General features: G+C 41.7%; 1 protein-coding gene across 1 annotated transcript; it reads left to right on the forward strand.

Moving 5' to 3' along the window:
- The first annotated feature begins 19,344 nt into the window (after positions 1-19,344).
- On the forward strand, positions 19,345-42,700 carry ANXA5 (annexin A5). Its single transcript, XM_076337284.1, has 13 exons — positions 19,345-19,364; positions 19,476-19,519; positions 26,835-26,919; positions 28,018-28,112; positions 28,928-29,041; positions 31,474-31,564; positions 32,518-32,597; positions 33,056-33,112; positions 36,128-36,221; positions 38,032-38,127; positions 38,675-38,733; positions 40,874-40,996; positions 42,141-42,700. The coding sequence occupies exons 2-13, from the start codon at positions 19,511-19,513 to the stop codon at positions 42,201-42,203; spliced, it is 966 nt and encodes a 321-aa protein (XP_076193399.1). The 5' UTR covers positions 19,345-19,364; positions 19,476-19,510; the 3' UTR covers positions 42,204-42,700.
- The last annotated feature ends 29,389 nt before the right edge of the window (positions 42,701-72,089 follow it).

The following is a 72,089-nucleotide window of genomic DNA, read 5'->3' on the forward strand; positions in this document are numbered from 1 at the left end:
ACGTAGCCATAAAACTGTAAAGCATATTCTGCATGGGCACAAAGAGATTACCTTTATAGCCAGCTGACTCTGCAGGTAAGTAGCCCTGAAGTATTTCAAATAATGCAAATGGTTGGGGCACTTCTAGTAACCTGATTTGCAGAAGCACTTCATACTTACTGTAGTGCATGAAATACAGATAATCTAATTTTTGTAATGACTCTTCACAAGCGTGACTGACAGGGCACAGGCTGAGTTACCTTTATTTGGAAAATGGAAACTAATACATGGTTTTCCTCTGACATAGATGCATTTTACACCAATGCAATGCAATAGAAAAGTTGGGGGGGGTTACTCAGTTAAACATTTAGAAGTTGGAGGATTATCAGTTCTTTGTTTTGTCTTGTTTTGGTACTAGTACTGCATCTCAAATGTCCTAATTTCACAAATACCTGCAGTGTAGGAATAAATACCCCAAACTTCCAACACAAGTAAGATGAGCGCTCCTTGAAAGTAATCTCCATATTTCAATGCTGTCACCCGCAGTGTAATTTGGAAGGACAACCAGGAGAGTTGTTTGACATCGCACATGCAAGGGGCATCAAACATCCGCACCATTCAAACGAATTTCCATTTCTTGATACGGATTTTAGGGCACAGCTGTAGAGGCAACACCTTCCCCTCTGGTGGTATGGTCACAGGGCAGAAAGGTGAATGGAGGTCAAGCTCTTCTGCGCTGATGTTGTATCTGATTATTTTTCCTAACGAAGACTGATGCTGCCGATAGCCCCTTGTCCTTTTGCTCAGAGTGGAGGACAGGCCACCCCTTGCACAAAGAATGCCTGTCCCACCGTCCAGAGCTCTTCTGGGAAGTTTCTAAATTCCCAGTGTCCAACTTCACAATGAAAGACGTGCATCATTTTGTTTAATCAGTGATGAGAGTCAGAAGTAAGCCGAAGGCTCTAAAAGATTAGGCAGATGAATCATCTTGGGAAGACATAAACAAACAAACTGCAGGGCGAGAGAAATACAAGATGTGATCATCAGTAGTAAATTAATCCTCAGTTTGCAAAGCAACAAAAGTGTCCTGTGTGTTGCTGAACTGCATAGGCATAGGTATCCTGTCCTAGGAGGGGGTAAGGTCTCCTTTCTATTCAGCCCTAACGTGCCGGGTGCTGTCAGGACACCCAGGACACTTCATTACTGGACCGTTGTTGACGACCGGAGGGAATTCAGATAAGAGCAATGAAAAGCCTTTGGGGAATTTAGAAAGAAAGAATAAAGTAGTTAAATATGCATGCTTTTGTTAGCTGGCAGCTATAGGGGAACGTGATCATCTGCAAGTACTTGAAAGATGTAAACACTGAGGAAGAAGATGACTTATTTAGCATAATCCGTAACTAGGCATAACAACACAGAGTACAGCTAGGGACTAGTAAACTCATAGCAGGAGAAAGTACTCGACTATAAGGTGCATTACATCAAGAAATAATCTCCCAAGGAAAACACACAAAGCTCAATGTTTGTGTGTTGAAAACTAGACAGTGCACAAGAGGGGAAAAAAGCTGTGCTTTTATGAAGAGGCACTGACTATGTAATCACCTCTTTCCCCATCTCTAGATTAAAAGACACAAAGGCTCAGTGGACCAAAATCATTTCCGGTGAGGCCTGAAGAAGTATGCCAGAAATGTCCTACTTTGGGCATTTGCAAATAGTCTAAAACAAACACAACAACCTATTTCTTTTTCTGATGGTTAATCTGATATGAGTATTTTCAGTGTCATGTAGCGTAGCTCTACTCACAGCCACAGCTGTGCAAGACCTGCTCAGTAGCTTTAATTTCTCGGCATTCCCGAGAAACTCTTTATTCTTTTGCTTCCCTTCAAATGTTGTTGCATCTCTCAAATTTTACTTTGAAAATCCACCTCTGTGGAGGGCTATCAAAACTCTGACAGTCTTTTAAGACCTGTTTTGAGGTGCCTTGGTGGGACTTCAGCCAAACAGGTTTTCCGTTCAGGCGTACTGGCACATCTGAGCTGAGCCACGTGCTCCTGCGGCTCGTGTCATGCTCAGAGGACTCGGTGCTGGTTTGAGAGTCCCAGCTCCTGGACTCGGGTGGGTGGACACAAATCTGTTTCCATTTTCAGAAAGCTCTCTAGATCTCATGATGCAAGGAAGAGGTTTGAAAGGGAAGAAGGTCGTCAATCAAGGTCTTGCAGTTGCATCTTACTCCTTGTGTAGAAAAGACCTGATCCTTTTGTCAGATAGCTGGAAAGGACTCTGAATGCACAAAGCTTTTAATACAGAATATGATGGTTCACCTGATTTGGGCTTACAGAAGAAATTTTTTTGTTGTTGTTATATTGATATTTTAGCTTCCCTCATGGTAATGACTGAAAGTTTTAGAAAATGGGGAATATGTTACTTGATGTAGTTACAAAAATTGAAGAATGATTCAGTTCTGTGAGACACCTAGACAATTATTGGAGGAATTGTTTAAGGAAAGCCTCACAAATCCAAATGTTACAGATTTTCAGTGTGACTTTTAGTGAAATTCAGCAGCATATGCTTCAGGTGACCTCTCTGAAAACACATGTACTTTATTTTTGACTTCAGAAAAATAAACTTCTTCAGAACAGAGCATGTCAACAGCAACGGTCTTAAAATGATAGTCCACTTTTTCTGGATAATTTTTGTTTTAATAATCAAGGATAAAATGTATGTCCTCACTCTAAGTTTATTATTTCTGTCTTTATGGGTGTTTTTAGAAATTAATTTTGTACTCTTTTTCTGAACCTGTCTTGCCAGAAATAGCACTCTGCAAAAAGGGTGAAAAGACCAAGTCCCTGCTTGCTGAAGATATAAGATGATAGAGAAAAACAAATTACTTTTCATTCCAGTCTTTGTACACAAGGCTTTACTTAATCTCTATGTTAGTAAATGGCACTTCTGCTCTTCCAAGAAGATTCAATATAATGTTTTCAGTATCTTTAAATGCTGAATTAACTGCGAGTCTGCTGTGATCTCCAAGGCATACTCATACCTATTTAACACCTGGGAATTGGTGTGTGCTGAAACGCATCTCCTGCTGAACACTAAATAATATTTATATAAATAAATATTATTTTCCTTGCGCTTATATTTTCTAGAGCAGTTAGTGAAATACCTCCTAACACAACCTCTCTCTCCAGACTGCTGCAATGGGGTGATCACAAGCTTGGTGTGATCAGCTTGTGGTTCCCGTGCCAGCGAGGGGTGCTCCATTTAAGATAAATGGACGTAGAGTAAAAAGTACTCAGTTGCCTGCCTTTGATTTAATTTTCAATAGCGCAGTCAGGAGACAGAATATGAGCTGGAAAGGTTGTTAAAAGATAGTAACATTAAACGTGAGGACTTCTTTCATTGCCTGTCTCCCAGCACCTGCTTGGTGCTTTGGACTGGTCTCATCCAAGGGTCCTTCTCTCATCTTTAGCTTTTCATGACCCCAGACTGTGTCTGACCCGGGACACGAGTCTCCCCTGTTCAGACTGGAGCCCTGTACATGCTGAAATGGCATGAACTGCTGAACTGGGATGAGAGATGCGTGCCACGTGAGCCGTACCCACCGTGCTGGGAGGCCGCTTTCTCCTAGTACCTCGGTAGTCATGCAGAGGCTGCTTAACGATCTTCCCAGGGTGCAGGTAGTCCTCCAAGCCACAGTGACTAAAAGCGATGAACCTTATTTTGGTTTGTCAAACAGGAACTGTGTTAGTGTAAGGCAGTGGTGGAGGCTGAATCCAAGGGAAACTCTAGCACTAAGGTGCGATGTTTCTGTTACTCATGCTCTTACGTATCTATTTTTCATTTTGAACTTAGGTTTTATTGTGCTCGCCTTCCAAATTAAGTGAGCCTTCACGTGCCTGGGTATCCTTCATACAGATTAATGTTACTGTGAGCTGTTTCTTTATCAGAGTTATCAAGATATCGGAATTTAATAATCAGTGTGCCTGATAATACAGTACAAGTCCTAATTTTACAATAGGTATAGTACTTATATTTGTAGAAAATTTAAAAGCATGTCAGCTATATCAAAACTTTTGCACAAAGTGATCCATAACACACAATACACCAAGATAAAAAAAAAGAAGACAAATATAATGCTAAAAATTAATTCCATGGCTTGGCTGCAATATCTGTGTATTGACCTAAGAAGCACAGAATGACCTAGAGTTTTTTCCTTATCTCCTTATCCTACCAAGTACTTGTAGAAAAAAATTATCCATTGCTTCTGACCTTAATACTGTCCCCTTTTAATAGTGTTTTGGGTACCCAGTTAATGATTCAAAAAGGCAACTTGGATTGTCTAAGCAACTTTGTAGCAGCTGATGTCAGACAAGTGATTATTAGAAAGAGCATGATGGATGTAAACTTAAAACCAGACCCGGAGCCTGCACACGCATGCTGCTGTTTCTCTGCGTGTGATTAGCAGGAGAGATTTTCAGCAATACCAGGACAGGAGGTAAAAAGGAGCCATAGAGAATTGTTTTCCTAAAGCTCAGCAGAGTCTACAGCTGCACTGTAGCTGGTCGTATGTGCACGCCTTATTAAAATTCATGCTGCATTAAGGAGACTGTCAAGAGGCAACTCTTTGTCTTAACGAATGGTAATGAAGTTTTCAGAGGTATCCGTTCTTTTGCAAAAGATCATCTATCTTTGGTAGAACAGGTTTTCTGGAGCCTTGATTGATTGCTGAAGACAAGTTTAGCTATTCTGCTTGGCGAGAAAGGATCGGTGGCATATACTTTTCCTCTTTTGTTTTCTCTTTCTTCGGGGTGATTGATGTACTCAAACTGGTCCTTTCTACATGACGTGAATGCCATGTAACATCAGGCATGTGATGAAAACTTGATATTCCCATGCTGAAATTGATAAAAGCCTCCCAAAACCCAGCTCAGACCTTCATATTGTGACAGTGTCGCTGGCTTGCTGACTCTTTGGGATAGCCTAGGGCTGCTTCTGTGAGCCTTGCGGGATGCTCCTGGCCAGAGGGAGCCATGTGGGAAGCAAGGGGTGGGAGGGAGGTGGAGGGGAGCAGGACGAAATACAGGTGTTGCCAGTAGAGAGGGGAGCTGGCTTGTTTACTTGCAGGGGAGGGTGGAAACAGAGAGGTTAAGAGGAGTGGGTCAGGCACCTGGGTGGGTTTCCTGGAGAGAGGGGAGGGGTGTCCCAAGTCTTCCCTGCTGACCTGAGCAGTAGCAATGCCCTCTGGAGTGCCTCGGTGGGTGTCTGTCAAGAGAAGCAGGTAAGGATGCAGGGAAATGGAGGGGCCCCGGGCAGAGGAGATCCAGGAAAAACAAATGGCATATATATGTATTTTGCTCTACTTGCTTTCTGTTGTGTAGGAAAGAGCAGGGGCCCTGTATGGTGAAGTATCTCTATGGAGGGAAGGGAAATGTGTTTTGTTTTGTTTTTTTTTCTTCTTCAGCCAAATAATTTCCAAGAAAATAGTGAGATTTTACAAAGTATTAGATAATGAGACCTTTCATGCTTTGCTAAATCTGGGCATGAGACAGACCCTGGGGCTGTGCAGGAGACTTGCTGCCTTCATCTTCACCTCCAGACCCTCGAAGAAGAATCAGCCACCTCGTGCCAGGAATGGGAAGGGAGGCCCTTGACACCCCTGTATCTAGCAGGGGGACCCCAAGGCAGCACATGGAGAGATATGGAGGGGTCTGTTAACACACTCCCCAGCACTTCTACAGGGGTTTCGGTGTCTGCGCAGAGGTTTTTCTGTCTGTCTGCGAGCACAGCTTAGCATCCTCCTGCTGGAGGGAGGTCTGTCTCGCCTTATGGTGAGGTACCCTCTTTTACTTTAAAACTGGGAAAAAAGAGAGCATATCTTTATGGTCTTTTCATAAGCCCCTAATGAAATGATCTCATTAGGGGTGACTTGCAGTAATTTGTCAGTAGTTGAAGTGATGTAAACCACTTCCGTATTAAAATGCACGGTTTGGTTAAAACAGAAGTCTTTAAATTTTGTAACTCTGATTTACTGAAGTCTGCTTTAACTGACCTGTCTGTGTCTGTTGCCCTGATTCAAATATAAAATCCCTGGAGACTCTTCAGCTGTCAGAAGATTACAGATGTTTAGCGGAGGAATTAGAGGTCTGCAATACATTATTGTGCAAAGAATAAGCATGGAGGAAAAGATGATTCATCACTGCTCTACACCAGCCCTGTATTCGTGTAACTCATTCAACCTCAGCTGAATTCAATCACCTTGTACACTAAAAAAGCTGGGAGGGAAATGTGCTGCACCTGGTCTATGTGCGCACTGCTCATCCTCTCCTGGCTGCTGTGTTTGGCAAAACCCCGCTACCCTAATTCCTCAGATGGGGAAACTGAGGCATAAACTGGCTCGGAGCATGCAGAAAGTCAGAGTTAGCAGCAGGGATACAATGCAAGCCTCTGGTGGGGATCACCAGTGGGGAGCTCATGTGCCTCCCAAAACCTGAGCGTGGGCTGAGGTGACCCACCTGCCTTGAGCCCCTTGGTGGCTGAAGCCAAAATTTTGGGTCGCTGGAGCTGAATCCGAATGGGCTCAGCGTTACGCCTGCGTGCATTGTTATCTGCCGCTTGAATGCTGGTCAGAAACCTAAAAGACTGCCAGAAAGTGCGTTATAATGCCAGGTAGACAAAGCTTGCAATTTGGCCTTCAGTTCAGGGAAAACACAGCATTTTTTCCCCTTGTCCTGTTGCTTATGACAGGCAGGTGAAACTGCTTAGGGGGAAAGGAGTGTTTACCATGACACAGGCTTGTTTTGCCACGTGGGTGGCTGGTTACTAGGTGATGCATTGAGGAAACTTGCTTAATGAACCCACAAAAGTCCCCCCCTTTGATAGCAAGTTGGTGGCTTTTACTGATAGCGCTAAGCCCCCAAACAGATTTCCTTTTCAACCTCCCCTTTCTGCCGCCAGCACCGTAAGTAACGGCAGGCTCCATGGAAAACCCAAAGATGACAACATTTTAGAAAGTAAAAGACCTCGAGCATCAACAAATGCTTGTGACAGAGCAGAGCTGTTTGATGTGAGAAGATGTGTAACAAACTAATCTGTTTGCTCGTCTCAGCCTGCAGCTCTGAGAAATGAAATGTTACCTGGGAGCTTCTGTAGAAATACTTCAACTTTTAAAGTAAATGCATAGTCCTGAAACTGTGCAATGTTAATTTAAGGAGAAATTAAATTAAAAATAGTCTTTTTTTTTTTTTCCAGTCTGGTATGTCCAGTTTAGTCCAGTCCTTTGTGCATAGCCAATGCATGACCGGATTTTTCATTCACCATTTGAAAGCTGTTTTGCTTGACGTCTTTACGAATATCAAATTAAAAAAGGTTTGCTTGACTGAAATCTGACTCGACTGTACAGACAGCTCACTCTTGTGAAAATTGTTCCCCCTTCGGCTTTCCTTTGAAGGAACTTATTTGAATGCTGGAAAGTACTGAAACTCTATCCAGTGCCAGTGCAGAGGGAGAAATGAAATGCTTTTATGAAATGTGATGGTTTTGGTTGCAGTCTGTACTGAAGTAACCTGACTGATCTACAGGCTTTACTGTTTTCTCCTTCTTTGTTCATCACCACTACTGTGGGATTTGGTAGTATGCAGTTTCTCAGGCATGAAATCCGTTTCCACAATGTGTAACATATGATCCAAACATAAATGCAAAGTCTTATTAAGGACTGGTGATGAAAAAATTGAAAACCTCAGGACCTTTTATTTTTTTTCTCCATTGACCCTACTGCATCTGTATTGGGCCCATTTCCAGCTCAGAAATTAGCTTTCCTGTGTTAAAGACAAACTCTTGGCATGAGATTATCTATCAGTATGGAGCATTTTACTTACAGAAGCCTGCTCGCAGTTTCATACTGCAAAGAGCAGAGCTAGCGGGGGATCTGTCTACAGCTGCTGGCAATGCTGAATAATCTGGGATCAAATACTAGGATGTGTAGGGGATAGCATAGGTAAACAAAGCCTTTCTTTTTCCCCAACACCGGAGCTCGCCACTTTAAATTATTACAAATAACGGCAAAGGCATGGTATTTCGAAGTGTGAATCCACAATTCAGATGCAGCGGGATGGCATCATGTAAACCTTTTGACTGGTTTTGGGGGAGAAAGGGAAGCAAAGAGCAAGTGTGTGATAAAAGAAAAATCCATCAAGTGGAATACCTGCCTGATCACTTGGTGGTATTTTTTTGAATTATTTAGAAAGGGAAATTGTTGCATGAACTCCTGGAATAAAATTTTGCCATGTGTCAGGATTTTGGAGGACTCTTATGTGCTGTCACTGTTATTCCTCTACTTTGTCACAGTCTTCATGGAAGAGGGTTTGAGGAGACATCGTCTCTCCTCCTTGCCGCAATTCTTGTGCAGTGTCACTAGGTGTCCTGTTTTCTATAAGGTTTACGCTGCTTTCAAAACCATTGGTATTATTTTGTGTTTGAAATATGGGAAGGGATTTCAGCAAGTCAGCATTTACATTATTCATGTTTTCACTTCCCCTTTGACTATTACCATAGCTATTTTTGAAAAATTTGCCACTGAGTGGTTTAACATGGTTTAACTAAAATTCATACAGTGGCTGAGGCTGGGAATGTGGGTCTGACAAAATGCAGGCATCTTTCTCTGTCACTGTATTCAGCAGAATAATTTGTGATAACTTGGTTTTGACTTGCTGTATAGCAGCACTGCTATACAGGGATATACATCTTAATGAAATCCTTGTGCAAAACCAAAGCCCTTGGCTCGGTAGCTACTAATAGTGGGAGGTATTGGGCATAAAGTACTTTTTTGTGGGTTCCTTTGATTTAAAAATAATTTTGAGGCAAAGCTATGCATGAATTGTGCTGTGTGTGTCGCATATCTATGCAGGTCTGAGCAGAGGGTTTGTGCCTCTGTGCAGCAGTATATGAATTCTACCGTGAAATACCACCAGTGCACATTCAGATGGTGACATTCACTACTGCCTTCATGCAGATTATATACACCAGGGCTCCAAAACTAGGCAGGCACAACCAATACGGGTTTCTGGCTTCTAGATCCCAAAGGACTGTTTCTTGATCCTCTTGCCGTAAGCCCCTGGAAGTTTGTCCCGAGACCCCTCGTAGTGAGTGCTGAAGCCGTCTCCGCAGCTCTGACCCACAGAGCCACAATGTGAGGCACGAGGGGTGTCGCTTGCCCTTAAGGACTGTGCAAATGGAGGCTGGTGTTGCTATGAAGTTTGTGTGTTTACTGGTTTCCTCCTGTGATTAGAGGCACAGCGGCTGCTACCCGTTTCTGGGACCTACGGCTGCTCGCCTTGCTCGGCTCAGCCTGGCTGCGTTGCCATTTATTACAGCAGTTCAGCCAGGTGAACACTCACAACAGAGAAAGGGAAGCCCTAATTAGCCATAAATATTTATTTACTTTGGCTGAAGGACAAAAGGTAATTTATGTCTGCAGCTGTCTTCAGCAAATAATATAACACCAGGAAGCAAATAAGTTGGGTATTAAAAGAATAAAATGCATCTGCTCATGTTTGGTAGTTTGGATGCGAAGTTTGAATGTGCTGATTTGCCTAGTGCCATTGCACAGATGGGAATGCGCCACCTTTTTCCACAGCTCACAGCCTGCTGCTGCAGATCCTGCCGCTGCCAGTGGGACTACAAGGCCTGAGGATTTTAAGTGTTGGAGGGATCAGGGCAGGAATTTCTCCCCTTTTCCTCGGTCTCACCAGTCCGGAGCTGGGAGGTGTGCAGTTATATAGGAGCAAGATTTGCCATGTCTAGAAGAGCTGTGTGTCAAAACTTCAGTGCTCTCTAACTTCAGTTTCACTGATCTGCTGCTACAAGTGCAGGCAAATATGCAAGGGGATAGTGAGGTCTGGATATTTCTCTTTTCTCATTCTGGGAAGATGATTTGGCTGGCTCAGTCATGGCATCTCATTCCTTCTTAGCTCCACGCATGTATCTGGGTGTTTGCTTTTTTGAGCAATGACCTCCAGACCTGAAATGTAATAGCAATTTTATTTGTAGGGTTTTGATTACCTGGGACATGGGCAAGCAAGCGGTGTTGCAGGCAGCCCATGAGAATTCATTCAAACCACTGATTGGAACTAGATGCAACAAAATGAAGAGCTCAAGATACACAAGGAGGAGGCAGGGAATGACATTTAACATAAGGCAGTCTGTGGTTCCCCTTGCAAATGTGCTTATCCTGTTGCACCTGAATGCCAAAAACCAGTCTGGTTTTTGGTCTGGTAGCGGATCAGGATACATGGCGGTAGCTACATGCGCACTGCGAAAACAATGGTAATCTATAGTTTAGGATTTAGTGCTTTTTATTAGTTCTTGCGTAGAGATTTTCATCAAGGTGCTTTTATGAAGAATAAATATTATTTTAACCATATCACGCCTGGAAAAAGAGACTTGGTTTCACAGTAGCCTAATAGTGGATCTTGAAAAGGACTCACGGCCCTTGACTTTCAATTCATCCTTCTACTCTGGAAAAATTAGCATTACAAAAAGCTGTCAATATGATCAAGAAAACCAGGTTTGCCCTTAAGAATACTTTACCTGAATAATAGCTAAATATACGTTCTTGCCAGGAGCGAGGGGGGGAACTCCTTTAAGTAAACAGAACTGCAGTTTGCATCAGGATGTAATTTGTGTTCCTGGACCCTAACCTGTCTCTAGTTTACCTAAAGCTCTGCTGTGATTACTGCTAGTGGAACTTGTTGGTGTGCTATATTAATTGTATTATGCTTGAAAATGCAAATTAAGGTGACAAAAACTCCACCAAAAGAGGAGATGCAGAGGCACTGAGGCTTTTTAGAGGAATGTTAGCACAGGCATTTCTCCCAAATTAATAGCTAATTTTCAGACAGCTAGTTTAGGGAGAATAGAAATATACTGTCATACAGCCAGCTCTTAAAAACATGATGGGGGTGAGAAGTTTAAACTACTGGCAATGTTGACTATACATACAAATTTATCAGAAGTCCATTATATTTGCTGCCTTGCTTTGCTAAAACTTGAACTCCTTGAATTATATGATCACCTGGAAATCTCACCTTTCATTAAAACAAACAAACACCCCACCCCCCAAATACCCAGCATTTGTTGCTATAGAGAAAGGGATTGATGATATGATCTAGAGAGAATTATGAAAGAAATGCATATCACACTACTTGAAACCTAGTCCTATTTTTGAACAGTAGGGCCAGCGATCCATGGAGGAAAAAAACCCTTGTGCCTGGCAATGATCAGGGTGGCAATGGGAGAATGCTAAGAAACTCTATTTAAAAGTGTCTTTGAATTTTTTCTTGAGGCACAGGTTGGGGTTTAGCCTGCGGCAGGCCCTTCAACCTTGTATGAGAGTGAGCGAGAGGAGGTTTGTGGAGTTTTGTCCTATACAGGACTACACCCAAAGCCTCGTGTTTGCGTGGCTTTGTCCATGCATAAACCTTTGAGTGACTGGCTCACCTTTTAAAGTTTCAAAATTAAGTAAAGAAATGGAGCATTTTTAATCTAGAGTGTCTGTGTCTGGGTGCAGATTGACAATGACTTATCAGGAGCAATTAAAACAGACTTTACTTATGTGCTGGCAGTTTAGGTAGATTTGTCCTAGTTCAGGTGTCAAAACATATCATAGAAACCAGGAAAGGGGCTTTAGAGGTCTTGAGCTAAGTGCTAAAAATGTTTCTTGTGTTTACAGGAGCGCTAAACATCCAATGTCAGGGGAATATATGGAAAGAAAGAATGGAAGTAAGTTAAGTTCCAGACAAATTACTAAAGCTCTGTAAGACACTAGTGCCTCCTGATAAAACTGTTGGGTTATCTAGGTGGTGGTGTGGGCTGCACACGGTCTGCAGTCGAAGCACTCTGTTATTCGGGATTTTGATGAATAGTGGCTTGGAAGATTGAGATCAACATGTTTTAGAAACTTAATGAAAGGCTGAAGAGAAAAGTCGATGTAGGCTTTGTTTGGTTTTGCCTCTGGACTTATTTCCTCATAATCAAATTGAAATTTTGTGGGCCTGATTCTGCTCTTACTTATGGGAGTAAAGGCTTGTGCTGTTTCAGGTAAGAACAGTCGTGCAGAGGTGGGAGGGTGCTTCTTATCCCAGCACCTTTAGAATAATTTATGGATTCTTTTCTTCTTCATCAGTGAATACGTAAACCAAGGAGGCAGTTTTCAGTGACACCGAGGCCCTTCGGCAAGGTAAAGAGAGAAAGAACAGAGCAGTGCAAAGTTAGTAGCTTGTGACTTGAAACCTGGGTTGAGTTACCAGTCACCGGCTGTGACCTTGGGGAAACCGCTGAGCCTCAGCTTACCTTTATTCTCCATTTGAAAATGAAGATAATAGTGTTCCTGTATCTCAAGACTCTCGTGGGGATGCTAATGGTAGGTCCCTTGATGAGAAAGAGGTCTTGTTACAGGACCTCAGTTGGAAGTATTGGGGAATAATAAATGCAGAGGCCAAACTTGTTTAGTGACATTATGCCAGTTCATTTCAGCTAAATCAATTCTTATTTCTCTTCCCCACAGAGAGGGAGACAACCACTCATGGATGATTTTTATTTTCTTCCCTCAGATTTTTCAAATTTCCATTAACCTAACAGAACTGAATTATTTTTCTCTCTGCTCCTCTTTCCTAAGTAGAACTAATGGTCTAACTGATGAAGGGAAATATCTTTCCGAACTTGCATTGGTTACTCTTGATAGTTACCAAGTGCTATCTCAAAGGTTTGCGATGGCTCTTAAATTCTTCACACAATGCTTCAAGTTCCTGGATGGGGGACAAAACAAGTATTCTGCTATTATTGATGGGCTGTCCCCTCATACACCATCACTGTGTGGAAGTGTGTAGAGCATAAGCCTAAGTGATCTGCTCCAGATAAATTGTAGTGCAGAACAGCTGGAAATACAGAAAATATAACCTAAGCACCTGGCTCCTTTTCTCTCCCTTTGCCCCAGAGGAGGAGTCCGTATCACTAGTCATTAGGGATGGAAATTCTGTTTCTTAGGAAGAATTAGGCAGCCTGGTCATAAGCCCTGCCTTAGCGTAGTGCTGCAGAGCTGTCCTAGTAATCAAGATTCACATCCAGGGCCTGAGACAAGTACTGGAATCTGGCTCAAGTGATTTATCTTTGCTTGAATTGAGATTATTGCATTGATGACATCCTTGTGATGTGTCTTTCTCTAAAGACAATTTCAAAGAAACCTGTGCCGCCTCTGACTAAAAGAAACTAAAATATTTTTCCAGTAAGAAGAATTTAGCTTCTTGATGCTGTAACTGGTATGAATGCTCTTAGCTCCTATTTCACATTGTACTGGTGTCCCAAGAGAAATCAAGAATCTGACAGAGCACTGCTCTGTAATGGGTTGTGGATTAGAAGTAATGAATCACTTACAGGAAGTTGTTTTTGCTGGAATATAAGCCAATATTTAGTCTCCAAGGCAAGTCTCAAAGTGCTTTTAAAAAAAAATAAAATCATCATCTACTTTGTACTCTTAGCCAGTCCTTCAGCAGCCCCCTGATGCCGGCACATGCAGCATGGCAAGAATTTTATAAACTTTCTGTCAGTATTAAAATCTGAACTTTTTACCCTGCCTGTAAACCAGTATCACCCTCCCCTTTTCTCCCTTATTTTAATAGTGTTACTGCTTAGCGTTCGCCTCGTACCTTCCACCCAGGGTGCTAGAGTGCAGCACAAAGCTCTCTTCATTTGTGCTAACAGCTGAACTGTTGGCTGTCCTTGTGTAAGAGTGGAGGGAAATGAGAAACTGCCATCCACTGGCACCCAGTCTGGAACAGAAACGATTTCTTCTCTGTCAGTATTAATCAAAGCATGAACTTTAAATTGCTCTTTTTTTTTCCCCTCCCTCACCTTTGCTTCTGAGTTGTGGTTCATCAAGCAGTTCTGACTGTTTCACTTCCAAAGAGACAGTAAAGTGTGGAAAAGCATTTAAGATTGATCTTCAATTATGATTTCATAAGGAAACTGCCTGCTCCATGAAATTTCCCAAGCCTGAAAATCTCCCTTGGTAAGAAAGCAATAGGCTTTGTAAATATTTTGCAATGGGATTTTTTTTTTTCAGAGAAATTATTTTAACTAGGACACTAACTGTCCTTGGCCTTTCTATATCACGTGAAAGGGGCTCTAATGTGATTGCTGTGTTTCAACTCTGTTAGATAAAGTAAAGGACCTTTCCCTTTTCAGCAGCCATCGGATACATAGCAGAAGCAAAATTTCCTTTAATATGGGCCTTGCTCTTTTTTTCTCTTCTGTGGTGCACTTACAGGTAGCTATGTAGTGTTATATAATAGCTCAGAAATATTATTGGTAGCAAAATGATGTATGGTGCTTTTGGGCAGGAGATGAGGACACCCACTGGAAGACTGTCGTGATACAGCAAACCATCCATCTTTCTTTTTATTTATTTTTTAAAAAATTGAAGTTATTGGTCTTTCTGTGATCTAGCAGCCTGCTCTTGACAGCAACTAGAAACAAACTGCTTTTGTGCTAACTTTTCATCCTCTAAGACTTTTACATTGTTTCTGGAAAAATATGCAGATGCATTTTAGTGCTACAACCAGACTTTGAAAACGTTTTCCGGCCCCTTATTAGAAACTCCATATCAAGTTAATTATTTCACATATCTGATGATTCTTGTATGCAATCTTTGCCTCCCTTTTACAACTGTAACAACTGTTGTTTAACTGTGGCGTGATGGCAGTTTTGGACTTTTTACTGTGATCAGTGCTCAAGGAAAATTTGCTTGCTTATTTGTTTTAAATATGCCTAGACCTACTTGCATATCTGAATTTCATATAGAATTGAGAAGGTTTACTGAGATCACACTTCTCTGGGTAGCGTGTGCATACTAGTTTTGTGCTATGTAACGTGCAGTCCTGCCTACAGGCTCTTGAACCTAGGCCAAGAGGTGCAGGTTATACTGAGGCTTTGGATTTTTTTTAAAGGAAAACAATATACAGGGCAATAACTTTGAAGAACAAAAGGTGGCTTTTGGAGCACTTTTTTGGGAGGCAACAAAACCTGTGTTCTCTCAAAAGTAGAGAAGTGTTTGTCAAAGAAGATGGTCCCCATCATAGTCTTCCTTTCTTCTCTCCTGTCACCTCCTCTGCAGGAAGATCCTGTGAAGTCTCATAAAGTAGTCTCATAAAGGCACGTGTCTCCCAGGCCCTCACCTCGTCGGGAGGAACAGAAACACACAGCGAGCAAGCCCTGATGTGGATTAATCATCTAATTTTCTTGTCATCATGCAGTTTTGGATTAATATACAGCTTTTAAAATCCCTTTTCAAGAGTCTAGGTCAGGGAAGTGGTAAGCTCTGACACAGCAGCACTAGCCAATGTGTCTCCAGAGCAAAAAACCTGACCCCAGAGTGTATCCCCAAATGGATGCAATCCCATCTTTGCCTCCCGAAGAAACGCAAGGTTGCTAATGTAATCTGTGCTTTTGAGGTTACTTTGGCTTTCTGGCTGCTGAACACTTCCTGGGTGCTTAATCAAGGCACGTTCAGCCTCAGTGTGATACTTCAGCATTTCATTTTCCTTTGAAAGCGTGACTTTGAGACCAACCCCAGAATTTCTCTCTGTATGGACAAGACCTGTGCCTTGAAGTGGATTGGGAACTGGCAGGGCCCTGCTTGCGAAGTCGCAATGTGTGCCAGAGCTAAATTTGTCATTAAGGCACTGCCACTCTGTTTCTCATCATATTTTATTGCTTTTTATTGTTCCAGGTGTTTGCAGCTCTGTGTTAAGGAAGGGTTGAAAGTGCACTGTGCCCGCAGCAGCACTGGGAAGCAGACTGTTACATCCTGGTATGATTCTGCTAGTGTTTGAAGATGCAAAGAGCAGGGAGGGGCTTGGAAGGGGGAAAGACTGCTTTCACCTAATGTGGTTTTTTCCTTGTGTGAAAATTTGGCTTAATTAAAAAAAAAAAAAAGAGAAAAAGAAAAGAATTATACTAAATCTAGAAGGCTTATTTGTGGCTTGTGAGTGAGCACTACTGAATACTAAAGCTGCTGTCAGGTTAAATACTTGCCCGTGGTGACCATGAAGGTCCTGCATCTGATGCTTAGGAGTCGCCCTCTGTAACTGTTTTAGCCTAACTTGAATTGTTTCCACTGAAGGCAGTCAGTGCGATGTGCATTTCCCCCCAGTTATATGTTCATGTCTTCAGGTTCATTCTGGATTTGCTGGTATAGCTATTTCTGCCTCTTCCCTTTGCATTCAAATCGATGCAAAGGCTGAAATTCTGTGATGATCAGGAGATTCCCCCCCCCCCCCCCCCCCCCCCAAACATTTGCTCTTGCCAAATGGACTGGCAAATCTTTCACATGGTTTTACTCTAACATTTCCCCCAGCCCCCCAGGCCTCCTTGCTTCATGAAGTTACGCAAATATTTGCTTGCTTAAACAAATGTTGATGACATCTTAGATTGACTAGAGTAGATTTTACTCCTAACTTCATCTGTTGGCAGGAAGATCGTTCTCTTCTCCTCTGTTTAATCTTTTCTTACCGTTGCAGTTCATCTTGGATCATGTATTTCAGACCCCCTCCAGAGCAGGAAAATATTCTGTGCTCTCGCATCCAAGATTCTTTTCCCTGTCCTTCATTGATTAGAAGTCCAGAGGTTACCTTCGATTGGCTGAACATTACCTCACGTTTGGCTGAGGGTAAGACTATGCACATAGATTAGAATAACAAGCTATTGTGTGTAAGCTGTTCAAAGGTAGAAGAGTGGAAAACTGTTTCAAATACCTTGAAATGAAAGAGGGTAGACTTCCTCCACTAGACACAAGAAGCAAAGTGTATTTCTGCAAACAAAAGGCATGCGTTAATTTGATTCCAAATCCACAACCTCCAACACAAAGTTTAAAGGGAAAAAATGGAATTAAAGACATCTGTTTGATAGTTTCCTTAAATTTGAGAGTTGCTATAGATTAGTAAGGATACTAGATAAGGCATAGGAAACAAAAATCCTATAATCCAGAAAAATCCATCCTCTTAAGTCAGAAGGTATGAGAAGAGGTGGGGAGAAAACAAGCTTTTCCCCCCCTGCCTCTTAATGTGCAGGGGACACGTGACACAGTTGCAACGTTTTCATGAAGCTCGCAGAAACTGTATGTCACATTGCCTGGTTTAAACTATACTTGGCATTATAGGAAGCCAAGAATTCAAAGCTCGTATTGCAGTGCTGGGAGCCAGGAGGGGCTTGCTGCAGCGGAGGGGAGGGGAGAGGACTGCTGTCTTTCTGAGGCAGTGCAGTTGCATTCCGGGTGGTCAGATGCTAACTGCTAATTAATTTGTTAGACAAATATACACCTTTTTCCAAATTATTCAAGGGTTTCTTTTATTTGTGAAGTTTAATAGATACATTTGTATCAGTAAAGGTAACGTACCAATCTCTGTGTATGCCATTTGCTATGGTAGAGAGATTCTATTAACGTATTTCAAAGTGACGAGGACTACAGCTTTATTAGTTTCTAGACACCTTATTAACCGTTCACATGATACTGATAGAGCCTTTTTTTATCTTTCGTGTTACCCAAGAACTTTTCCTTATCACACATCGAGGTTTGAATTCCATTTGGCTGTGTTCACACCTGTGTCGTTTGGCACTCAGCGTGCAGTTACCGCTGTGTTTATGTGCCTCAATCGGATCGACAGAATTTTGGAGTGTGTTAAAGAGGGCAGATTTAGATCCCACTGCATTTCTTTGTGTGTGCAGGTGTGCACTTTCTAGATGGTAAAGCTTGAAACATGATCGCAGGATGGCCTGGCTATCTGGCTCTGGATGTAACACGTAAGGAGAAAAATACTTACTTTTGCAGAAAGAGGTGGGTGTGTGAAAGCAAGGGGTTGTGCTTAAACTAAAAGCAACCCATTTGAATGTCAACCACTATTTTTTAAACCATTTCATAAGCCATAATGTTTTCTTAAATATCGTTACTCTACATCTAATCCATATGTACATTTCCACATGCGTATTATGAGCAGCTCACTATTCCTTTCATGCATCTTTGAGCATGTGTGGAATGCCACTGGAATGGATTAGATTCAAATTGACTTTAGTAAGTCCAGCTGGCAAATCAGGACATTTTAGCAAACCATGTGATCCTCGGTCCTGGAAAGGAAGCCAGCTGGGTGGATCTCATGTTTTTGCTGAACTGTATGTGCACTTCTAGGGCAACAAGAAATGATGGGCAAAATATTTAAATTTACATCACGATCTGCATCTCTGTCGGTGTTTTCTGGGATGAACACAACTCACTTTAAGACAGAAGTGACCGATACATGTTATAATGCTCATGTAGCCAGATTATGTTCATGTCTTATTTTGGCAAAGATACTAAATTCCATTTGCGTTGCAGTCTCTTTTGCTTCTTTCATCTGAGACACAGCTGGATTGCATGTGGATGGGTGAGGGAGCAAGTCGTCAGCTTTAGATGAAAATGCTCGTTGAATAGCCATGCAGACAGCATCCTCATTCCTCTCCCAAACTGGATATATCTTCTCTATAACCTGGGTCAGTGAAATGGTCCTGCTGTAAGATGTTGAGAAGTAAAGAGTATCATCACCCAAAACGCTTACCGTACTGATAGTCTAGAACTGCAGCCCTTACATTCTCTTCCAACATTGTGCTTATTTTGCTAACCTAGCTTACTTGGAAGCTAACCTGGGTCAACTAATCAAATGCCTGCTTTAAAACTCAGTACAGACTTGTCCTTCAGTGATGGGATATGATCCTCTTCAGATTAATGGGATCTGATTTTTACACCGATTTCATCAGGAGGGGGCTTGAGCACCTGTTGGAGGCTGGCTATCTGCATATGTAATTTTTCTTTTAAAAGGTTTATTATTACTGAGAAACAAAGCACTAATTATATACCCTTCCATGGCATAATAGAGATGGAGGAGAAAGCAATCATCTAAAGGGGATGAGCCCCAGGGAAGTGAAGCGGATGGAGGGAAAGGCTTTCTCTTTGCTCCTTCCGAGCGAGCCGCGTTTACTTGTAGGGCACCAGACGCGCTCAGACCTGCGCGGTGCCCCTTCAGCAGCCAGCGAGGAAGAGCTCGGCCCGGGTACTGCCTTCCCCAGCCGGGCCGCGCCTAGTGCGCCTCGAAGCCCCGGGGCTTTGCGGGGTGAAACCGCCGCCAGCCCGGCCTCCAGGCGGCCCGGGGGAGGCGCCCGTGGCTCGGCGCCCGCCCGGGGTGGGGCCTGGCTCGGCCCCCGGCTGAGGCAAGCGGCGGCGGGGCCGGAGCGGGGCCCCCTCCCTCCTGCCTTACTCGGTGCTCCCGGCAGCTCTGGGCGGCGGCGGCTCGGCGGAGCGGCTTGCGGTGAGGGCGCTGCCCCGCAGGGAGGGGCGCCGGGAGGGGAGGCGAGGCGAGGGTGGCGGGCTGGGCTGGGCCGGGCCGGCCGGGCGCTCACTGTCGCATCTCTCTTCGCAGACTCGGACTCGGCCCCGGCCCGGCGGATCCCAGAGATGGCGAAGGTGAGGCGGGAGGCGGCGGCGACGCGCTAACGGCCGCCGTCACGGGCTAACGGCCGCCGCGGCCCCTTGGCGGGCTCGCCCCTGCCCGGCCGGTCGCGGAACATCCTCGTCTGACCTATCTCCTTACTTTTACTCCTCACTGATTTATTTTCGGTCTCCCTTAAATCAACCCGTCCCCAAGCCCGGGGAGACGCGGAGGGGAGGGGGACGGGGAAAGCAGCTGATCATGTGAGACGCACGTCAGGCACAACTTTTTTTTCGGCCAGTTTCCACTAATTTGGCCAAGTTTTCGGTACCCTGTGTTAATATTGTGCCTGAGTGGAAGCTCCTTCCACTGGAGGAGGAAGGAGAAAAAAACCAGCGCCGTGGCTGTGCCCTGTGGAGGCTCGGGCTCGGTACTCCCGTCCCCAGCTTTTCCGTATCTAACTTAAATTTTTCTGGAAGCCTTGCAGCTATCGCACAGTACTTTGGTTTTTGTTTTTTTTTTTTCCTCTGCAGCCCTTGTGTCGCTGCTGTTACGTTTGAGCCTTGATGAAGGCTTGGAAAACAGGGCAGGTTCCAGTGCTTGTTTCTGGAGTTGAATCAAATGCATAGGCTCTGGAAAGTAAAATAAGAGTTTAATGGCATATTTATGGGTTTTGTACTGCTGCAGGAAGTGAAAGTCATCAAGTTGTATGAGTGCCTTCACAAAGGTCAGGGTAATTGCACAGTAATGTAGTAGTAGTTTCATTATTTTAACTTAATGAGTGGAATGATTAGTGGTGTTTTAACACTCCTGTGAGTATTTGCTCATATTCTGTCTGGATTTAGTTTTAAAAGAAAGAAAGGGTACTTCACTTTAAAAAAAAAAAAAAGTATTCCACTAAATCCTTAAAGTTTTGGGTGTTTTTTTGAGGGACAAAGAGAGGATTTTTCTTTCTTTAAACATCAAGCCTGGTTTGTAGGATGCATCTTCGGAAAACAGGGACCCTTACCCATGCCAGTGCAGGGCGTCTGACTAGACAGATCTGCTTGGACAGCCTTTTATTACGGTACCTGTAGCATTGCTTATAGGCTTGAGGGTAACTTCTTTTTAGTAAAAACATGGAAATTTGCAATTCTCTTGTCTGTTCCTCAGAGACACAAACTTTAACTCTTGATCTTTGTAAAAGGAATATTTCATTCTTCACTAGTGCAAACCAGTTACGCTTGTCTTCATGTATGAGAATTTTCTACTGCCTGAAGTAACACTTGGGGCTGGGTTACTAAGTGTGGTGGGTGGTGGTAGGTTGAAGTCATTGGAACAATGAGGTCTTGTACTAGGTAGGTCTTGTCCTCCAATTTCCACATTCAGAGGGCTACTTTCCACTTCAGTAGTAGTATTTGCCTGTGCGATTATGCAGCCGTGAAAGACTGAGAGTGTTTAACACTTACAGGCTTTGGAGCCTGTAATTCATTTTGTAAAAATAAAAAAAAGGTTGAAGAGTAAGCTCTGCTCCTCATGGCAGGTGTCTGTTCTAAATTTTGTTGCGCCGTGAAGTAATGGTAAGAAATGAAAATGCCTATCAATCATGAAATGTAGAGTGTCAATTGACAGTAGTTATTTATATGTACAATTAAAGGTTCAGAGTTCACAAAGGCTGCACATCACAGTGTACTGAAGTCCAGTTTAGTCTAGATACATCACTGAAGAATAAAACCTTTGAAGAAGGTAAGTTGTCCTTGGAGTCTTGCTCACTGAAGTATTTGTTCTTGCTCAGTTACGGGAAGATTTCCCCCCCGCAAGACCTGAGGGATTTTGTGTGTTCCGTGTCCAGGACAAAAAGGTTCATTCATTTTGTGGGAAAACTACAGCACACCGTAATGTGCTGTGCAGAGACTGGTCTATCCATGCCTGTATTTATCTGCTTTCTTTATCACTGCTGTCCTAACAAGCTGCCTCTTCTCACGCATCTGTATGTGTAGTGGTCTTTGTTAATGCATAGATGCACATGGCACGATCTCTTCCTGCTCGATGAACAAGCTGCCGAGGAAATGCTACCCCGTGTTTGCTAATTCAGAAATTTGGAAAGAAAGCGACAAGAATATTTTCTGCTTGCATGCTGTGGACTGATCTGTTTTGGTCTGTTACTCCCAAATTTTTCCCTGAATGTGAAGCTGGGAGTATTTTGTGTATCCATTTGTAAACTGCCGGGAAAGGATTGCTTGCTGCTGGTGAAGGTGTGGCTGCTGTGCGCTATATCTGGAGTTCCTGTTCTGCCAATGTGCACGTGTGACTTGGAGCACAGGAATAGTATCTCCAACTCCAGTAGCGCTTCAGAGGGTTGTGTCTTGCATTCCAAAGTACAGACGCTTTTTCAGAATCGGGTCCTAAGCAGCTTTTTGGCTTTGTTGAGGTTACTTGTGAGGATGGGTTCTCTGAGTGTTTTTGAAAATGTCCCTGCATTGGTTCCTATGTTGCTGTTGCTTGCCCTTCTCTTCTCCCTCTCTCCCACCCCCTCTTTTTTTTTTTTTCTTTCTCTCCTCCCTATCTTTGGTATCTCCGTGGTGTACTGACTCAGAGTTCAACGCAGATGTTGTGCAATTCTGTTTTTTGTCAGGAGTTTAAATTTAGTGGGGCAGATGTGAATATAGTCTGCTGACCAGAGCTTATTCCTTCCATTTAAGTGGACAATCTGAAGCATTACTAAACTGAGAGGTGTTTTGTAGAGGCATCTTTTATAGTTGTGCATTTGCATCAGCTCTGTGCCTATATTCACCCACTCACAATGTAATTTACATCCTGCTGACCTTGAAATTGTGGTAAGGATGTCATGAAATAATTATATATTTCTTACATGATGTTAGTTTTAAAGCACAGTTTGAACTGGGATCTCTGTGTGGTCTTCAATGGCCGTAAAGGCTTTCGATTGACCGGTGACCACTGTGTTGTGCTTTATCTGCAAGATGTCTATTCTTGTGTAAGAAATCTTAAAGCAGTCTTTCATTTATTCTAGCACGTGACCTTCTGGGCTCTTTTCTGTCTTCTGAAAATAGCATACCTTCTCTGTTTGTCAACCTGTGTGCTGGAAAACATTCTCCATTTCCAGTCTTACCCCTCCACAGTTTTCCTGTGCCATCTTGTAAATAGGTGGCTGCTTTAAAAAAGTCACATACCACCTTTTCTGCACTTGACACTGGGCTTTCCAGTGGCAAACTGATGAGACCTTACTTTTATTGCTGCAGAGCAGCATCATGAAAGGGGGTAGCTCTTCATCTATGGGAGATCTGACTGGTAAGAACTTGCTGTGAGTAGGGTACAGAGCAAGGGTAGCTGGGAAGAAGTCTGAATCAGTTCAAGTATGGTCTTTTGTTTGCTGATAATGAATGCTTTGTATTTAACAGTGGCTAAACACGGGATCTTGTGGGTGGGCAACTTTTGTGTGCTTGGTGGGAAAAATTAAAAGGAACCTCGTTAAGTGGCTATTGTTGATCTTACAGATAATGCTGTTGCCAGGATATGTGGCCACATGATATCAAATTGTGAAGCCAAAGTTGTCTCTTGGGAGAAGTTAACGTAGCTCTGAGGTTCTGGTTAGAAACATCTCACCTGATGAGAATTGTGTCATCTTCTCCTCCTGCAAACTTTTGCTAGAGCAGAATAAACAAATATAACAGAGAAAGAGAATTTCCTCATTTGGAGGGGCATAAATTCTAAAGCAAGATCATCTCTTGCTTTGAAGTCTCTTTTTTTTTTCCTTTCTTTTTTTTCTTCTGCCTTTCCTCCTCATGCTAATTTTGTGTATCTAGGGGCTTTGTTGGTCTCATTGGTAGGTGTCTGGAGAAAATGGAAGCTGCTGTTTATTTCTAGTGTATAATCACAAATTGCGCTTGCACTACACGTGACCACTTAGCAACAGTCAGTGTATTGGGGAATGTAGAAAGAAAAGAATGTGGGTAGGTTTGGGGTGTTATAATCTTGTGATATTCTTTCCATTGAGGTCTTGCGTGTCATGCTTCTCTTTATGTTTTACTGCCCAGTGTAGGGTGTTGCTGTTTAGTGAGGGATCACTCCAGATTACAAGAGGATTTACATCAAAGGCTATTTGTGTTCTCCTTTCCATTGATGGTGCTTTGGGTTCTGCTGGGTGGGAAACTTACTAACCAAAATAAAGATGACCTATGAGGCTGTAGTGTTATTGTGTATCTGTTTGCATAAATGGCAAGGAACATTCTTAGAGATACTAAAAATAAGATAATTTATTTATCTCTATAAAAAGTTACAAAGTTTGTAAATAAATGTTAAATAGTTGTCTTTCAGTTCACCGTTTTTCATATTAGGTCAGGACGGCGTAGCAGTTGTGATGCTGTGATCCATCTGCAAGAACCAGTTTGTTCCGATAAAGTTTAAACTCTACTTAATGTTGAAACTGTAGCTGAGTTGTAGCTGAAAGTGTAAACGAGTGTCTGGCTTTTGTCAGAAACTCTTTTGTATGGATCTATTATTTTGTTAGAAATGTCTGGTTCATAGCTCCTATTTCAGATTCTCTGTGACTGAAAGTTGACTTCAGTGGTTCAGGCAGTGATGGTGGTTTAGAACAGGTGCTTGCCCTCTCTTCCTCTGGCCAAAAGGTGCCATGTTTGGGACCCTCCGTGGACTGAGTTTGTAACCACTGCAGAGCTTTCTGCCATTGTCCGTTGAATTTGCAAATGAGAAATGGGAACTGGAATAACTAATAAAGGTGCTTGTGGACAGTGGGATGCGTTAGATGGATTTGTGGTTGTTAAACATGGTGTGCCCGAGCACTTCCTGCCATACCCTGATTGCCGGGCCACACTGCAGTGCTCTATAAAGCTAGGTGAGTAGGTTTCTGATGTGAAAGTTAGGGGTGGCTCGACGCTTTCCCAGTGATGAGCCAACTATTGTCAGTGTCACATCTGCTCGCATGTGGCTTCTGAAGGCAGGCAGACTGTAGGTTGGACTCGGGCCTGCAAAGCTGTATCCAAGCTTGTCTTATACTAACAGTCCCTGCTGTGGTTGTGCTCTATTTGCATCAGCATATAGTATCAAGGGCAGCAGATGTAGCTGGAGATTCTGCCATTATAGCTGCCGTCTTTGCGGTACCCAGGTGACATGAGTATTATCCAGCATAATTTTTATTATGCTGGATGGCAGAGCGGCAGCAATATTTCTCGATGGCAAGCTAGGTGCAGCTCAAGTACTGATTGAGGGTGATTGTGGCAGGTAGGTACCCAAAATCCAATAAACGCTGTACGCCAGAAGGGAATGCCTGGAATGCAAATGGTGCCCAGACATCAAGAAAACTCTTTTAGACTACAGCTGCACCAGAAGAATTTCAGGAATTGTTCATCAAGCTTAGTGTATGTTGAGGCTTTCCACACTGTGCTTTGGAAAAGAGACTTATGGAAGGATTCTTCTTAGTTAACAAAAATGAGGAGGATGATGCAGAGATAGATTTAATCTAGCATTTAGTGTTCACACATATGTTGTCTGAAACAGCCACAGAGGAATGTTGGGCCGTTGTCACAAGACTTAGGAATTGAAGGGGAATTCCACTCGCTTATAACAAGATAAGCAAAGGGAAATTTTAACTTAAAGATCAATAACTGTTTCCTCTGAGACCTGTTGACCGTTAGTCATGTCCAAAGGAGAATTGTGGTAGCTCTATAATATTATGTTGAGATGACATGAAACAAACCAGCAGGAAATACAATTTTAAATAATCCCATGCTGGCTGGCGTGGTAATAAGGGAGGAGGAGGAAAACAGAGGCTTTTCAGTCTTTGTCTGTTTTACCGAATTAAATTAGATTTATAAAATTGAGTCCCAAATCCTTGAGATTTTTTCATGATAGCCTTTGGAATTAGCTAGGAAAAAGACAGTAACTATATATTGCTGTGCCTAAATTTGAAGTACTGCCTAAAAACTTGCTTGTCATGGGAAAAGCAGAATGCTTAAGAAGAGTTGTCATGCCTCTGAAGTATGCTGGATATTGGAAAGCATCTACCAGAAAGAAGTTTGTTGTTGCTGTTAAACACCATGATACTTTGTGTTCTGATTTGCTGAAATACGGCGGGGTAAACCTAACTCATTACTGCTTCTGCAGTGGGAGTGGTAGGGAGTCTCTGATGGCAATAACACACAGGTGGCCTGAGAGGCAGCAGTGCTTCAGGGCAGTTTCTGGTTAGTGCTCTCCAGCTCTTTTCTCTCTGTGCTCTTCTGGCTGACCTATCTTGGATGAGTACATTGACTTGAAACCAAAGCAGTGTGTGGCTGAAATTGCTAACTTGAGGGAAAGGCTGTATCGGAGAGGCCAGATGGCTGTGCTGCCTGTGAAATAATCTGGTGCCAGTCTCAGTAGGTGTCTTGGCACTTCCTTTTGTGCTCTTTCTTGAGAGTGGAAAAATGCCCTGCCTGTACTGATTACTACTTTTGTACAGCGATGTTTACAAGAAATGTCTCTTCTTCAGCTGTTAGAAAAACCTCCCTATTCTCAAAACCCAACTGTTTCCCCTTTTGGCCATTGCTCGACTTTTATAGTTTATAAATTAACTACTGTGCTATACACATACAGGTTCTTGAACTGTCATGTTTAAATAAAGGCAGGACTTTTCCATTAAGGGCAATGAATATCCTTTTGTGTTTGACCCACAGAAGAAGAGCCATGTTCCATGGAAACCTAGTGGAATTATTTTTGTGTTTGGACAAGCTGATCTTTTATCCTTATGTTTGAACTGTTATTTCTTTTTAGCTGTAAAACTACTATGAGAAATGTAGCTGAATCACTTGAGTAAAAAGTTGCTTATGCCAAAAGAAACATGATGAAAAATTGAAAGCCATTGCAGAGTTCAGTAGGTCTCATTTGCAGCGTGATGGAAAAAATCAGCATGGTACTGGTTGAGAGCTCCAGCAGGTTTTTCTTGAAGAGAGGAAGTTCTTATTTCCAAACATGTCTTGGATCTGTGTGCAGCTTTTCTAGCATACGTGATTTGTGCAATTAATTTCCCAAATTACTTTAACTAAGATAATTTCTTAGTCATTTTCCTGCATTCAGTGCAGTGTTGTAAATACCAATCCTGCAAACTACCATTATGTAAATATACCTGAAGTTAGCTGGTGTACTGCTGAGTAAAACCATAATAATATCTTTTGAGTGAGAGCTGTGTTTAAATACCCACAGGCTGCTATTTAGCCAGACAGTTCCAAGAGAAATGCTATAATCTTTTGGATTGTGGATTCAAATTTAGTCTGAGCTCATGTATGGAGAACTGAAAGATGCTATCTTCTATTTTCATGGATTTTTCCCTTTTCCCCCACTCTTTTTTTCCCCCTCTAGTACATGAGAGGCACCGTGACAGCCTTCTCTCCTTTCGATGCCAGAGCTGATGCAGAAGCTCTTCGTAAGGCCATGAAGGGAATGGGTAAGAATAATTTATTTTACGAAAAGGAAAGGGCTCTCACTCCTTTGAAAACATCCTTTCTGAACTCATTTTTTTTATGTTAGCAGATGAAGGTAGGGCATGCGTCTACATGCCATGGAATGACAACCCCAGGACTGCAGGAGTCTGGGCGTGTCTTAGTTTTGACTGTGCTGCTCTCAAGGATATTTACTTTTGCGTTAGCATAACGGAAAAAAGAAAGTTGGTTTGCACATTCCCCATTAAAAATTGATACTCCACAGGCTTCTCTGCACACAGAGTTTTACTGCACAGTAGGCTACACTGTGGATTTACATGTGACAACTGTGGAGAGTTACAACAGTATAGTAGAAGCTCTGTGCTTGGAAAATGTGCGACAGCCCCCTCGGTCTGGAACTGCGTAAGCACATTACACTTGCTGTGAACAAAGAATACAAGCACACAGCATGAATGTAGACTAACAGGTGGTCTGTAACTCACGCTGTAGCTTTTTGCCCCATAAGTTCCCTGTGAGAACAAATCCTAATTTGCTACTTTCTTTGAAGCTGCCTGCGGGAGGAAGCAGAAGGAAGGGAAGAAGAAAAATGTGATAACACCTCAGCCTATTGACAAATTCAGTAGGGCTAATAAGATGCTGTGCTGTGAGGGCTACCTTGCAAACTATCGTATATAAAATGGATAATAGCTCCGCACTTCTGTACTCTGGGGTGTTTGGGGTTGCTGGACTGAGTTTTGCTGGGAGTCGGCAGATTGTTTATTCTAAAGTAAATCCCTTAGTGAGCCCAAAGGCAAAGCCCCTCTGTAGAATACAGACTGTGACTGAATGTTATAGCTGATGCCTGGGGTGTCGGGAGCAGTGTCTGGAACAGAGCACTGATGGAGAACAAACAGCACGTAGGTCCTCCAGCCGTGTTTTTGCAACAGCAGAACACCAAACCTGGCAGCTCAGCTTGGGGTATGGTGACATTTGTTATTTAAATGTTTCTGCTGTTTGTCAGTAGACTGTTATTTTCAAAGCATCTTTCATTGCCTTTTGAGTTTGTGCCACTGCTGTTTGTTTTTTAGAGTGTGTTTGTAACTCTTTGTTCTTTCTGACTTCAGGGACTGATGAAGAAACTGTTCTGAAGATCCTTACCAGCAGAAACAATGCTCAGCGTCAAGAAATTGCAGCTGCCTTTAAAACCTTATTTGGCAGGGTGAGAAGAAGAAAAATACCTCTAGAAATGAGCTGAATGTGGCTTATGATGATTACTTAAAACTGTGAGGCACATTCATCACGCTCCCTGTAAAAGGTTCCTTCGAAGAAAATCTAGTTTTGCTTCTGTCTCCCCCACCCTGCCATATCCTTGACTGCTGGCTAGGTTAGAATATTCCTTTTAGGTTAGCACAAAGAAGTTTCTTTTTCTGTATTTCGGTCCAATATGTCCTAGATGGGTTTTTGTGCAAAAGCTCCCAGAGTTTCCTGTTAGTATGCTTCTAGTACTGACCTCGTTCTTGGTATGGAAGGAGTTAGCAAATATTTTGATGCAAGGTCTCTGCAATGTAAGATGATAGCAGGAAAAGGATTTTCTAGAGCTACAAAATGTGACGGAAATAAAGCAGCCTAGTACTGTAGGAGAGAACAAAACCAGACATATTGGTAGATAAAGCCGTAAGTGAGTTCAAAACAAAGACAGCTTGTTTCTTTCTTCCAGCGTTGTTGGATCCTTTAATATTCTGGCTGGTAACCTTTGTTTCAAATAGCAAGTGCAGTGAACAGCTAGGGTTTAAAGAATTTCTATATTGAAAAAAAAAAAAAAATCACGGTATGTTTCCCGTTTTCCAGGTGCCCTTGTATCCTTTTCTTCTGCCTTATTTGGCTACATTTGTTTCAGTTCAGGTACCAATTAAAACAAAAAGAGCCCTGTCCGCTTTTTGATGTGTCTCCAGAGTGTTCTAGCTTGCAGACACACGTGCATCCATTTAAAATGGTTAGTCCTTGTTCATTACAGCACTGTTTGTTCTGCTTTAGGATCTTGTAGATGACCTGAAATCGGAACTTACCGGCAAATTTGAAACACTGATGGTATCTTTGATGAGACCAACTTATATTTTTGATGCTCATGCATTGAAGCATGCCATCAAGGTAAGACGAGTGAGGGAAGGGAATGAATACATCGTATGAAATGTTTGTTGCTCTTTTGTTGTATTTTAGGAATGAACTTTTGGTTGGTAAGGGGAATGCTAATAGCAGTAGCCTTTTTTCTTTTCTCTTTTGTCCTTTTCTTAATTAGGAATGTTATGCTAACACCTGCTGTTATTGCTAATGCCATGGTTTTGCCTGGTTTCTTATTCGTCCGAATAACTTATTAGAGGTAGTTTAGAACTCTAGTCTGTATAGTGTTATATGTGAAATTATTTTCATGAGAAACTATGTAATCTTAAGAGAACAGTGTTGCTGTAGATGCAGATTAAAAGCTACATAGCATAAGACTTGTTCCTTCTGATTTAAATACAATGAGTAGATGTGCATATTGTTTTTAAATTCTTTTTGCTGCTAAAGTGCGGTGCTGAAGTCCAGTGGACACTAGATTTTTCCTGCTGTGAGCAGCCTGGGTTTTATAGCTATACAGCTGTACGCATAGGCTGCAAATTAGTTCAAGGCATTTCATTGAAGTGTGATGTTATTTATAAGTCTCTTCTTGGCTATTATTTAAGCTAGAAAGTGTTTTGCCCCTGATGGATTACAGTGCAACTCCAAAATTGATGGGCTAGCGTACTTGTGTAAACTGGTGTCCACCAAAATTATGAGCAGGTATTATTTGTATTATTGAATGTGTTCTAAAAGCTGCCTCCGATAATACAGAGGGAAGAGTTGACAGCCCTGTCAGTGTTACCTTTCTAACATTTCTCTTTAGCTCAATGCATTTAATGCCTTTCTGGGAAGGCCGGGTAAACAAACAATGTACAGTCTCTATGTATAGATATTTTAGTGTGGTCCTATTTTTTTTCCTCTGTCACACCTGTCTGATATCATCAGCATGTTGAAATTCAAGAATTGGAGTTTCCTGGATTATTCACAGAACGTGTTGATTGAAGTAGAGGACATTGAACTTCACTGGTGTCAGGTAGTGCTTGGTTGGGTGACACACGTAAACTCCCAAGATCCTTGATGACCAACTGGTTAATATGTAGGCTTTAGTCAACTGTGCAAGCTAGTGCTCATGAACCCATGACCCAGCAAATAGTATCTCAGACAACAGAAACTTTAATCCTGGAAATTTTCTGTAATGTCTTTATATGCAGTGGGGGAAGGGGAGATGACACCTGACAAAGAAACTGATAAAGGCCTTGTTGACTAAAAGGAAGAAAAGTATTCCCAAGCTCCTCTTGTTGACTTAGGAGTCAAAGACTGACAGGGAAATGACAGAACAGATGGGTGTAGGAGGGAAAATAGAGATAGCGAAACAAGAGTGCTTTTGTTCTTGTCACTTGCAAAAAATGATATTAAACACAAGATCATAGGATTTCAGAGAATGTGTCTGCACAGGAAAAGATGTCGATACTAGCTGCAGTTCAGCTAAGGTGGATAACAACAGTAAAGAAGATGCGGTAGCAGAGACTTCAGTGCAAGATAACTCAGCTAAGAGCATTAAGTCTGCGCTGAAGACTGTCCTATCAATTTTCACTGCTGCTACTTAGATTAGAAATAATATAATTGTGCCTGCCTTGCTTGTTGAGTAGGCATGTTCTTGAAACAATCTGTATTTTAAAAATGATTACATGTAACCTGGCAGATTTGTATTTTGGATATCTTTGTATGCAGCTGGATATCTTTGTATGCAGTTAGTATTTGGATTTTCCTTACAGGAAAGGTTGCAAATAACACGCTGAAGTGTTGTATTTCAGTGTTGCTTTTGTGAAATGACTCCTTTGGAAGCGTAAAGAGTAATGGCTTATTCTTACAGGCAAAGTAGACTCAGACTTATGGAAACAAGATATTGGCTTGGCTTTTGTAAATTTTATCCTTGTAAAAGTGAAGAGTGCCTGTTGTGCCTGCTGTAATTAAAGTGCAGCAGCTCGAACTATCTGGGTTAGCAATTCTATTGTAAAATGTGTTTGTTTGCAGTGGAAGAGAGGGTGGGTTTAACATAGCACAATTCATAGACGGGTGAAGATCATTACTGGGTGGCTCTATGTTTATCTGTGTACTAGTTGATGAAAGACTATATGAACTAGAGCTAAGATGGAAACTGTTACTCTATTCATTCACTTACCTTGATGCCATTGACTGTAATAGTGAAGAACTGAGGCATATCTGGGAGTGCTTGAACATGGAAGGGCTCATCTGAATCCTGCAGCAGTGAGTCTTTATTAAGTGTTGGGTTGGTTTTGAAAACAATCAAGCTGGAACTGGAAGAAATTCTTTCTAAAACCCCCACAATATACGAGAAAGAACAAAATAATTTTTCTTTATTTGGTCCAAGTGTATAAGCTGATGCTTGCTTTTGATGGTCAAAGGGAATTCTTGTTTTCCTTTTGTTTTCCAACAACTCATTTATACTTGCACCCCTGCAGGGAGCAGGAACCAATGAGAAAGTGTTGACTGAAATTCTTGCTTCCAGAACACCTGCGGAAGTGCGGAATATTAAACAGGTTTATCTGCAAGGTAAAGTTCTGTGTAAAATAAAGTTCTAGGGTCTCCGTTCAGTTCTCTTAATGTGATTTTAGCTCATCTTTCAAGTAAGGTCTATCTGTGAACTGATGAATGTGTCCAATAAGTGGGATTTCATTCTGCTGTGTTGCAAAACTTCATCTTGAAAGAAACTAGAGTTTGGATTGTAAACTAAAAATAGTTTTTATTTCAGGGCTATGACTGCAGGTTATGGTGTTTTGTGCTTTATAGTTAGAATTCATTCAAATGCATTTCTTCCTTTCACCCATTATTTTAATCCCTTTGGCTGAAAGGCAATTTTTATTAATTGGAAACTAGAAAACTGGTATCACATAAAAAAACAGAAGTGATTTTTTTGCCTTTTGCTCAGCGTTCTGTTCAAATGCATTTGTGCTAAAGAAGGTGCAGCTTTTTGGTTGTCCACAGGAGTATGTGCTTTTACTCTGTGATTGTGGGGTTGGGTTTTTTAAGGCAGTGTTTAATTCAACACATTTCTTTTACCTCTATGCAGATTCCTGCCACATAAAAAGTTCTCACGTCTTAATAAAGTTTGAGGCAAAACTTAGAGTCTCCAAGGGCAAAATTCATTAGTACTAGACTTTTCTGGGCTCATAGTTGTTGTACAGTTGCGAGACTGCCAATTTTAGCATAACTCCAGATTTGTATGCCCTAGCTCCTTAAAGAGTTGAATCTATGCACGTCACCATGTATTTCAAAATATTTTGAGTAATCTGTTCCTGATACTAGGTGTGAGATGCTATCTTTTCACCTCTTTTACAATAATGTTAGGTTATAAGTGAAAGCAGAATATGTCCTAGTTGTTAAAGCTGTTTCTGATAAATGGTTCTACAAGCTGTGAGTCAAATTAACTTTTTGCTTTTCCTTGCTTTCTCCTCAAAATAATGAGGAAGTCTGTAAGGTGGTGAATGGGTATTGCTTTTTTGCAGAGTATGAGGCCAACTTGGAGGATAAGATCACAGGAGAAACATCAGGCTATTTTCAGAGACTGCTGGTGGTCCTGCTGCAGGTCAGTATCTCTTTGTGTGCAGGCATGCGTGTATGATTTTCGCTTCTGTTCTCCTGTCCGATGTACACTTGTCACTTTCTGCTTACTAAGCTGGGATTCTAGATAGACCTGGTGATAGGCAGGATTGGTTCTGAAACTGAGTCACTTCCCCTGACTTGCAGGGTCACTCTTGAGCTGTGTTATGGGTCATTTCCACATCACTGAATTGAAAAACTTCTGTGATGCTCATGGGTATAGCAGAATGCCCGCTACGTGGGGTTTTGAAGGCAATAGGAGAAGAGAACGTTTATTTCATAAAGACACATGCAAGCAGAAGGGAAAAATAAGGTGATTTTGGAGAAGATGCATTAGGGATTGACTTCTCACAGTAACTCTTACAGGCTCAATATAACAGATAAGTTGTTTTTCAATTCAACTTTTGATTCTTCAGTTTAACAACTTTTAAAAATTCTCTTTAGGCGAACAGAGATCCTGACGGCAGAGTTGATGAGGGTCTTGTTGAGCAGGATGCTCAGGTGGGTGCATGACTCGGTTTTGGGGGGCGTTTCTACAAGTTAACTTGCAAAGAGAGCATACGGCTAGAATTCAAATGTGAGAGAGAAATTGTTAAGGTTCTCTGCGTGTGTTTCTTAATACATTTTCCTGTGCTCTTATACATTCTGGACAAAAGAAGTGTCAAAACCTGAAACACTGGGATCAAGATTTTTGGCACTTTCACATTTCGGTGTAAAGCATGTCTTGTTTTGCTTATTACTTAATGAGGTGCCTGAATGGAACAGTGATCAGATCACTGGAAGAGAGAGTTATGATTGCTGAGGCTTTGTGATGCTGAGACACCCGCTGCTGGAAAACTCGGAGATGTTAACGGTTCATTCCTTAATATCTGACTTGAACTTCTCTCTGAATTCAATCCTGACATATCATGTGTCATATACATGTCGTAGTGAAATGTTAATGCTAATCGGTGAGGGATGCCTCCACAGACAGTGAAATACTAAAAAGAGAAAATATACCAAATATTCTGCTTTACTGTAACCAGGTGACAGTCTAAGTATTGCCTCTAAAGAGTTTCTAGGGACTCGCCTGTTGCCCTTTGCAAGTATTGTTCATGACGTTTTCACTGATCGCTGAACTTGTGCTCTAGACAGGAAAAGGAATGCCGGCAGTAAATTGGTATCCTTGATGCAGTCTCTTGCTGGATGCTATTGGCTTTGTTCTTAGTTGTAGTGATGGTCAATATTTCAGCAATTTGATTACATAACTCATTTAATGCATGTTTTTCTTCTGGGTTATTTCAGATAACTCTGGGCTAGACATCTTCCTCTCATAAATTGTCAGTTGAGATGAAAGGAAATACATGGATTATTCAAGGTGACAAGGAGGAAAAGCAGAATACCAGATCGATAAAACATTCTCCTGATAGCAGGGCAAGATGGAGAGATAGAGTGGCAAAATGTATTTTATTGGCACAGGCCTATCCTTTGTTATGTAAATTCAGAAAGCATTGATCTCCTGCTATTAAAATTAATCCTGTGGAAAGCAGAGCTTGAAAATTAGTGAGGCAAATGTTTCAATCACGCATTAGACTGTTTAATGAAATTGTGTCAGTCTTGCCTTTAGCTGGGCTTACGTAATTGAAGAAAGCCATGAACCACAGGCCTTGGTAGGTAGATTGATTCCTTTTGGCCTCTTTAATTGATTTTGAATGAGCATCTAAATTTAGGAGGCACGATACCTAAATGTAGAAAAAGTCCTGGCTTTCTAAATGGTCTCTATGGTTTGTTATGTACATTTGGCTTGAGTTGGGACCCAAACAGAGAAGTGTTGTGTCACATTTCTCTTTATTGATATCTTTTCATTCAACATCTGACCTAGCTGGAACAGATTCAGAGAATTTTCTAATTATTATTGCCAGGTACAGATGGTCAGAATTGAGGTATGTGACTGTGCAAATGTAAGACTATTTTTGGCTTCCCAATGTTTCTCTTGATTAATCCGATATTCTGGGAAGGATTTGATACATTAGAGGGCAGCCTTTTTACTCAGTGGTGATTTTTAATTTTTTTTAGCCTATGATTACTAAACATGAATTCAAAGCAGTTGGGGAATGGGCATTCATACTATGAGATACTATGAATATGCAGGGAACTTGCAAGACTTTTCTGAGAATGCCTGAAGGAGAAAGTTGAACTTTTTGGAAGAGATTTTGCAAATATCACTTTTTTAAAAGCTATGCAATTGACGTACATTTTGGGTATTGCACAGTGACAAGGCAGGTGAAAACTTAGAGCTCACATAAAATGCCATTCACAACTTCTAGTATCTCTAAAGAAATGCATTTCTGGCGTTTCTAAATGCTGTGCTGGGACTTCACATTTGCTACTGGATGGAGGGTGCTGGTATTCATTTGAAGAGCTTAGCATATATTATTTGAAATAAATATCCTTGCAATGCCTTAATAGCTTCCCCCCACACGCACACTCTTTTGTACTCTGTACCATGAATATTGAAAAGAGCACGCAGCAGTCACAAATGCGTTTTGAATAGGATTGTGGGACAAACATAAATAGGAAATTCATATCATTCCATTCAGGTTTTACAATATGGACAGACAGATGGCCAACAGCGTTGCTATGCAGCAGATTTGGTTGTGGGGATTTTTCTAAGAAACATTTGATTGCCTGAATAGAGGTGGTAACCTGTTTGCCTGTCCTCTGCTCACTGAGGAGGGAGAAAAAATACTGTGTACTACGATATGTACAAACCTTTCTCCTTATGTAGTGTTTAGCACACGATTTGGAAAAAAACTTCTGAGTGTCAGGAAAAAGAACTGATTTCATTTTCTGAATGTTTTTTTCTTTCTCATTTTCCCCTTCCTGTTGCTTATTCCAACTTTTAGAAGTGCTTTACTTTCCTAAATGCTGCTAAAGGCCCGGTCGTTGTCTGCATTGAAGAAAGACTTGCCTGAAGAGCAGTGAATGTGCTAAAACGATTAAAATCTGTTACTGATTGGATTTCACATGGCTAAGAACTTACCAGCCCACAAATCCTGTTTCTGAGAGCTTCTAAATCCATCTTCCCCTTCTTTTTGGAAAACTTCCTCCTGGGCCAAGTTAGCATGGTCCTCCCATTGATATGAGTCATCGTGTAATAAAGTTTTGCTAGTCTGATTTGAAAAAGGGGAAGAAGAAAAAAACCCAGAAAAAGCAGTTTTGGGAATGGGTTTTATCTCCTGTATTATCACCGTTTCAGAAAACTTCAGGCCTATGAAAGGGACTATGCACACAGTCAATTTTAGGGCCTTAAGCAGTATTACTCATGTAAATGCTTTCACAGTCGACTTCACAATTTATCATTTATTTCTTTCTAAAGTCAGTTCAGTACTTGGCAATTTTATTTCTTTTTTTTCCCTCCAGCTATAGCTTGTTAGTAAGTTTAATGCTCCTTAGAGTGAGAGAAAGAGAGCTTTTCGACAGGGTGTGTGGACACATAACAAATGCTGTTGTTTTGATCTCTTGAATTTACAACAGATTTTGTTTAGAGCTGGGGAGCTGAAATGGGGAACGGATGAAGAAAAGTTCATCACCATCTTGGGAACCCGAAGCGTTTCCCATTTAAGGAGGGGTAGGTGGTATGGTTCATGTATGCTTGAAAACTTCTGCCTGAAGTCTCAGTGTTACCCAGCTGGTGGTAGAAATGGCAGAAAAGTTGTTTCTGGTACCACGTTTGTCAAGCTCAGAAATCTTTAATCACCTCTTGCCTCTACTTAATACATTTAATTTTGTTTCCTGTAATTCAGTTCCCCCCCTAGCAGTGGTGATCTCCTGCTTGAAAGAGTGGTGCAATAGATCTGAGGGACAGCTGGAGTGTTTCTTTCTGGATGCTTGTGGTGGTGTTTTGTTTTTTTTTTTTTCCCTTTTGAAAGAGATCGTGGCAATAGAAGTGATGCTGAGAGTCTGCTGTGAGTCATCATGATCTGATGGCGATCCAGCCCTGAAAAGATAAACCATTTTATAGGTTCATACTTTATTAGCTGTTAATAAAGAGACAATAATTTTTTTCCCGGCTCCTTACCCATTCATAAGCCTGTTTTACCAAGCTGTTTAGGCCATTGAAAATGACCAGTAAGTTCCTCAGTCTTTTTGTTTTCCTTTTTGAATCTTTGGATTCATTTGGATTTTCAAAGGTAATTTGATTTGTGATTTTGCTGTTTAGTTTTTTACCATTATTTGCATTAAAGTAATCCTAAAGTTTGTTTTGATGCACCCAACATTTACTTAGCATGATAGAAATGTAAGATTTCGTAGAAAACTCAGGTCTTATGGATATTCATGAACACAGACTTGAATAGACTGCCAATAGGCCAGTTTGTTTGTGTGAAGTTTATTTTGATGCAGTAGCCCAGTGTAGACAAGATCCTAGATTCAGGCTAAATGATAGCTGCATCCTGGGAAAAATGCTTATCACCTCCTAAAACTTCCGTTCTTTCCCTCTTCTCCCTGCACCTTTTCACTGCATGTGTTCACAGAATCACAGAATGGTTGAGGTTAGAAGGGACCTCTGGAGGTCATCTTGTCCAACCCTGCTTGAGCAGGACTACCTAGAGCAGGCTGCCCAGAACCATATCCAGACGGCTTTTGCACATCTCCAAGGACTCCACAACCTCCCTGGGCAACCTGTGCCAGTACTGAGTCACCCGCACAAGAAAAAAGTGTTTCCTGATGTTCACAGGGAACCTCCTGTGTTTCAGTTTGTGCCCATTGCCTCTTGTCCTGGCACTGGGCACCACTGAGAAGAGCCTGGGTCCATCTTCTTTACACCCTCCCTTCACATATTTGTACGCATTGGTGAGGTTCCCCCTTGACCCTTCTCTTCTCCAGCCTGAACAGTCCCAGCTCTCTCAGCCTTTCCTCATAGGAGAGATGCTCCAGTCCCTTAATCATCTTAGTGGCCCTTCGCTGGACTCGCTTCAGTTGCTCCGTATCTCTTTTGTACTGGGGAGCCCAGGACTGGACCCCGCACTCCAGGTGCTGAGTAGATGGGAAAGGATCACCTCCCTCGACCTGCTGGCAGCACTCCTCCTAATGCAGCCCAGGATACCATTTGCCGCCTTTGCCGCAAGGGCACACTGCTGCCTCATGTTCAACCTGGTGCCCACCAGGACCCCCAGCTCCTTTTCTGCAAAGCTGCTTTCCAGCTGGTTGACCCCCAGCATGTCCTGGTGCATGGGGTTGTTCCTCCCCAGGTACAGGAATGTGTTGTATAGTAGCAATCTGGTAGGAAATAGGTATTTAAAATAGGACAGAGGGAAGAATGAGCGGACAATAATTTGAACTGTGGATAATGAGATACAGGTAGTATTAACCTGTACTGAGGAAGATACTGGGAGAAATGCTGGCTGTACACGTGACTAAGCACACTTTCTGTTTTGCAGTGTTTGACAAATACATGACTATTTCCGGCTTTCAAATTGAAGAGACCATTGACCGTGAAACCTCTGGTGATTTGGAGAAGCTGCTTTTAGCAGTTGGTAATTAAGTCTTCATAGATCTAGAACTGGCCGCCTTCATTTACTCCCAGGCCTCCTTAAATTGCAGTTGTTATAGGAAGTGGCATGAAAACATGGCTCCTTTTTAAAGTTAATCGCCTGGGATCTATTTTTGTATCTAGAGAATAGGCCTTTATCTTCCTTTAATAGATGGGAGGGGCGGGGGGGAAGTGAGCCAGGGGGTGGTGGTGAACTGCATTCTGTTCAGTCATGTGGACCTCTATCAGAAAGTGAGACAAAACTCTGCCTTCGTTTGTATTCCTGGCATCTCATTTAGGACAATGTCGTAGTAGATTTGTAACTGGGAGTAGAATTTGACTGGCAAAGTCTCTTTTTTATTAGAAATATACGGTGTATTCTAACTCCTAGAATCCAAAGAGTTGTAGCAGAGGAACAGACTAGCTGGCAGCTGTGTACTTAATTGTCCACACTGGAGAGAATGATCCAGTAACACACACCTTGTCTTGACAGTGAAAGATTGTCCTGTATTGAATAACAATCAGTAATTTAATCCTTTGCCTTTTTTCAGTGAAATGCATCCGAAGCGTGCCTGCCTATTTTGCTGAGATTCTGTATTATTCCATGAAGGTATGTATGTGTTTTCCATATGTCATTTTCCATCTCCCCCGGCTACAATTCCTCTCCCTTTCACTTGTTCTTCATTTCTTCTTTCACTACAAATGCCAACAGGATACTGTATTGCTAAGCATCTGCAAAAGGTTTGGGGAATGCAGATCTGGGAGAGGATACAAACGATTCACAAGCTTTACTTCGAGTTCATCCTAAGTTTGTCAGACCATAAATCTTTTACAGGAAGCATCAGTCTCATGAGCTGTTTTTGGACTTGGTCTTGTTACATTGGAAAATGTCCACAGAGCACCTTCCACTAAATAAAGACTACAGTGTCTTTAGGTGGTGTATATATTGAGGAAGTAAAGATGACCAAAAACCAAATTGTAGATTGTGCAGATTTAGTGCTTTGTTTTGGAGATGAGTATTTACAGACTGAAGGTGTAGGTAGCTTTGAAACACATTTTGATGACTATCCATCCCATTTTGAGAAGGAAAAGAAACTCGTCAGAGAAAAAGGAAAGATGCTTAAACAGCTACAAAAGATTCTGCAGGGGAATCCCATCAGCGAAACAGCTGTATTTCTGTTGGCTTCGCCTTCTCTTGGATGGGAAGAGATAAGCAGGGAAAACTGTATTTTTAACTCACAGTGGCTAATGTTAATTAAAACCGAGGTAGGTAGTCTATTGTTTTCAGGCAAGTTATCAGCTTCCCTGAAGAATTCCTCCCTTCCCCTTGCTGAAAAGCACTGAAGTATGTCTGTCACCAGATGGTTGTGTTGATGAGGTGTCAGCATGAGAATTAGTGAAAGGAGATGAAATGATAGCTTAATTTTTAAAAGCTGCTTTACTGCTTTTATAAACATCAGTGTAAAATAAGGTTCATGTGGAAAATACAAAATACTATACCAGTATGCTGAGAGCTGTATGAGGAGGATTACTTTTTTCTTATTTATCTATTTATTAATTTTTATTTTTTAAAGAATGCAATAGAAAACCTTTTCCTGTAGGTTTTAGAATCCTTTACGTTTCTGTTATGAGGGGCCTGATTAATGTCTGCTGGTGAGATCCCCAATTATTTTTTCAAAATAAATAAAAATCATTAAGCACTTCAGATAAGAAAGATCATCATCTATTACTTTGGCAGAAGAGTTTGTACTTCTAATTAATCAGTTTGGCATGACAAAATTCTACAATGCACAGAGTTTGCTTTCATGATTAAATGGGGCAGAGCCTGTTTTTTACCAGGTTGTAATTTCAAATCCTACTCTGAAACCACCGGACTCACAGCATAACTTTTGAGCAGCTTTAGGGCATTTTTTAGATGTAATCAAGAATATTGCACCCAGTCGAAGGATTGAGTGACCCTGGACATTAGGCTGAAGATGATCGTGGGGGCTCTGCCAAGTCCTTCCTTGAGGTGCATTAGCAGGTCAGCATGTGAAAATTTGTATTGCTTCAGCTTGTGTGGAGTCTGACTTGTCTGAGCAGGAGGGGTCAGGATGTTAGTCTGGCACAGCCTGCCAGCAGAGGAACTTAAAATGTTTAAAGCGATAAAGATGAATAAAAGAGTAGAGCATGTTTGCGTGGTTGGAAAAGGTTTATGAAATTTGCCTTTGTAATAAACAGCTGGATAATTTGTGGAATGAGTTGCTCCGCCTGTGTCTTGCTGTACGATGTTACATGCTTTGTATTAGTCATTGTTAGGATTTATGTACCCAGTTCGAGAACTGACTGCAATTCTGCAGTCTCAGACTACATTGAAAGGGTGATTTGCATGTGATTCTGATCGTGGTGATCAGATATACTACTGTGTAATCTTGGAACTGGATTATTTTAAATTTATATGGGCATTCACGGTTGAAGCCTGTGAGATGAAACATGAAATAAGAGGTCTGACCATATGGCGCTTCATAGGGGATTAGAGCACCTTGCATGGTCAGTCTTCTGTTCTCCACATTGCAGTGTGAATGTCTTGTGATACTGTCCCAAATATTCTCTGTTTTGGAGTAGAAATGTAATGCAGGAGTGTTTTGAGACACCACTTGTTGCACTTGGTGCTTTCACGTTGCACCCTGGTTGTTCGTATTTGTTGTTTTGTTACAGCATCTGTCCAGAACAAACTCATATTTTAAGATTATTTAAACTTTTCTCTTTAGGGGGCTGGCACTGATGATGACACCCTGATCAGAGTCATGGTTTCAAGAAGTGAAATTGATCTGTTGGATATTAGGCAAGAATTCAGAAAGAATTTTGCAAAATCATTGCATCAAACGATTCAGGTAAAATTACTCTTCTGTTGTCAGGGAAAACGGGTGATTGAGATGTCATTGTTTCCGCTGTTTATTTTTATGGGAGGATGGGAGGGGGCGGATGTGAGTAGAGGTGGACAACACAGTGCACTCTGAGAGCAGTGGTGGTTGGTCTGCAGTTTTGTGAAGTACCACATAGCGTCATTTAAGTGGGGGACACTTCCTATGAAAAGCTAAAGGTTTCTTTCCAGTGTTCACTAGGAGAGCAGATGTGGTTTTCTGAAATTACAATTACTCATACACCATTTTTAGCTATGGCTTCATTTCCTTTTTTTTTTTGTCTGGGTTCCTTCTGATTTTCAGTGCTTCAGAGAGGGTGCTGGCTCCAGAGCAATAATATTGGGGTTGGGAGTCTGAATTATCACGAGGTTGAAGTTTAAATCTTGGATTGTGGTGTGGAACCTTTTGCACCATTTCAAAGTGGAAAGCATTTCACTGTGGAATCAGTCTGAATCATAATCTCCTTTGAGTGGATGGGAAGGAGCAGGAAGGGAAAGAGCCAACAAGAAATCCAAGGCCAGCTGTTGCTGCAAAGTTGAAGCCAAAATGCTTTTTTTTCCTAGGATTTTTTTGGGGGCATTTTGTTTTATTTTTAAATGCTGCTTTTTAAGATTTTCTGTTATCATTCCTGACATTATGCTCTCTTAATTAGGCTGGGTGGAGTTGCTTCTGACACTGTCAGTTGGGCCCATACAGCTGTCCTGTGGAATTAGTAGCAGAGCTTCCCATTAATTACAGGGAGCAGGGTTGGGGCCTTTCTAAGTGACAGCAGGTGGACTTTGCACATTTCAAGGTGGTTGCTTTTGGTGCTGCGTTGGGTTTCTCCTTTGTTTGGACTTTCACACTTGCAGACGAATGCATTTTAATATGCAATGGATAGCTCAGTTCTAGTAAAGCTTTCGGAGGCTTTCTGTTTTTCTGAAAGTCTGTCTGTGTAAATATCGCTCTAACATAAGAGACAGAGAATTTCCTTGCGTCATTCCTGAGTGGAGAGTCATCCAAGTGGATTTCCTGTGGGTGGGACAAATGTATAATCTGTTGGAGTCCTTGGCTGCTGCTTTTCTTCACATTTCTGTGGTTGTGACTCATGGTGACTGGTCTGTTATATTAACAGAAAGATACATCTGGGGACTACAGGAAAGCACTCCTGCTCCTCTGTGGTGGAGACGATGAGTAATGGTGACAGTGACACGAAGGATTTGCTGTACTCCAGCTTTGCAGCCCTTTAGTTAGCATGTCTAGCTAAGTTTTTGTATCTTAATGCTTTGTGGCTGTTTGCATTCATACTAATATTGCACTTATTAAAAATGAGCATATTGTTATCCAAGTGATAGCTGATCCCTCCTCTTCCTGACATCCCAACTTCCAGGAATTTCAAGTGCCTTCTGTGAGTATGTGAGAGTTGTCTTCATGGAAGATGGGTACTGAGCACAGAACCCAGTTCTTTGCAAGTGTTTTGCTGAAATAGGAAGAAAATAATCATGTATTTCACTAATAATTTGAAGATGATCTTTTTTTGCTTTTATTCCTTACATTTCCACTGAATGTTAAGCTAGCTCTAACATTGCAAATGAAGAAAAGATATCCTTTGTATGCAATATTTGAATGAATTTGCTGAATGTAATACAAGCAATCATTGGAAATCTAAAGGACCAATAAATTTTTTCCCTCTCAGCACAATTGTATGTGTTTTTTTTTTTTAATGGGCAAAGACCTATTTTCCCTTTCATATGATTCCACTGCTTCAAACTGTTGGTATATTTTTCCTACTATTATGCAGGCTTCTAAGTATATATGATGTTTTGCAGCTGTACATCTCGATGTCTAGCCTAGTATATGGGTGCTGTGGTGATGCTGCTGTTCAATATAGCTGGAATACCAAATTATTGGTACTTGCTGGGCATTGCACTCTCATTTTGTGCTGCTTTGTCTTTTTCTTTTTCTCCAAAGCTGGGGGAAGGAAGGAGAGCTGTTTGTACAGTGCCAAAGTAGAGCAGATATGCTGCACTTGTAGGACCAATCGAAGATTTCTGGGATGGAAGCAGGTGAAGGAAGAGATGGGAAGACAGTGATCCGTACTTCAGGGGTCTTTGGTGAAAAGAGGATGGTTGCAGCACCACTCTCTCATCAGGTTAGCAGGGAGCAAAGCACAGTGTGAAAGAAGCACCAGTCTGTTATATAGGCTGCCTTAAATTCACTGCTTTAGTTCATCATTTATGACTGGCTCTGAAAAATTAAATTGACATGTGTGAAGGAGAATAAAGAGACTTCTGCTTCACACATTATAAGGTCTAAACACCACGGTTCTAAACTTAGCTTATCGGTTAGTCACATACATCAGCTGTAGAAACTGCACATTTTAGTAGTCCTGTTGAAACTGATTCTTCACAGAATATTAAGAGCTTTTAAACTTTCACATTGAATAAATGTAAAGTTTAAATGTTTTTATATTTTAATTCTGAATTATTACTGTCATGATTTCTTGCTAATAAGTACTTGGTTTCCAATGTAAAATATGAAAGCTCTTTTTATAAGTAAATATGTTAACTAAAGCCTAATCCACTCTAAAACCTTCCTTGCTTTCCATTCTCCCACACATGTGCACTCACTCTTTCCTGCTCATGCATTCTCACTTTCACTCTCTTTCTCTTCCCTGCTTCTTTTTGTCCAAATTTAAGACTTGCAGACTTAAAACCAGTACAACTGGGGTTTTTTGTTTGGTTCGTTGTTGGGTTTTTTGGTTGTTTGTTTGGTTGGGTTTTTTTCCTTCCAATGAGACAGTTAAATGCTTTCCTCTGCTCTTCCTGGACAGTTTACTGAATTCTCCATGTGGGTGTGGTTTGCATCTCCACCATCATTTAAACTGATCTAAATGGTGCTGGTGTAATCCTGCCCTGCCCTCTTCTTCAGGCTACATGTTCCCACCTCTCCTACATGTTGGCACTGAATCTCTTCTGACTGTTTGGGTGACCTGATCCAGGGCCCTGGGCTGGCAGAATCCAACCACACAGCTACAGCCTGATGCCCTCAATAACTCACTGGGGCATCTGGTGCGGGCTGCTGCTGGTGGAGAGAAGGGCTAGGAACATGGGCAGGGTGAGAAGAAATTTTGTGGAAAGGGAGATGTGACTCAAGCTGGGGTGCTCTGGATTGGTGTCTGCTGTCACAAACTGCACCTGGGATTACAAGAGCCTCACAATATTAGGAAGGGGATTCTTCAAATTGCTTTCTGCAGGTACAGGCCCAAATTAAGAAATTTAGGTTGAATGTGAAGTCAAAGGTCGTGCTTGAAATCAGGTTTGATGAATCTCTTGACTGTGCCTTAGTCATAACATTTCCCCTTCCACTTTTATTTGGCTGTGAGGAAGGCTGGGACAGAATCCAGATGTAGAGAAGCTGCTTGAAAATTAAACCAAAGGTACATAAAATATATTTGAGGCCTTATGTATAAAGACTTAAATACAGTCAGTCTAGATATATCTAAGCTGTTTGTATGGTTTGCTACTGTACCAGTTACAAACCTTGTCTATGTTGTGTTTACCAGCTTGTCAGAGTGGTACTATGAAATGTTTTGGAATATGATCAAATGTTTTCCAAATAACATGATATAACGGTAATAATATTCAAGCAGTAATATTTTTATTTAGATCTTTAGGTGTTTGGCAGAAGAAAAAACTGTATTATTTGTTCAGAGTTTGTTTTCTTCTCCTCTTTCCCGGGATTAATCTTCAGCATTTGTCAGTTTTGCTTTTTGTCAAGTCTTTACAAAATGTGTTAGCAAGGACTGTTAATTTGCAGTTAGTCATCCTTGAATAATATGGCCAGCTGCACACACTACAAGCTTAGCATGACCGCTGCCTAGAAATATCTTGTGACGACAGAAAGGTTTTTTTGGGTTTTTTTGTTTGTTTGGGTTTTTTTTAGTGAGTTAGTATTTGCTGAGGTAAAATCATGCACAAAATAATTGCTGGTGAGCAGCTATGAAAATGGCTGCATGGGATCAGATCTACCTAGAGATAGTTCTCTTCCTTGTTTGTATGCTTACCGACTTCTCAAAAAATTTGAATAGATGTAGGAGGCAAGACTTTTTTCCCCCAAAAGCTGTGCTGGCTCTTCTGCAATGTATCACATTTATCATCCTCACTTCTGGTATTTGTTATTATGGTTTTTATCCCTTTGTTCAGTGTGGATGTCGGAACTACTGCTCTGTAGCTTCAGCCCAGTAGATCCCTCTACAATCTTTGCTAAGGTGCCACATTTGCTGCTTTCTACTGCTCTGGAGATTAGACACTATATTTAATTTTTCAGCTTCTTTCAGTTTCTTTGGAATTCTTAGGAAAATAGCATCTGATCTTCACGGTTTGTTACTGGTCCTTTTGTAGATTTTTGTTGTGTATTTTCTGTTGACGCTTGAAATGCGTCCTTCAGTGTGTGCCAGGTAAAGAAGGCTCCTGCCGCGTTTCCTTCACCAAAGGCAGAAGAATCTGTGATGATTGGTTCACGTGTGAAGGTATTCTGGCAAAGGTTGACCATTGTCACAAACCTGATGCTCGTGGCTTAAACTGAATGATCTAAATTACTGTCAGAATCTATAAATAGTAACTCTGAACAGGAGTTGTGTTAAGGGTCAGTATAATACCCATCATCTACAGAAAGTGTTAAGATGCAAATGGTGCAGAAGTGTTTGAAATTCCCTTCTGAAGTAATTAAACAGAAAACTAAGTCTGACAACCTATGTTTTCTCTAAGAAGTCTAATTAAAATGGAAAGAAGTTTATTGAATTATAATATTTCTAGTATTTGATATGTAACTTCCCTTTAGGAATACAAAATATGGACTCTTCAGTACAGTGCAATCCTAAGATAATTTTAAACTGCAGCTGCCTCTGAATTAATTACTTCCTTTGTGGCAATAGTTCATCAATGGTGTGTTTGGGTTTTTTTCTCTCCACTCATGAAAATTTGTGTTCAGTTCATTTCTAGTACAATTCTGAGTGTTGAGAAGTCCTATCAATCTCTTTGCTAAGTCAAGAGCAAATTGTAACATGAGCACTAAAATCAACCCTCTTACCTATGAAGAATCTATTTTAAAGCAAACTTTAAGAAATCAAATATTGTTGGGTTTGCCTGAGGAGCCTACTCTCCCTCCTTCTTTGTCTCTCTCCCCTCCCCTCCACAGAAAAGTGTTTTAGGAGATATTATTTTACTACTAGAAATATGATACTCTATCTATTTCTTTTCATCACACAGAGTTTATCTTAGCACTATTACATACAGTGTATTGGACAAAAAAAGAGTGGAATTTACTAGCTTATTTACTTGCTTTTTCCCCTCAATTTTTTGTTGATGCATATAAAATATAATTTTGTTTTATTTTGATTCATGATAAATGCTCATTAAACTAAATTGAGCTGCTTATTTTCTTGTTAGATAATCCAGCTATTTAGAGAAAATATTCAGGTTGAGGCCTTTAAATCTAAAACGAAAATAGAAAAAAAGACTTGTGCTGAAGCATAGCATTAATTTTAAGAATTAAACAGGATTTTGTGGACATGTATCACTGGATCACCCGATGTGGTGCTGTTCATATTGTTTCTTTATCCCATTTCAACTCTATGACAGCTGGAATTGCTGCGGGCTTTTATTTACTCAAGTCTGTCTTGAAAGCAGTAATTTATGAATAAGGCAATACTATGCGTGAAAAGCCGAAGCAATAATAACTTTTCTTTTCTCCTTTTTGATTTAGTGTGCAACGCATCTAGAAGTCATAGATCAGCAAAGTATGTCCAGCGTATTGGTGAGTGAGTCATTACACTGAAGAGTGTGGATGATAGCTTTTGTGTTCTGTATAGGTATTTTTGGCATCCTTTAGAAATGCAACTTGATAGCGTTCAAAGCTGATGCTCCCTTCCCCTGACCCTCCAAAGAGGAACGGCCTGGGGAGAGGTGGGGCTGCTGTACCAGTGACAGGGTACAAACTTTTTTACTGCATCTTCATTTCAAGCTTGCTGGAGAGTGACTGAATATGGAGGAATGAGATTAGATCAGTCCTTAACTAATTCAGATGCTGGTTTCTGTGCTGAAGCTGTTAATAGAGATGCTGACTTTGAGGATGATTTTTGCCTTGTCAGAAGTATAATGAAGTGCCTCAGAAATGGGGCCTTTTCAGAGCTCAATTAGTTTCTTTCTTTCCATTTCATCACTGTGACCACAGCTATACGTTTGTCTGTTCTTTAAAGAAATGAATTGCTCTTCGTGTAAAATTCCTGCTCCAATGCCTAGGACAGGCAGAACAGGCAGGCTCTTATCTTCCCCCATTTGGCATTCAAGGAGAGGTGAGGTGGCTGGTGCCGAACATGCAGCTGCCCTGGATTGCTTTCATCAGAAATAGTAACTTTCCCCTCCAAAATGAATCCTTTCTGTGTCTTGCAAGTTTTAAATGAAAAAAAAACCCCAACTCTTCAAAAAGACGATGGTAAAAATGATGTTGTTTTTGAAAAGAATCGAGAGCCTGGAATAGGTATGTGGAATGTGACTAAAAAGCACTTTGTAGATAACTCACCTGTCAAGTATCTGTATTCATTACTACTGACGTTGCATTTCTGACTTGTAAATGAAAGGCTTCATCTCTTTGTCTCAGGAAAGCTTTTAATCATATGGTTGCTTTTGTCCCTGTTCAACAAAGCATCTACAGAAATGTCGAAACCTCATGGAGGGGTCTCTGGGCTAGTCGTCTCCTTAGGGGTGCGGTGAGCCTTCCAGTCACAACCCGTGAATAGTAATCCGTGGCCCACATTTGTGCGAGCGGTGCCTTGGAAGATGGTGAGGACTGAGCTGGTGCCTGCTGGAGTGGCTGCATGTGCTTCCCGTGTTCAGGGACACGTCTGCGTGAAGGCTGCCGTGCGGACGGACTTGTTCTCTCTGCACGGTTTTCAATTCACTAATTATTTTCAAAAATGTGACCACTGGAATGTGCTGTGAGGCCCAGGTTGAATCTCAAGCATTAATGATTGCGATGTTCGTGTCTGGCTGGGTGCAGCGCTCGTGGGTCTCCCCCTCTCAGCTGTACCTGTGGCACCTGAGGGAGGGCACCTGTAGCCTCCTCCCTGTCCAGCCAGCGAGAATTCCCTCCCTGCCTGGCAGCGCGCTTACCTCCTTCAAAAAGCAAATAAATGGCAAAAGGTTTTTCTAGTTGTGACTTCAAGAAATGTTTCCTGCTATAATCAGCAAAAAGAGCTAACTGAAAAGGCTTGTTTGTAGTCTTTCAGTGTCTGTAGTTAAAGCGCAAGTTCCTCTGTCTGTCCATGTCGTGAGGTCGTTCAGTTCCCGTTTCCCAAATGGGACAGGAGTGTCATTTTCTCCAGGCGGTGCCTGTGCCATTCGCCATGTGGGCAGCGGATGGTGCTGTTGTTCCAAGCAGTCTCATGCAGACGATGGGTGGTGCTCAAGATTCTCTCATTCTCTCTCAAATCACTTAATGGTTTTTTCTGTACTTTTGCTTTCTCTGGTTTCCTCAACCTAAAGCACGGGTCAGCCAATTCAATTTTTTGTTGTTACATTTTCAGAATCCTTTAATATAATCTTGCTTTCAGTATAAAACGAGAGGGCACTGATGTGTGGGGAATAATAACAATATACTTTATTAGAAATAGAAGCTGGGTTTATGCACATGACATCTTTCTTAGTGTTGAACGTTTACCTTCTACAATCTGAACATACGCAATAGCCACTATTCCTCCCCAGTCACAGTTATGAGAAGTTAGAAAATAAATTGTTGTTAAACTCATGCATTTACAACTTGTGAGTCTAGTGGAACAGATTTTGCTGTGCAGTATTATTTTATATACAGAGATTTCTAACTTCCAGTCCCTGAATTACTACCATGTTTTAGTAAGCCTGTGGCATTCTTTCATATCTTTCAAGCACCAGTGTAACTGCCCTGAACTGCCTAGAGGAACTCAAAGGCCTTGGGGGATCTGATATTTTAGAGAGTAACTGTGTAATTAGCAGGAAAAACTCATTACTCTCAGGGAGTGGAAATGAGTGGAAAGATGAAGTTTTGAATTTTTTTTAAATTTCAACCAGTTGTGGTAGCAGAGATGGCAATTGTACGATGTGATGACAAACTCTCGGAGCAGGAAAGGGGAAGGATGCCGTAAGACACGGACTAATCTAGTCTGCTACCACAAGAAAGCTTTGGCCGTTTTTTCTTATGGGCGTCTATTCTCTGAGGAATTGTATGCCTGATTTTTTTTCCTAGCTGCTAATCAGCTAGATCAGAGCTGCTGATCTGTGTCCCAGCATAACTTCTGGAGAGTTTTTGATACACAGAGGAAAAGCATCTATCTCCTACCAGAAGGAATAGTAAAATAAACATCCTCAGTTTTTTTTCTGCAGTTTCTTAGCGGATGTTCTAGATTCAAGGGATTAAATGTTGTGATATTCTGAGTATGCGAAAGTTTCAGCCCAGGTCCACAATGACAGTATTTAGCATTTATCTTCCATTGATACGTATGGGAAATGGGATCTAAATCCGCCTGGATCTAGAGCATGAGCTAATAGGATTTCATCCACGGAATAGTCTAATAGTTTTAACTTTTTGGCTACTTCTAGCCTTAATTTCAATAGGTAGCAGTATTGTAGAACAAGAGGTCCAAGTCTTGGTCATTCTTTTACACACATCTATGAGGTGTGTCATGACAGTGAGGTAATCTGAAGGAAGAAAAAAAAGCCAACCTGTGCAGCTGGTTATTTCCGCAGACCTTGCAGTAAATGTACTTTTCTCTTACCCTTCCTGTTCTCAAAGCCTCCTTCAGTAATAACAGGCTACAGGCTGCATATAATGAGGCCTAAAAGGCCCAACAGCATCTCTGAAATCTAGTGAAAATGTCATTAGAAGTCTTGCTCTATATTAATTGCCAAGTATTCATCCCATCTTGTGTTCTTTCACGCTGACTGCTTTGTTTTTGTATGCGGAAATACTAAAGCAGTGAAGTTACTCTGTGGATGCCTCTAAAGCTTCATTAACTGCGGTTAACTTTTTATCTGTGCTCGCCCTTCTGGCGTTTTATATTTACTTTCAAAAAACAGTCCTCTGATGACAAGGATGGATGGATGAAGTTAAGAGTTTATAGATCCTGACTATGCTGGCACCACAAAGTGACTGTGAATACTAAAAAAAAAAAAAAAAAAAAAAGTGCATTAATTTTTAGTGTGTTTCAGCAACGGCAGCTTAGGAGTAGAACTGACTTTACAGTGTTGCCATCCACTGCTGCTAACAAATAAACTCAGTAAGCCAGCATTTAATCACAGCTTACACTTTTATTGTATTCACCATCTCAATAGCACTGCTTGCATTACATGCAGACCCATACGCGGACTTTGCTTGAAACAGTCTTTCTCAGGCTGTTCCTTACTAGACACAGGCAAAATTTTCCTTAGCAATGATACAGATGTAGTTGACATGACTTGTGAAGAGAAGAATGAGGCTGGGTTCCCTCCCCCCCCTTTCCCTCCTGCTTTATGTTGAGATTTTAAAACATTTTATGGATCCTGTTATTTTCAGGTAATCTAACTTGCTGCTTCATGACGAGCATATGCAGTGATTCTCCCATACAGCTGGGTATAAAACATCTGTTAACCTTAAGGATATAATATAACAGCCACCTCATAATGCTGTTTACAGTGAGTAAAAATATACTGACATCCATCAAAGACGTCCTCTGGCTATGGAAACAAAAAACAGTCACAATGATTGCTTAATTATTTAACCTGTTTACATAATGTTTTGCCTTGGCTCAGAACCCACTGTGTCACCTTCACTCAAGGCTGATGTATCTTAATCTGTATTTATTTGGAGTCTCTTTCTCTCTGATCTATCTTACTAGGCTCTTCTGTTGCAGAGTAGGATCCAAGCAGCCCTCCCAGCATCCATGGTTCAAGATAACACTGCATTTAAACAAAAGATAACTTGCCACAGTTTTCTCCAGTCCATGTGCAGGTAGAGCCTTGATCTTATTGTGGCCTATAAGCTATATAAGTTGCTTAGAGACCGAAAGGAGGCAGGGATTGCTACTGAGAAGAAAAATGACTGGTGGGAAGGAGGGATGAGAGAAGACTACAAGCTGATAGCTGACCAGAAGAGGAGTAGTCATTATTTACTGTTCTCATACTAGAAGAGCCAGGGGCTCCCAGCAACGTTGCCAGGTAGTAAGTTTAGAAACAAAATGAAAGGGAAAAAAATTCACGTGACACGATTAAATTACGGAACTTGCTGTGACATGGTACTATGGAGACCATGACTTATAATGACACTTATAACATAAAAAGACAAGTTCATGCAGATAGGTCCATTGGTAGGTTTTAAACCAGACACAGTGTCTAGCTCACGCTGTTCCCAGCTGCTTTTTCTGGGAGTTAGCAGGGAGCCCTGTACTTGTTTTGTTTCTGATGCTCTTTCATGACTGTCGCTGCTGGCAACAAGTTACCGGATTAAATGGCCCATTCTCTGACCCAGGTGGCAGGTTTTATTTTTTTCCTCCCTTAACTCCTTGACTAGCAGTTAGTTTGTCTTCCCCATGGCTGCCTGCTAAGTCACATGTTAAAAAAGCAAAATATTCCTGTAAGACTTTCTCCACACAAGAAAGTGCTGCATTTGTCAGGAGGTTGTTAATTAGCGGCCTCTTGGGAGTGACCTTGGTGAATGCCTAGATGAGCTGAAGTGATTCAGTGGAGACAACTGTCAGGAGTGTTGTAGATGTCCTGCCTTGGGGAGGGGAGAAGACAGGGCAGTGTTTCTCAACCTGATTTATTTGAAGACTCACCTAAACCTATTCGGGGTGGGGGGTGGGGGGCGATCAATGAAAATGAAGGAAAGCTTTAAACAGGCATCTGGTTCTCCCCTCTGACCCTCTCCCATTTTATTCATTTGCATGGGGGTATATGTGTGTGTAGATGAATGAGACCTTTCTAATAAGTGTTTGCAGTGGTTTGTTAGGCTGTGTTCTGATACCTGTAAAATAACACCGACTGCTCGAGGGGCCAACCTCTTCTGCAGTGTGAAGGGGGACAACAAAAATCCACTTTGCAGTGCAAAGGTGGTGGTGGCAGGTACATGTGGGTGGTGGCATGTGTCAGTCTCACATGAGCACCTACAGTGTTTGGACACTGGCTCTTAACCCTTCAGTCCGTCTTTCCCCAAGCTCACTTGCAAGACTGAATGCAGCATTTTAGTTGTCTTACTGTTCACAAAATGCACTAATTGTAGTCTCACTACTAGTTTTTTCAAAACTATACTGAACTGAAAGAGGTCAGCAATGTGACCGCCTTCTCTGTTATTTCCTTTCTGGATACAGCAGGAAACACCTCAGTTCTGAAGGAGTTTTGTTTTAAGCAGAATTCTGCCAGTTGCTCGTCTCAGAAACAACAGATGAGGAGAGGTATCCCACCCCGCTGCACTCTTCATCCAGGGCTTGCGCTTGTCTGGAGCAATGCCAAGTACCGATGGACAGTAAAGACCTGACATCAACAGAAGCAGGTCTGTCTCTTTCTTTTTCTTGTTTACACGTTTCAGAATGCCCACAGCTCTCAGTGCAGGACACTGAACTTGCCCAGCACCTAAAGGCCTGGCCTATAACAACCACACTAGGGTGTAAATGAGTAGAATGTAAATTCTACTTACAACTGCCAATGGGAACAACCGCATTTATTTTTGACCATGCACATGCTAAAAGCTGTGACTGTCCCTCTCCAGCTGCATTCCCTTCTTTCTCCACAGGCTGCTTGCTCAAGGACGTATTTACTTTTGAAGGCCTGACAATTGAACAGTTTGGGTTTTGAACTCCCTTCTTCAAGTTTGTCAACTCGGCTCCCCCAGTAACAGCGAGGGAAAGGTCAAATAGTCAGCAGCATAGAGCTTTCAAAGCCTCCTGAGGCAAGGGACTTGTTATTTTTAAAATGAGAACATTAAACTGATTAATGTGAGACTTGCAGTGGAAGAGGAGTAATATTCGTGTAGACAGAAATGTCTTCTTTCAGCGTTGGTTGGTTTGGCTTGAAGGTATTTGTCATAGTCAGTAATGATAACACCTAAAGTTATCATGGCAGCAGATTGGTTTAATACAGTCAAGTTTATACTTGACCATATCAGAGTGTGCTTTTTTTGTTCACGTTATAACCACTGTTTTGAAGGTACAGTCTACATTTTCAGTCTGAAATAGTAAGTGCTTAGAAAGAACAGAGACGTAATTGTGTTGTAGAGCCCAATCTTTCTCTGCTGGACTAATACAACCTCCTGACAGTGATTGTTCTCCAGTTGCAGTGTTCTGCTCCCTAAAATTTAGTTTTTGCTGTACAAAACCTGCTCCGTGGAGCAATGGGTTTTGCTGCATGACATGATCAAGCTCAACAGATGTCTATTTCCCCAACAAGGTTCTGCAGGCTAGGGCTCCCCTGGTATCTCTTGGTAGATGTTTTGAAGGTCATTTCTGTTCCCAGTGGTGGGAAACCAATCTTTTCAAAGGGCAGGATCTACTCCAGTTCCCCACAGACTCAGTGGCCGATAGGTGCCTGGCAACATCACGGCCCTGGTAAGGAAGAGGCAGGAAGGGACTGCCTGCGGGTGTTGGGCCAGTGGCTACTGGCACTGCTTGGCACAGGAGGGGAGTGCACAGGCTCGTATCAGTTACCTTAAACTTCTGAGAATCTTGTGTATGTTGATTGCAACACTTCAGAAACTTTCACAAAACCTGTACTTACACTGTCTGGCTTGTAGTCCTTGTGGATTTAAGCACACAAGAAGAACATTGGAAGACTTGGATGTGGTTTAGGCTTTAAGAAACCTTGTTAGAGTCCCATATTGGAAATAGTTAGGCTGCAACATGCATTAAAGATACGGGTTAAAAAGTTTGAACTTCACTCAGAGCCCTCTGGTACAGAGGCTCTGAGGGCTCCATGGCCCAGTGCAACTGTAATTGACTGACAGCCTCTATAGGGAGAGACTGTCTGGGCTGTAATTGTTACATTTATTCCATCTGAAAAGGTCTGGATGTTCTTTTCCATGGGAGCTGTAAGCTCTGCATTCCCTGAGTACAAGTGTAGCTGGCTTTCACAGCAGTGGTGGAAGAGGCAAGCTTGAAAACCAGTGGCTTGCTAATTTGCTGTTTCGAAGTTCTTTTGTTCTTTGCTCCTCTGATAATAGCAAAGTCTAAGTAAACCTTGTCTGCAGATTCAAAATTAGCCTTTGTTCATAAAAGGACCTTTGAGCATGCTTAACTGCACACCTCTTTCACCTAAAATTTCCTGGAAGATTGTGAGGTTTTGTATATAAAAAGAATGTCAGTTGCAATACCGTCAGTGCTTGGTCCGCTATTAGTGAGAAGTTGAATGAGCAGAGCAATATATAGCAAAGGATTATCCCTCTCCAAATTCCGGAGGTATGATTTGACTTTGGCCTTCGATCAGAGCAATTAGGGTATTCAGGGTATTATGCTACCCTGAAGTTATCCTGGGAAGCACTGACTTGGTGACGTTTCCTTCCTTCCCTGATGTCTCTTTGCTCCAAGGATGGACGTGATCATTTGTTGCTGGCTTGCACAGAGAACTGGGACAGATGAGGAGAGGTGGTTTTGATTCCATAAACATGCTGTCAGTCCTGGAGAAAGCAGTGTGGCAAAGTGGTTACAGGGAGAGAGCTGTGATTAGGGTTAAATTGTGTCAAGTCACAGCCACTAAAAGCTGTAATGTGTTTTGTTTGTAAAGTTTCTTGAAAATAGGGTGATGGGAACAAATCAAGACTTTATGGCACTTTAAGAGTAGTTTTTGATTGCCTTCCATTCTTGTTTGATCCTCAGATAATGAAAACCTTGCAGAACACCATGGCTGGCCTGAAAAAATTGCTTTCGGTATCAGACTGAGTGAGCTTGCTTTTTTCCTCATCTTTTTCTAGCAAGAGTTACACTAACAGAGTGTACGTTATAGAAAGTCATGGAAGGGAACAGGGAGAAATAACATCCGTTCTGAATTGTCAGTCATTCAGAAAAGGACTAGTTTATTATTGTTGTTTAGTACTTACAAACCAGAACCTAATGTAGCCTTTTGCAATAAGAGCCGGTAGGTAGCCTAAGCAGCATAGGTGCAATTAATTATTTTCTGTTGCTCTGGCCAGGGTTCTGTGGCTGTCCTGTGATCTTGCCGCTTCAGAAACCAAAACGATTGGATAGGGGGATTGGTGCTAAAAGCCTGGGGGATGTTTGTGTGAAAATTGTGACTTTTAGTGGAAGAAGAAAAATAGTTGATGTAAATGAGACATGATCATACCTAAACCTTGGGCTGACTTTGGATTTCTAAATCCAAGCAGGTAATGATTTTAAGAATTAGTGAAATAAAGGAGTGACTGGGATCCTGGTAGGTTTGAAAGAGCAGTAACTGCATGTTTGAATTGCAGCCTGATCCTGTGCTGATTCACTCCCGTGTTTATTGGTGGAATATCCACTGGCAATCCCTGCCATTATCCTGCAGTAAACTGATGTAAATGTGAGATTCTTCTTTAATCTTCTGTATTTCCTTCTGAAGGAGTGGCTACCTGCATCTCCAGCCTTTCCTCCAAATTTGTGCTTTCTCTTTTGCTAGTTGGGGTTTGGCACTGATTGTGTTTCCTGAGAAGAAACACACAATTGTTTGAACAGGTACACTTTAAAGGAGGAGCAAAGACAAAGAACCTTTTATTGGTAACATTGTGTATAATTAACAGAACTCTTCATTTAATAGCTGTGGTCATAATTGCTTTAGAGATGCACTGCCAACTTCAGAACATGATGTCACTGAAGAGGACCTGTAAGTTAGTCAAGTTCAGAAAATGTCAGTCATTCTTAGGCAGATGCAGAAAAAAGTAAATACTGAAAATCTTCAATGAAGCTGCTTACATGCTTAATATCTGGTTTCGGGCATACCCAGAAATGCACCGCTCCTCTCATGGCTCAGTCAGCTCTCCCACCGAAACCCAAACGGAATTTGCAACAAAGATGTTTAGATGTTCCTTTATCCATCTGCGTAACCCATGAAGACAGCCTTTTGCAAATGAAAATCGAATTTTGTTATTTTTGTGGTTGCAAAAATGGAAGCAAAAGCCTAAGTACCTTGCCCAAGTTCAACACAGCGAGTCAGTGATGGTTTTCCCCTTTCGGCATCGTGGTTATTAAACCAACAAAATGCTCAGAACGCTACAGAAATGTTAATTGATGACTTGTGGAGTGGCAATATTGTATGTGAATTGCTAATGGTTGTATGTCACGTGGGAACTCTGGAAGTACGGAAGACGTAAAGGTTTGTCATCTTATCCATCATTTTAATGGCCATACTGTTATGCACAGATGAGAAAAAACTACCGAGCTGGAAAATACACTGAACTGATACTTTTTCTGCATGAAGTCTTATTCAGCTGTTGACTCACTTTTGGCATCAGTTCATCTGGCTTTATGATGGTATGCAATTTAGTTTCTTCGATGTAATATACTTAATAGAACTTGATAAAGCTAAATGAATATTCTACTTTATGGATATCTGCTGTGTACCACTGGAGAGAGATCTTAGCTTAGTGTTGAATAAACTCATAAATCCCCCAACAGCAAATTCTGTAGATGCTTATCTTTTGTCATGTTTTTCCCAGCAGAGCGGGGTCTTGAAAATAGGGCACTAGCATAAGGACAGAGTTTCCTTAGAAAATCACTGATTGGTAGAAGTCACTCCGTGCTAAATGTGGAAAAATAGCACAGAGGCAGAGAAGAGCTTGCTTTATCCATCTCTGACAGGGACCTGCACCATTGGAGTCGGTATCACTGCCCGCCCAGAGGATAAAAGCTCTCCTTGTTTTTGATGTTGATGGTGAACTCTGAAGCTGTGAAGACAGGTGGAGGTGCTCCCACAAGAAGTCATGCACCTTAAGTTATTCAGGCTTCAGAACTTGCCAGAATATCTTACAGGAGATTTCGATAGCACATTGATAGCTAGAAATCAGACCTTAACAGGGTACCACATGCGTTATACAGACATTATGTATTACACAGGTACATTCTCAGGTGGGGACTGCGATAGATTGTATCTAACAAGATGATACAACCTTTTAATGACATGAAGATTACTGAGAACTTGGGATCATGTGGGATAAATGTGTGACTCCTAACATGCTTGAATAGGCCATTTCAGTAAAAACTTCTTGCAAGCCGTCTTAGAGTTACTCCCATTTGGGCATCATTTTTGTTACAAAATTAAAACTATCTGCTGCTTTTCTTCCACTTCCTCTGGGCTGGAGGAGCAGGGCCGCGGTCTCCCCTGCCTTGGGGCTCTGTGTCACCCCTGGCTGCGGTGGGTGGGGGTGCCTTCAGGCTGCCAGCCCCACCGAGGCCCCTAGTCAGCCCTGCTGCGGGGCTGCCTCTTGGCTCCCTCCTTCAGGGTTGCAGGCTTTTCACTGTGGTGAATCTACCAGCCTCGTCCCTCCCGCCCCGGAGCCATCTCTTCTCCGTAGCAGTTTTCTGGGCTGTAGAGATACTCGGGACCTTCCTCTCTGCCCAAAATTGCACCCTGTATTTTACTTCAATTACTGTGAGTTCAGGGACAGTACTTTCTGCCTCATGTAGTTATTGGCATCAGAGCACTGAACGGCCAGACAAAATGATCTCAAATACGATGATGACTTTTAAAATCTGTGAGAATCTGTGGCTATGTCTATAATAGCAACTTCCTCACAGTAATTGAGAGCAGAAATTTAGCCTGCAGCAGCTGCAGTTCCTCGTGACTTCACTATGATTGGGGTCCCTCAGGCTATTTAATTCACATTTAAATAATCACATGAAATACAAAGGTGGCTTTTCTTGAAAAGATAAATGCAGATAGTCAATAAGGCCTTTCCTGGCTAATGGCTGAATTCAATTTCTTTGCTATGACTTCTAATATGCAGTCACGATTTTCAAGAGATTTTAATCTGTAACACAATGTTCTTGTTCAAATATATGACTATTTCCAGGACCTGCAGAGAAGAAAGAGGGAAGGATACGAGAGAAGAGATGGGAATTCGTGAAAACAGTGAAAGAAAAGAGGAGACTTGGAACGTGTTAACTTTTGTATCGGGTTGGCAGTCACGTATCAAGGGGTATCAGGCACATCTGTTATCGGGGGGGGAGTGTGACCACTCTGTCATCAGGGGCCTCCAGGTTAATCAGCCTGACAACTGTATCCTGAAGCCACAAAAATGAGGTACGAGCACAGAATACACTGTAGCATGTCCCAAAATGGCAGTAAGGAGAGGAGCAGGCAGCATCAGGACCTGGTGCTGGTAAATCTGACCCATGTGAGAAGGGTACATGCAGCGATCTCTCACTCAGTTTACGTAGCAGAGGGAACTAAGCAAGAAAGGAGGCACCCTCGGCAGGCTATCGAGTAGCCAGGAGGAGGAAGCGTCAAGGAAGAGCTCTGCCTTCCAAAAGCAGAGATGAGAAAGCAAGCCAGGAAGGAAAGGGACTCACCGTGACGTTCCCATTTTACTTTATGGCAGTCTCACACTCAAAATGTATTTCCAATGTCAGCATTGAACAAGACAGCTGCTTTATTTTGAGAGGAGAGGTGAAAAGTTTTCTGGGCAGAGGGTAGAAAAAAATTAATGCATGCATTTACATGATGGTCTGAAAAACTGTGGTTGAACAATGAATCAAAATTGTCTTTTTTGTTTTGATGATTGTAATGTGTTTTCCACCCTAGTAATCTCTACGAGTTCCAGTGAAATACATGAGGCTGCATGGTGGTACCACAAGAGACTTATATTCTTTAACTTACAACCTTCTGGAACTTTGAAAAAGAAATAATTTAATGGGTGACAGATATTTAGCCTGCTCTGTGAAACTCAGCTCAATAAATAAGTACAGAGAAAAATGCGAGGGATACTTCAGTGGAGACTAAGGAAATGTGATATTGTTTTGAATGAAAAGTGTTAGAAAAATGTTAGGAGGTATCGGTTTTTCTAGGTTGTTATATAAAAACAGATGAAACAAACACTCAGAAAATGAAATGCTAACATGCTGGTACAATGCATAATAAGCAAGATTAAATTAGATTTTATGATTAAATTTACATGAATTAATACAGTATATATTAAGAAAGCCCTTGGAAATCAAGGACTGAAGTTTTCCTTCATAATGTAAAAAAAAAAAAAAAAAAAAAGACGGAACATGGTACCCTTGGGCTATTTAATTTCTTCCGTATACCAAGGTTTGGGAAAAGACCTATTTTTCTTGCAATTTTTTAGTCTGCCTTAATTTATATTCCTTCAAAAAGGTTTATTTTTTGAGGGGGGTGAGGGTGTTGTTTTTCTCTTTCCAGGATTTAGATGAGGCAAATGGAAGTCTCATGGAAATAAAAACAAAAGGCTGAGAGAGATTTGTTGCTGGCTCGAATTAGTCCAAACCAGAATTTAACTGGTGAATTAGTCGCTCAGTAGACCAGAGCAAATTAGTTTGTTAGTTTGGATATATCTGAACAGACGATTCTTAGATTTCTTGGCCTGATTTTATGGTAAGCTTATGCAGAGTTAATTAATTGTTATCGTTTATTGAAGAGTGAGTGAGCTCACAATCTCTGTAAGAGAAGGCTTGAAGCAATGATTTTGCACAGTAAAAACTTGCTTGAAGTAATGGCATAAATGCAAAATGATTTTATGATCTTTAGCAGAGTTATTGAATGCCAGCTGATTAACAAGACTACAACTTAAGAGTTCAGAAGGCTGAAAACAGAATAATTAAACAGAAAAGCTATGAGAAAATGCATGCAAAATTGCTTGAGTCATGTCTTACCACTGAAGGCAGGCTGATTTGAACCTTGGAGCTAATTGGCACTCGAGCTCTGCTCCCTGCAGGGTACCTCAACGGCATTATGCTGTGTTGAGAGGTCACCGTAACAACAGATCAATGGGTAAATCTGAAGTCTTATTTGACAGAGAGGTCTGTAGCTGCGCCTTTGCTACGCACGAAGGATGAGTTCCTGTGTTAAACAGAAATCTATTGATTCACTTAATGGATCTGATGAGTTTAAGCTAAGTTCACAAAGAAACCCAGGTGATGAGGATGGTATTCAAATCTGCAAGACTCCTACGCATCTATGTGTGGGGAAGGTCTGTACGTGATCCTCGGCTGCCAGCATGCTGAACGGGAGCTGGCTAACTGGTGGTAGGGAATCCCGAAGAGAGGGGTGTATCTGAAATCTTGCGGCATTAAGTGTCTTTGGCCCCCGAGTTTGGACTGGAGCCTGATGCCTTTTGGAGAAAAGATTGAAATGCATAACTTGAAACCCTCTCTTCCAAGCGGGGACTCAAGTCACTGTTGTTGAAAGCCAGACGAATCCCCGTTTTAAAGAAAATTTCACATTTATATGACCTTGAAGTAGTTAAAATTTTGTGCAGCAGAGGGAAAACCTTTATTCAGTTTCTTCTTTGTGCAGATGTATTTGTGTTTGTAAGGTCTGAACCCAAAAGCATCTCTTTTCTCAACAGCAGTGAAATGTATCTCACTATTTGATTTATATAAGACTTTCTTGTTTACTGTGGAAAACTGTATGTAGAAGTGGAAAATGGCTTCCTGCTGGTAAACTGGGACTAATAGCTTTCTAGAGTTTTTGTATTTTGCCATTATATTCTGTAAAATATTGTTTGTCGGACACAACATCAGAAGCACTTTAGATTTCTGGAGCTTTACAAGGAAGGCACGGTAAATGCCTCTTGTCTGTGTTCCTTGCTTCTCTAATATGATCTGCTTTTCTATTACTTTTGCAGTGATTTGGATTGTGGATCCCTATTCAATGAATTAGTTTCTCATGAAGGAGCAGGAACCTTGAAGATTTTCTCTTAGATGTCTTATTTAAAATACCATTTCTGTCTGCAATATGGACCACACAAAAAATCAGCAAAAGCTGCATACTAGCCTAGTATACAGTTTGTGCTGATGTAACCCTCCTGATAATAACAAGGGACCTGTCCTGCTGAAAGATCATATGTATATTGCAGTGCTATTGTTTTTTCTTATTCTACTGAGCAAGACTCTTTCTGAAGTGTTTTTTTTTCTGTTTTATAAAATATTAGGTATTTACCAAGACATAGGAAGACGTAAGGGAAGCTGACACGTGAGGAGACAAAGCAGCACATATGCATGGACTAAATCCACGTTCTCCTGCCCTATTTTTTTTCTTGGACTCCTTTGACACCTCTCAGGTACACTCTTACCCTCTTTGTCTTACATCTTGCCTCAGTGTTGCAGCCAGCCTGCTCTGCCAGTCCTTTTATGCCCGTTTTTCATTCAGGATGAAGCCCTTAGGCAGGGAGACAGGAATGTTGTGAAATGTTTAATGGCAGAGCCCTAGCTATACCGTCCCACATACACCATGGCATTTCAGGGCACAGCAGGGTTTGCCATGCAGTCAGCTGCCTCTGGTGTTTGCGGTGGCTGCAGCTACCACCTGCACAGCGGAGAGATGGCGTATGACCTTCCCATTTATAGAATTATAGAATGGTTTGGGTTGGAAGGGACCTCTAAAGGTCATCTGGTCCAACCCCCCCTGCCGTGGGCAGGGACATCTTCAACTAGATCAGGTTGCTCAGAGCCCCGTCCAACCTGACCTGGAATGTTTCCAGGGATGGGGCACCCACCACCTCTCTGGGCAACCTGTGCCAGTGCTTCACCACCCTCAGCGTAAAAAAATTTCTTCAAACGGAATCTCTTGCTTTGCCCATTTATTCACTGCTGTAAGTCTTCATGCAGCAGTTGTGGATTCATTGCTTTCTTCATTTGCTCTCTTCAACTGGATCTCAACAAAACTCTGCTCTGCGGAGGTTCCAGCCTTCCCCTTCGGTGTCCATCCTATCTGTAGGTACATGGCTTAATTCTTAAAGATCTGATATACTCTCCCTTTCTCACCTGCCCAATTCCCCCTGTGGGAAGAATGGCTCAGACACCATGGGCCATATGCTGATCAGCTGAATTTCAATGTCTCCTATATGGAGGGAAGATTCATTTTCATCCCTCTATTGCAGGCTTCTTGCACTGTCCTCTGAATCACCTGCTACTCATTTGGTGAGACAAAATAAACACAAATAACAAGGTATTCCATAAACAGTAGACTGAAGTCAAGTTTCCTGTGAACTTGTACTGTTGTCCCTAGAACAAACTCTAGCTCTTCATATTCCTGATGGCTGCGTCCCTATCTCCACAATATCTTATGTTCTCCTTCATGCTCTCGTGGTACCTCTGCTGTCTTCCATCTCCTTGCTGGGCAAGGGACGTCACGTGCTCTGGTTGCTTCCAACTGTGTGACCGCTCAGTGTGTGTGAATATTTATATATATTTTGAAACATTTAGAAATATGATTAGCTTTGCGACTTCTAGCTATCAAATCTATCAGATGTTGGCTCAGTTGTTTCAAAAGTTATTGCAGGTTTGGGAGAAGGTGGCAAGACAAACAAATGACATTGCATTGCATGGTTTATGTCTCATTTCCACAGGGTTAACAATAAAACTACTTTTGGGTATACACCTACAAAGATTTGTAGGCACACAAGCTTACAATATTTACCTGGTCTTTGATCTCACATTAGATTCACATTGAAAGGGAGCTTTGGAGGTCATATAGTCCAACCCAGGACTAGCTTTAAAGTTAGGTCAGATTGTTCAGGGACTTGTCCAGCTGAGTTTTGAGTAGCTCCAAGAATATCCTACAGCTTGGCTGAACAGTCTGTTCCAGTGCTTAACTGCTATCGCTGTAAATATTTTTTTTCTTACGGCTAGTCAGAGTTTTCCTTGCTGCAGCTTGTGCCCATTTGTATTAATCTCTGCTTTTAAATATCTTTTACTCCAAAATCAATGATTATCTCTGTCTTCTGTTGAACAGTGCTCAAAAATCATCCCTATTATTGGTTTAGGCATGTCCACAATGCATAGCCTCAGTGGAAGCCCTAGCACATGACATCTTCACATGCGTCTTGCAGTTTTCCTTGATGGTTTCTGTAGCCTTTGCCCTGCTCTTCTGCCTTGTTTTTGTCAAGCCCATCACGTATTGCACCCATACCTAAAGCCATTATGGTGTAAGGCAGAAGACCATGGTTTGGGGCTATCTTCCTCTCCCGTTGCTGCCCCTCAAGCCAGCCAGGCTGTGACTGTAGCTGGCAGCACCCCCGCGCAAGCTGGCCTCCCACGCTCTGCTCACGCCTTTACCTGCACAGAAACAGGGCTCCTCCTCTCCCAACCCTTTGAAACTCCTGGGGCGGGTTAAGCATAATGTCGTGGAAAAGGATTGACTTCTTTTGCATAACAATTCTTATTATATTATTCATGAGGCTATTCTGTATTAATTAGATAATTTTGACTATTAGGCTGTTAAACGGTATTTGGACTATCAACACATTCTTTGCTTCGTATATGTTCCCTTTGGCTCATAACAATATTTTGGGCATCCCGATCTTGTGCTCTTGGAGGGTGCCAGGAGCCTATGGCCCAGCAGCACTGCCCTCTGCAGCAGGTGTCGGAGCGGTCAGGCACCTCCCAGCAGGATCAGCCTCGCTGACGGTGGGCCCAGGGCAGGGTGTAAGGGCACGATGCACGCCCCGCTGGTGTCTGATTGCAGTGCTCCTCCGACACCTAACCAACCAAAGGTAAGCAGAAATTTAAGGTATCTCGTGTTTTGGAACATTGTGTTATTTACATGGATAAAGTAAAACTTACAGAAGCATCTGGTGGGTTTTCTATCAAAGCTGATCTGAAGTAAACAGCTAGAGACTGAGTAGACTGACCAGTCAGTGCCCGTGGTGGAGTCTTACCCTCCTGCCATTCAGGTTAAGAAGCGATTACATCTACTTCTTCACCTTTCTTCCTGGATCTCTTTCCTAGGAAGCTAATGCAGAGGAACAGGCTTTCGCCTTGATGCAACGTGGGACTAGGACACAGCTGGATCCAGGGGCCCACCTTCAGCAGTCAGAAGTGAGCGGGAGCAGGGACCGATAGAGCCTGGCAGTTGCGTGGCAACCCAGCTTGTGAGCTTGAAGTACCGACCCTTTCTCCGCCGCCTGAAGAGTAGTGAGAGGAAGAGCGTTACGCCGAGACTGAGGTAGGGGAGGAGATACTGAAGTGCCACCAGGCCAGTGGCAGAAGGGAGCTGGAGCCCTCCTCTTTGTCGCCCATCTGGGTGCAGTGTGTTTCCCTTAGGAACAGGGGAGGAAATTCTGCTGGAGAGGAAAGGAAAGAGCAGGAGCTGAAAAAGGTGGGAAGAGAAAGTGGTTAGAAAAAGTGGAAATGGTTAAAGGACGAAAGAATGGAACAGGATTCTACAAAGCACAAGCAGAGTGGAGAAAGGTAGGCACTGTAGGCAATTTATTTTGGAATTTGCTGGCTGACATAGAACAGGCATAAAAGGATGAGGACAGAAGAGGTCTTGGGGAATCTGCAGGATTTAATGCTATTGGTCTGAAAGGATGTCACGTAAACTCCCAACATTTCCTAGAGCAGTGAGCAGCCTGACCAGTTACCTGTTTCCTTACATCTGCTGTGAAAAGTATAGACTTTCCCTTGTGCTCCTCTCCCTTGCGCAGGCTTTCTGTAGAAGCTGTTTCAGTTTTGCACAAAAATAACATTGACTTAAGTCCCACACTTCTGATTGTATGCGTTTCTTTGGTCCTTAATCAGCAAAACCTTATATACAGGCTTTTTTGTTTTCCTTGGCATTTATATTCTGATGCATAATTTTAAGGAAAGATGATCTGGAACTTGTTTATTGAAGTAAAGCAATTTTCTGGAGAGCACATTCTGTTATACTTGCTAGCTTACTGAAAATGTCATCCCAGCTGGCGTGAAAGTACTGTGGCTTCAACATCCGCTTGCTATTTTAGATGCTTGCTGTATCCTGTACCTTTCTAATATGAAGAGACTCTCAGATCTGTGGTGGGTCTCTGTTTTTCATATGGCTTAAAATAAGACTGCAATAAATTATTTAGTGGCTGGATTATTTGTGTGTGGGTGTGTGTGCGGAGTTTGTTTTTTGTTTGTTTGTTAAAGTGAGGATATTTCCTGAGACTTTAGAAAGCTGTGATCAAATATTCAAAGACAACTGGTTTGCCAGCACTGCAGAAGGAAAGGAGAACGGCTCGACTGTTTAAAATTAGCCCCTGGAGTTTGCATCAGAGCGCTCCTGAACCTGTTCTGTAATTCAATAAATGATTTATACATTTCAATTACCTCCGGTAATATTCGGAGTAAAACTATGTCTCTAAAGGAGAGCAAGATACTGGAAAAAGACAGACATCCATAGGTGGGAACTGTCGGTTTGTGAAAGGATAAATGCTGCCAGCATACTGTGTTCAGTGAGGTGGGCTTCGGGAGGCTGAGCCGCCCAACATGCAAATACCTGGGGTCTGGCAAAATGGACTTTTTAGCCCCTATCTGGCCTTGGGGACGCTGGCTGTAATGCTATTACAGTGCTAGCCTGCATGGTCTCTGTTTAATCTTGCAGGGATTGAAGGAGTGGGAGAAAGTGACTGTTGTAGAGAAATGGGGTATTTGAAGGTATTAAGAACAAGTAAAGGTCTGAATGAAAGCAGTAAAAATTAAGACATTATTTGTACTGGAAACTCAATTGTACTGCAGAGGTCTAGTATGGCAATTCTCAAATACTGTCGACCTTAGAGAAAGTAGTGCAGGCCAGTAGTGATGAAATAATGTATTGTGAAGAAGAACTGTCATCACTATGCACATTTTGGGGGATCGTATCCTGCCTGAGATCCCTTTCCCAATGAGACCAGCATGGTGGAGTTTCATGGTCTAATGAGAACAAAGTCACAGGGTTACTTAGGAGATTGCTTGATTGAAAACACTCCAAGGATGAAACTTTGCAAAATAGGATGAAACTTGGGCTCTTGAGATATCAACCTAGTGGAAAGTCTGAACATTGGAATATTTTGAGTGTTCATTACTCTTTAAAGGCACTGGCAGTGAAGCATGGAATTAGAGGCCAAACTTCAGGCTCACGTATATAAATTCTTATGCCTCCAAGAAACAATTATAAGGTGGAAAAAAAAAAGGCATCAACTTTATTGCTTAAACATTAAACATCTTTCCAGGATTTTTCAAACTAGTCTCCCCAAAACATCTGTCAGAGCAACATTCAAAATCCTAATGATTGTGCAAATCACTCATCCCCTGGGTGTGATTTCAGCTGCAGACATTTTGTATGGTAAACAACATTTTTGCCTTACCCTGTGGCTCTAATTATCTGCTGTGATGCATAATGTAGCAAAACTGCTTTGGTGAAAAGCAGTGTTTCCATTTTGTACTGGCTTACATGAAAAAAAACCCCCAACCCAGCTCCTAACTTTTCTGTTTGCAACACGATTTAAGTAGCATGACTTCTCTCTGCGTAGTGTGCGAATCACTGGCCTAGGAGAAAGGATTTGGTTGCTGTCGAGCTGTTTACTAAGAATTTGCTGAAGTTAAAGACAAATGGAATAAAACTGAGAAAACGCAAATATGAATTCAGAAAGATGGCTTTTAATAGCCTGGGTATTGGAATTGGAAATTGAAGGGCTAATTACACGCACTTTAATCAGTATCGTAAGGAAGTACTCTACAGTGTTCTAAATTAATGTTTTATAAAACAGTTTTTTTAAAAAAAGGACATAGAAGCAATCATTCCCTACTGAATTACATGTTTTGGGAGTGTGGTTTTACATTTCTCTAATATCCTGTCAGTGTAGGACTTCTTACTTCGGTGCACCTCGAGACCTATGTCGTACAGGTACTTCAGAACAGCTTAGTTGCAGAGTAGGTTGCATGCAGTGTTTGATAAGACTGAAGACAAAGGACCCGTAATCCAAAAAACCTATGCCTCTGTCTAACGCTTGATGAAATGAAAGAAGTCTCTCTATACTGGAGTTGTATTACAGTCTTTGGAAATATTAAAAAATTAAAGCTCCACATCTAGCAAGATGTGCAGACGCTCAAAATATATTTATGGGTCTGACTTCATGTCTAAACTCCTATGTATCTTAGTAAGAGGTGAGATTTCTCTCCCGCTTGAAATGAAAATGTGACACTAAAGCTATAGCCAGTAACATCATATTAAGGCATGCCTACAAAGCAAAAGACAGGTACATTAATCTATCTTTGATTTTAATTTAGCTTGCAAGGCGGTAATGGTAATGAAGATGTCATATTACAGTTTTCCATGCACAGCAGCAACCAGAATATGGATGCAGATCCCTTTGCGGCTTTATGATCTGCGTTACTCTCCTCTGCCTGTGAAGGTTTAAACTAGCTTTGCACAAATCTGGTCTTGGTAACTTCTTGCCAAGCCATTCAAAACAGCTGTCTGCTCTGGAATGACCTGCTACGGCCAAAGTGGTGGTTGTTAATTACTTTGGCATGATCTACAAATCCTTTAATCTGCTGGTTTGCCATTCCTCTAGCAGCCTGCGTAGAGATAAGGGCAGGCGGTGCCTGGGGATTAGGTGACCTTTGGCGCTCTGGTTAGCGTTACACAGCAGTATTCAGAATCTAATATGTAAGCTTCAGAAAAGCTCTGCATATGATAAACATAAAAGCTGGACTGCAAGAGGTTATCCTGTGTAACTATCTGCGGTATTTTTTTGACTTTCATTCTGGCTCTTGAGCCCTGGGCTGCAATCCATTTTGAGAACAATAGGAAAATGCAGCAAGTTCTCCTCTAGCCTTTGGAAAGTGAAGTGCAACCCACTTAGGATCTGGGTGGAAAGGCTCTGCGGAGGGAGCCGAGAGATCTCTGCTTCTCAAGTGGAAGTGCAGCCTCGTGAATTACAGGCTGCTGAAGAAAAATCAGCTTTTCTCACTTACCGTGTTCTGCCGTACTGTGATAATTGTGCCTAGTAACTGTGCTAGCTAGTGTGCTGGGTACACTGCTGGCACACCAGGATATGCTCTAGGTCTGTGTTTCTGCATGTCTGATGAGATCCTGAGCCTTTGAGGTAGACTTACCTAGATCTTTTCCTTAATGAGAGCAAACTGAGAAGAGATGGTTTTTAGATTTAAAAGTCAGCGTTTATTTGCATATAAATGAGAACCATTAACATTTTAAAATATATAAAAAAAAAAAAGTTCAATGGCAGGTAAACCAGAATAAAGCAGGAGTTGTAATGCTATCTTCCCTATGTCCTAATACAGGGGGTTTTTCTCCATTTGTTCTCAGCCCTTTTTGCTGACAAACCCCACAGAGTCCCTTTCGGCTCCCTATAAATCTCTTTCTCTGTCCCTTCAGACACCTGATTCCGTGCATGCTTTTCTGTTTCCCAGACTCCATTGTGCTGCTGGCTGGATTTCAGTCTCTTTCCCAGCCTATACCGCCCTGGTCTTTAAAACCTTTTCCCTCTAGCGCTTGCCCAGATGCTGCCAAAGGCGATGCGTCATCTCCGTTTCTTCTGGAGTCTCCACGGCATCAGCCAGGACTGGGCGAAGAGCAACGTTTTTGCTTCTCAGTGACAGCCTTTAAAAGGAACATAGTTCTGTGACTTAAACAAATTGAGCAGACACTTTCTACCATAGCATGTTATTCTTCTTCTATAATGCATTTTATGTTTCCTTGAATCGCATGTCATAGGCTGCAAATCTCACTTCGTTTTCAACAGGAAGCCAGCTCTGCTTTTAATGAGGCTGTCGAAGTCCTACTGGTAGTAGTGTGATGGAGAACAGGCTGTCATATGTGATTGACAGGAAGGTCATGGGCTCTACGTGACTGGAGTTTTTTTAAGAATAGGTTAGAATATATCAGAAATGAGAAATTTTAGCTGGTCCTGCCCTGAAGCTGAGAAATGGACTAGCTGGCTTCATAAGCTCTTTTCCAGGATTATTTTTATACTGCACCCCTGCATAACAATCAGTGTGTCCCAAGAACAAATAAACTGCGTAACACAGAAGAAAGGTGTAAGTATAAACAAGCTTATTTTCCCTATTGTTATTGTGCTGCAGGAAGGCTGATTTTTTTTTTCTTTTGTTTTGGTATGTCTAAAGGCATTTCATCATGTTTAGCAATTCCTTCAGACTCCCAGCTGTCATAGGGGGCTGAAGGGAGAATTGAGCTTGCTCTCCTTAGCTGTTCTGTTCTTTCAAGAAAATATCTGTGATTTTCAGGCTGGATAAATACAGGCTCCTCAGGACCTCCGAGGCTTTCTGAATTCAGGTGGGGGGATTTTCTTTAGTGAAAAGAAATAATGAAGTACTTTGTAGACTAGCGAGCAGCTTGCTGCTGTGTCAGGGGGTCAGAGCGCTGATACTCGAAGGCACAATGTCCTGTTTCCCTGAGCAGAGTAAGAGCTGTCTAGACCGTAGGCTTTTGCAACCAACACACGGAAAGGGCGCACATGGCAGCAGTAAGATCATAAAAACTGTAGTACTGGTGGGAACGGGAACCTTCCAGGGGAGGTTTACATTGGATATCAGGAAAAATTTCTGTACTGAACGAGTGGTTAAACATTGGAACAGGCTGCCCAGGGAAGTGGTTGAGTCCCCATCCCTGGAAGTATTTAAAAGACGTGTAGATGAGGCGCTTAGGGACATGGTTTAGTGGGCATGGTGGTGTTGGGTTGACGGTTGGACTCGATGATCTTAGAGGTCTTTTCCAACCTTAATGATTCTATGATTCTAAGTTCAAGGTTGCGTGGGTCAGGTTAAAGTGATTTCTTGACAAAGACCAGCCGTGCAGTCTGACAGGTAATAAGTGTCCCATTGGTCACTGCCATTTTGGAGCAGATGTGTGTTGTGAGTGTGCTTTTGGTTTTGAGGAACTATTTGGGGGGCAGGTAAGGAATCTTCTAGTACCTATTCACATGTGCTTAAATTGCAGTGTGATGTACAATATTCAGCATTTCCTTATGTGTTGGGATCTTCTTATCCTACTTTACTATCTCATTTAACGTGTTAGAGGAAAGCTGAGGAACTTTGAAATGAGAGACATTGTCTTAGCAAGAAGTACTCCACTTTTTTTTTTAATAACGAGAGTGTGAAAAAGAATCATCGTCTCCTTTTGGTTGAAGACTCATTGAAATAAAAAAAATCTTCTGATATTGAGAATATGAAACTTTTGACTAGTTGATTTACTGCTTACTGAGAAGAGATGTGTATATGCTTCTGGCTCTGGGGGGGACTGCCAGTTTTCAAAGCTAATATATGTGTAAGAAGGTCACTTCTAGAGACAAGAGTAATAGCTCAGGGGCGGAGATCTAGCTTTGTGGTCAGAAAATAGGCTACTGTAGTTAACTAGGAAAAGTGCAAACTAGCATGTGAAAAGCAAAAAATAATCCAAGTGAGGAGACAGATTTGGGATAGAAACCTGGAAAATAAAGTAATGCAAAAAGAAACTTAAGGACAGGCTAGTAGTTGGCAGCTGCAGCGTCGTGTAACAGCAACAGGAGCCATTCTGGCTAGTCTGGGAACCTTGTTACTAAGCAGGGAACAAACCCTTCTTCTACTAATACATCTTTGTAATTTACAAGACTGGATTTGTAGATGTCATAAAGACAAAGATTTTTGGCAAATGGGATGGAGTGTAACACAAATTGGAAGGTAATGAAAGAATGCGTTACAAAGATTAAGCAGAATAGAGATGAGGGACTGATTTATTTGGTTACAGCCAAAATAATGGGATGAACTTAAGCCAGGTACAACACTTAGGTTGAATATTTAGGATGACATTTCCTCATGATGAGAACTACTATCTATGTAAATGGCTTCCTGGGAAGCGCTGAAACCTCATTGCTGGCCCTTTTTTAGAATCAGGCTGGATGAAAAGCTCGTGAAGGTACAATAAAGAAAAACAACCTTTGTTAAGAGAGAGGGATGCTGTAGCTCCATTATGAGGAGTTTTCCCTGCTTAGGGCCGGTGAATGAGCTTTCCGATAGCCTAAATGAGGACCGCTTTATTAGTTCAGTGTCATTCCTTCATTGCTCCATCATTTCCCTTTCAGAAAAGTTTGTAGCAGGAAGGCTACAAGCAGTGACAGCCTCTGAGGCTTGCCGTAGCACCTGAGAAGCAGCCCGGGAACGGCATGTAGATGCCAGCAGCCTAAGGCCATGCTAAGAGAGACTGCTGGACATCTCAATAGGTGAAGCTTATTTATGCAGCTCTAACAAGGACTGTCATTAAAAGTTGTAACCTCAGACACTCATTATCGGATTTCATTTAAAATTCAGGGTTGTGCTCGTCATACTGTTACTTGAAAGCTTTGATGCTGAAAGCCTGTTTTTAACACACAGTAAACATATCTATGAGGAAAGATTGCCACTTTCAAGCTCTTCTGGTAGTGACGAGTGGCTATTCTACCAACTGAATTTATCATGTGCTTAGTTACATGCAATTTTAGAAAGCAGACTTGAACCTCATGAACAGTGTTGTTCTAGAGAGGAGTGACAGTCCTTCAAAACAGGTATTTTATTACTAGCATACTGATAAGGTTATTTAGTGATATGACAATTACAACCCTTTAATGGTGATATTCGGGTTGATTGTGATGGTGATTTTCCACATTTATGGGAAACTCATTGGTGGTATGTTAAGAATGAACCAAAATTTGAGTTTAGTAATTTTGAAGTCAGCATTATGGAGTGTGACTAGCTAATGTGTATACTGATAACAATCTTTTGAAGATGTTTTCCCTAAAAAAAATGCAGGTTTGTGTGCCTCTTCTATTGACTTCACGTTTTGACACTCTCCCACACTTAGTGCTTTCAACAATACGTATTATATCAAAATTCCTTTTTCAGTTCATCTGTTCTAGACCTTTCCTTCCACTTAGGTTTCCAATATTTTCCTCTCAAATACTATTTCACAGAAGTAATATTTTCTTTTGTTGTAACTATATCCATAAAGCCTGTACTTGGTGCAAGAATGTAAACAGCCCCTCTGCTTCAGCTCTGTAAGTTGGGATGTTTCCCCAGTGCTGTAGTAATATGGTTTGAGCAGTCATTAGGATGATATATACTTCTGCCTTTGCTTTCTAACCCCTACCCAGGAGTCTCTTGGGAAGA

Source organism: Aptenodytes patagonicus, chromosome 4 (genome assembly GCF_965638725.1).
Source record: "Aptenodytes patagonicus chromosome 4, bAptPat1.pri.cur, whole genome shotgun sequence".
Taxonomy (NCBI): Eukaryota; Metazoa; Chordata; class Aves; order Sphenisciformes; family Spheniscidae; genus Aptenodytes; species Aptenodytes patagonicus.

Excerpts from the sequence above, each read along its gene's own strand:
- ANXA5 (XM_076337284.1), top strand. Across the intron at positions 36,222-38,031 it reads CGTTTCCCATTTAAGGAGGG|TGTTTGACAAATACATGACT; the intron begins GTAGGTGGTATG and ends TCTGTTTTGCAG. Across the intron at positions 38,734-40,873 it reads TTCTGTATTATTCCATGAAG|GGGGCTGGCACTGATGATGA; the intron begins GTATGTATGTGT and ends TTTTCTCTTTAG.